Raw genomic sequence first — 72089 nt, 5'->3', positions numbered from 1 at the left:
GTGTAAAATTCAGTTAATAAGAAGAGAAACCACTAAGCTTTTAAAAAGCTATGCCGCATCTCTTTTCTGATAGATACTCTGCATTCAGAAAAAATAAAATGTCCATTAGCACCTCCCACTTATTTGTGTGGGCCCATTATAATTTTAACACTTATAAGAGAAAGTGTTAATGGCAACATTTCAAAGCACTGGTTTAAAAGGATGAGGTGACTTCATAAAAACAAAAATCAGAACAAACACCGTTTCCTAGTTTATTGGAAAAAATTACATAAGATAAAATTATATTTTATTGAAAGATGAATCATTAAATTCAGAGTGTAAATTCACGAGGTAAGTGAATTAAAGATAAATTGACATGTATAATAAACTCTGACATAAGTATTTCTGCATAATTATAGTATTTAAAATGTCAAAAATTGTCTAATCAATTAAAAGTATTGAGGTACCATTTTACAAAGTAGGTGAAGACTATTAAAACTGTTCTATATATCTACAGTATATGTAATGTTTGTTGGCTTGTTTCATTTTTCAATGCCGAATTTCAAGCCGAATTTTGTTGGCTTGAAACAAAAAGTTGTTTCATCCTTTTGAAGTGAAGTTGAACAACAGAAGTATTTTGAATGGCAAAATAATAATCCACTGTCTCTGGAAATTTTTGTCACTGTTCCACTTTTTATATTTGAGAAAATCCAATTTCTTTATAATTATTTATATTCTTAAATTATAAAAATAATAATTTTATTGCTAAAAATATAAAAATGAATAATATGCAAAATGGCAGACACATGTGGCACATTTATGGTTTGTAAAGACTTAATTCTTCAGCTAGATTGGGGATATAGGTCATATAACAAAAATCAATTAGTAAGAAAAATATTCTAACGATTCACTCCTCATTCAAAAGACTCACAGCATCTAATATTTCAAAATGAATTTCTTAAAGTGATCAAAGCTGTTAAGTTTCAAAACAAGGAAGTAACATGAGATGTGCTAAAAAGAACGCAGATTTTTCAGGAGCAAAAGCCTGAATAGTTGAAATATAAGTTCAATGTTTTACAGGCTGAATAATTTCATTTATCAATGGCTTTATTAATCAATCTCTGTGTCTCATGTTTCTCCAGTACAAGAGAAGGAAAGTAATAATAACCACCTCATTAATTGCTTACAATAATTTAAAAAACAGGTTATTCACAGTTATTTATTAAACTCTAAAACACCTTTAACATAACTGCCTGCAACCCAGAGTCACATAACTAATTAAACCTCAATAAACTAAATAACAGATGGTCAACTGATGGACAATTACATGTATAGCTACTTACCTAAAGTGAAAGGTATTGATGCAATAAGTTTTAGGAAGACATACAAATCTCTTATAACACTCTATTTGCAGCATTTATTGGGTAGGCAGGACTTTCAGATTTAAAATAAGATATGCAGAATTGAAAAAAATATATATAGATACACATCATATATATATATATAAACATTCTCTCATTCACTCACTGTCTACCTCCTTTAATTCTCCTAGATGCATGAAAAAAACAAAAAATTGCCTGGGCTGAATCTGTGAGAGGGTTGAAACCAGAGAGAGAGCCGTCTGACTGCACTTCCTGCCAAGTTACTGGGCATTTTGCTGCAGGAGGTGGTGTCAGAGTCAAATATCACAGCTCTGACTCTAGTTTCAACCCTTGAATCCTTTCTGTTCTGAATTTTCAAGTCTCACAGAAGGTTGTTCTAGTGGTTTTCATGTGTAAGAAATTACTACAGAGAAACAAACAAAAAAACAAAAAAACATTTGTGAAACTTTAGAATTCCTCACTGTTAGAATACCCCCAATGGGGTAGATACCCAATAAATGGGCGATTATCGTATAAACAATGTTGAAATCTCTCACTGACACGGTCAAGCAGAATCTGAGATCACATGAGCCTGTTTAAAAAAACAAAACTTGTACTACCTTTCTAAATTTAAAATACAAAGAAAAAATTTTTGTATTTTATTTTAAATCCCTGATTTGTGTTTTAAATCCCTAGTTTTGTTAATATATAGATTCAAGCATTTATTTCAACATTTCATTTAAATAGTTATTTTGAAAACTAAATTAATATTATATATACAAATTTACAGGATTTCTATGAGAACAACATATCCTTATGCATATACAAAAGCTTCACAATTTGTAAAATGTAATGTTACTAGTGTCAGCATTTCTGTGGAATAATTACTTACTTTCTCAATTCTAAGGACTCTAATAAGTTCTGTAGGAGAATATGGGGATAAAATATCTATTTCCTAAACTCAAACACAAACTTGGGATTTTACTCTATTCTTTCCAGACTCCCGGGCAGCTTTACACAATAACCAAGTGAGTAACAGCATTCCTGAGAAAAGAGCAAAGTAACCAGAACTCCTGGTAAAGGAAGCATACCACGGTCCACATATTTTTTCCCCCTAGTATCGTTAGTATAAAGAAAACAAGAATCACATCAAATACGTGCCCTTTTAATATACAGAGACTCCTCTTACTAACAAAAGTTTCCTTGAAACTTTCCAGGAATCAAACCCCTCAAGTTAGTTATTCCATTTACCTATGGAGGACTAAGAAAGAGAAGAACTAAAAAAAAAAAATAAGAAAAAAGAGACTAAAGATACCATTTTCCCTCCAGAGTTAGTTCTTCAAGCTTCCCCATCAGATTTAAGAGACACACATACAGTCAACAAGAGGTGGAAATCGTTGGGAGGATCCAAAAAAGTCCTACCCTACCTGAGAACAATATTCTCCATTATTTTTTTTAACTGCATTTTGAAGAACACTAGGTAAATGGACATTTAACTGAAGGGATTTCTTATGGGTATTATCCTCAGGAAGTTGTAAAATGAATCCAGTTAGGTCATTAATCAAATTAATTCAAACGTTATACTTCACAAGAATTCACTTAACCTAATTCCCTTCTTGATTTTTGCCCATCCAACTTACATTCCCACACAAGATAATATAACGTAATGAGCAATCCATCTCCTAATGCTAATGATCAGAGCTAGTATCTTATTGAGCACTTCAGAGGCACCCATACTGTATTAAGTACTTCATCTTATTTAATCCCAGCCCATGAAATAAGAAATGTTGGAATAACTGTCCTTGTTAATGGAACTAAAACAACAGGGTAAGCACAACCTTTAAACTACTTTTGGTTAAAAAGGATAGGCACCAAAAAATTTGGCCCCCAAAATTTGTTTCCAAGACATACACCCAGACATTTATTACACGTGCATTCAGTAGTAAGCAGACACCAAGCAGTTCCCAGCTCTCTGTGCTGCCAGGTAATCCAATATATCTTGACCAATAAGTTTGCTCAAATAAGATGCTATCTTATTCCAAGTCAGGATTCCATTATCTTATTTTCAGACAACTATAACCCTCCAATTTTTTCTATATCCCTCCAATACTTGGACACAAGACTAATGATCAAGCTTTGGATTCTATCCATAAAAAGTACAAACTACAGGGCTTATTTTGTATATGGAAGTGTAAGAAGTGATGCTAAAATATACTAGTTAATACACATATCTTGAATATTGCTTATTTTATCCACGAGATGTCATGTTATCCTTCACTATGCAAATAAACTAGTCACAAATTTCATCAATGAAAATTTAAATGGTAATATTTCTTACGTCAAATTGAAAGTCTTCAGATATTGGTTGCCTATGAAGAAATTGAGTTGTTTTAGTAACTGCCTCTAGGGTGTCGTTACTGTGATCAAAGGCTAGCTGAACATTCGTGAAGGATGAAATTCTGACTAGAAATAATAACTTTCCTTAAATTCTGCTACTCAACTGTCACTGCTGACAGAAATCACAACCAAAATGAATTTGTATGTAGGAAATATATAGTAAGTATTTTTGCTGATATAACTGATGAGCCCAGACATATGATAATGCTTCAGGCAACCTTTATTTAAGGTATAAAATTTTATCATCAGGACTGAGTTTCTCTCTTATGATCTCATGACTATTTTCTCCCATTTAGACTATATAGCCAAAATACAAACAGTATATATAAAAGATGTGAATAATGCATGAACTTAAAAATAGTAATGTTAGTAAGTTCAGGAAAACAAAAAAGTATGACAAACATGCATGGAAGTATGGAAAATTTCAAGAGTTTAGAATCTAGAAAAAAAGGATAAAATTGATATCCTAAAACTGAAAAACTCAACAGGTAGCTTCAATAGCATATTAGATATTTCAGAAGCTCAAAGAATCTCAAGCAGCATAAATGCAATAACAAACAAAACCAACAACAATAAAACATTCTACCATGGCACATTTTAATTAAATTAAAAAAAAAAAAAAGACCTATACACTCATAAAAGCAGACAGAGGGAAAAAGGTGTATTGTCTTCAAAACAGCAAAAGTAAGACTGATGGCTGACTTTTCAACAGAAATGACAAAAATCAGAAAGCAATCAAAAATATTTATAAATATAAATGAATATAAAAGGGAAATACAGAAAAAATACTATTTTCTAAAATTCTAAATTAAACAAAAGTATCATTAAATATTGAGAATAAACAAATGTTTTCAGGGGGAAAAAAAACCTTTGTTTTGATTTTCACCATCAGAACCTATACTAGAGTAATACTAAAGAGAATTCTTCTAGGAGACAGAACGGAAACCCTGAGAGAACAGAAATTCAGGAATAAATATGTGCATATTTTTCTGAGCATTAATGGGATTGACAGTACAGAGGAATCAGGTATCACTAACACTGTACCATGAAAACCAGAAAGTCAGAAGTCCCAAATACAGACTTAGTAAAACACAGTCTAGTACTGACATAAAACATATTTTGATTACTTGCCATCTTGCAAAATTAATATTTCTTCCTTATATTGATTTAAAAATCAGAAATTGACCCTCACAGCATTTCTGTAAGGCCAGGAATTATTTTCATGTATAGATGAAAATCTAGGCATAAATCCAGGAAGTGAATAGCCAAAGTTTTACACCAAATTGCTAATTGAACTGAGATGAGAATTAAGATCTCCTTACTTTGTCGCATAGCTGATTGTGAGGTATGGCCAAATTGTGCCCTCATGATATCAGTAAGTATAATACTGATGTGTATATTTTTTCCAAATAACTTTTTGTTCATCCTCTCAATTTATCTCATACTGGTCTTGCATTGTTCTAATACCAGTATTAGAGAGACATTTGGAGGTTTGCCCATGTTTTGCACTGTTAGAAAGTAGAATAATCGGGAATGAAACCTGTTAATACTGATTCCTTGCACCAACATTAGTCTTATTAAAATAGCAGAATATAAAGCAAAAAGAAAATGAGCTGTAAGAGTCAGTTACTTGGATTAAGTGTCTGAGACACTCTGAATCATCTCATTTACTGTGACAATATTTCTCTATACCTACAATTTTATTATCTTCATCTCCTGATTCCATAGTTCTGCATGAGTAGGTCCAGAGAACATTAAGAGCGCATGTCACTACCAGAAGAATTCCAGATATAAGAGAAAATAGGGCACTTTCATTTAGTAAATTGCTCTTAATCGCTGCCTTATTTTGTGTACAATATGATATCTTCCTCTGAATAAATCATATGCATTTCCTTATAAGAACATGCAAACTATCATGACTTACGAAGTCCCAAGTTTTTAATTTCCTGAGGATGACAGTGTAAAAAGTCCTTTCTTGCTGCCACTAGTAGTTGCGAATATATTCATGTTATTATTCTGTTTCAAGGCTTTAAAAATTCCACTATTATTACTGAATTAAAATATATCAGTCATAGCAAGGAAATTATTTTTATTAAGAAGGGACTGTAGTACTTAGAGATATGAAGAGAGAAGAGATGCTGATATTGAGGAGAATCATCTCAGTGACCAGTAATGACTAGTAGCAGGGAAGGTAAATACTGAATTCACAAAGAATGTAATAGCGAGTAAGAATCTGAACTCTTGAGTTTGACTGCTTTGTGATAAAAATGGGGAAGAAATTGTAGAACTTTAAATAGACCTTGCCAGAGATGGGGAGAGAGTTGCAGCAAACTAATACAGAGATAACTAGGTTAGTTTTTACATTTCCTCTGTGTGTTACTTTAATTTCTTTGGCTTGTTTATCAGTCTCTGGTAACGTTGATCTCAGCTTGCTAAATTCCAATTTTAAGCTTTCACATTACTCAAATAGTGACTCATTATTTTTCCTCCAGCAGGTTTTCCCTGATCAGCACATACACACACCCGACCATTAACCTTTCCCACATACATCATACATATGATATCAGACTGGAGTTCTATTTATTTTCACTTTGATATTTGCATATTGCATCACAAACCAGGCATTACCTCCAATTATTGAATCCTGCATTCCTTCCAATATAAGAAATATGTAAATAAAACTTACAAACTCCCTCATATAAATACATTTACACTCTATACATTTGCCATCTATTAGGAGCTAAAAAGCAGATCTGGCATTCTGGAAGTCGGAACCCTAATGTAACTGATATTTCCATCCTAAATTCAAAGATCTGAACTCAAACACTGACTTCCAAAAATCTTCAGGTGATATATAAACATTCAATAATTAATCTGCATAGATTAACTGCATTTAATAAGGTTTACAAGGTAAAGATGAAAATCATTACTTTTAATATAGGCATGGCCACAGAGCAAGTAGAATCTTAGTTCTACTAATAAGGGTAAAGAATAAGGAAACAAAAACCTATTTCTAATATTGTTGCCTATTTTCTTTTGAAACAATATGTAGTTCATGGAATCAGTAGCTTGGATACTGATCCAGGTGGGCAATTTAATTCCAGATTTAAAAACTGTTTTATATATATATATATATATATATATATATATATATATATATATATTCATTTGTTGAGTGATTCAGAGGTAACAGATGAATAAATGAATATATGACAACAGAATAACAGAGATTATTCATGCCCATATTTAGATCTTATAAAGAGATAATAATATTATTCTTATATATCACACCATATATAGCCACTGATAAAAAATTAAGAAAAATTTTGTAACATATTTAGTTAAAACATTTACATATTTAATACCTCACTCATATGATTCCATTCATTTATTCTTTCAACAAACATTAATTGAGCACCTACTGTGTGCTAGCTACTGAATGAAATACTAGACAAAAAGCAATTTTGAATGCAATTATGGCCCCTACACTTATGAAAGAATTGCATTTCTGTGAGGAAGAAGACCAAAAAAAGCAAGAAAGGAGGACAATACAAAATAATTTAATGTTATCAAAATTACTAAGAAAGAGACAAAGAAACAATTGCAAAAAGAATAGCATTGGCTGGCAGCTTATAGCTATCAGGGAGTGTCTCTCTGAATCAGTGCCACTGAAGGTAAGTATTACAGAATGAGAAAAAGCTCATGACAAATGAAACAAAGTGCATATCAAACCTATAGTACAGAATATCCAAAGGCTATGGAATTGGAAAAATCTCATTGTATTCAAGGAATTTAAAACAGTGGCTGGGCAAGGGTGGGTTTAATGATAAAGAGAGAGACACAAATGAATTGCCCAATGTAACTGACAGCCTGTGTCTTATGCCTCATGTGGCTCACGTACAAAAAAATACAGAGAACATAAAATTTGGGATCCAAAAGATTATAAACCGTAATGATGAGGAAACGTAAAGTCCATCATATGATTGAAGGCACTGGAGATGTTTAGCCTATAGAGGTAATATTCAGGAAAGCATGGTGGTTGCCTTTAACTTCTTAAAAGATATAGTAATATAAAATATACATCAGACTGCCATAGGCTTGTATGAAGGTTTTCCAATTGTGATAACTAGGGACAGCATGCACACATTTTAGTCAGAGATTTGGGGATATTACAAGGAGGAGGCTCTGGCTGAAGAGATGCTCCTTTGAGACATTTTCCTCTTCTTATACCAGGTTAGGTTAATAATAATAAAATTGTGTTTGCCCCAACTATGAGTCGCCTCATATTTTGCATGTTTTATATTATTTGTTACTCAGAACAATCCTACCATTATACTTACAAGGAACTGATGCACGTACATGCTAAATTATCATCCAGATGACATATAGAGACAGTCTCTTCTTATAATGAATATATAACTGGAGTAAACACCAAAATCCATAACTTGTGGGTTTATCTCTAAGGGTTCTGCAAATTTCCACATGTACTTTTATTTTTAAGATTTTTTTTTGATGTGGACCATTTTTAAAGTCTTTATTGAATTTGTTACAATATTGCCTTTGTTTCATGTTTTGATTTTTTGGCCATGAGGCATGTGGGATCTCAGCTCCCCGACCAGGGATCAAACCCACACCCCCTGCATTGGAAGGTGAAGTCTTAACCACTGGACCATCACGGAAGCCCCCAACTCGTACTTTCATATGCAACACATTAACTCAGATGTGAAAGATGTGAAATGCAGCCTCCATTTAATTTACATGGATACAACCCAACATCCATATACACAAAGTAAACATAATTGAATATTATAGACTTCATTAAAAATTACAGAAATAAAGGGAAAGAAAAAGGTTTCATTGGTACCAAAAAATTACAGATATAATTTCAATTAGAATAAAGATAACATTACTTTTAAAATATCCTTTGTCCAATGACCAAAGAACCACAAAGCAGTTTTGAGTGTATCTTTAACCCCTACATGTCCCAAGCTTTTTCAAAATTGCTACTCATCTTTTAGTTATTTGGGTGTCTGCCAATCACCCTTCTCTTGAGGTTTCAATATTTCTACCTAACTTCTCAAGGTATTTGAAAATACTCTCTCTCAAGGAACATTTCTAGCCCCATTCCTGTGTTTGTGTTTATAGAAGAATGTATACTACAGATTGTTGTTTGATTTCTGTTTTCTTTGGTTTCTTAACATTGCCTAAATTCACATAACCGATGCATGGCAAAGTGATTTTATTTCCAGATCTATCCAGTAAAAAATAGTTCCAATACTAAATTTCTTAAAAAGGATTGTAACTCATGGGTGTGTTTCTTCATCTCCCACTCATCACTCAACACATTCTGATCATCCTGCCTCCGCAGCTTGAGGGAGTCTGCTTGGATTGTCAATGGCTTCTTTTATTCTAAATCCAACAGAAACTTTTGAGTCCTCAATAGTACTGAGTCTGAGCAGTATTTGACAAAGTGAACCATATCTTCAAAATACTTAAAAATATGACTTTCATAATAAGTTATCTTCCTGGCTTGTACATTTTTTGACCACTCAAATGAATGCTGGACTTAACTGGGGCTCTGTACCTGACAACTCCTTTCTATTATTGCTCTACTCTTCCTGCTCTTATTATATATTATAAGGTTATAGAATATTATATATTATATTATAAGTTTACTCATATATTCTCACAGCATCATCATCATGTTTGCTAATAATCTCCAAACACATATCTTTATCTCAAAATTCTATCTTGGCTTAAGGACAAAGTTTAACATAATATATAAAAATCTTAAGTTTTTTTTTATATTTATCCCTCAAATTCATGCTTTATCCAGTAAGGCCTGTCTGAGCAATTAGACCCACCCTTGATCCAGGCACTCAAGGAAGAACTATAAAGACATCATGAACTCTTCTAAAACTTTTTCCTATCAATGAACATTTAGTTGATTTTATCATTGAAAGATCTTAAAATATATCTACAAATACTTCCATACAGTTCAACACAGGCATTCTTGACAAACTCTACCTTTTGCAAAATCATGCACTGATAAAAACACAGATTATGGGGAAAACAGGATTAATGATAGACCACTCAAAACCTATGCAATTTTGTTTACCAGAGTATTAACAGTACTTCAGAAATAACTTGAATAATTCAGGCTGGCACAGCTTAAAATAACTGGGGGCTGTCTCGTATATTAAAAAGATTGTGCGTGTGTGTGTGTGTGTGTAAAGGTGTGTGTGTGTGCTTGTGCACATGCATATATACATTCACAGTAGAAATACTAGCTTGTAGCCAGTCAACTATCTCTAAGGTGGGTACAGAAAGAAGTGCAACCTTTTTCAGGAACGGTGTATCATATAAGCTGGACATCAGGTTCAGCCACTCATTTTTTTTAAAAAATAAACTTCTTACTTTAAAATAATCATAAATATGCAGTTGTAAGAAATAATATAGAGAGATTCCGTGTACTCTTTGCCCATTTTCCCCAAATGATAATACTTTGCAAAATAACAGTTCAACATCAGAATCACTATATTGGCATTAGTACATTCAAGACACAGTGCATTTCTATCACCACGAAGATCCCTAATTTCATTCATTTTCCTCCTGCCCACACCCCTTCTTTAAACTGTGGCAATTGGTAAGCTGTTTTCTATTTCTATATTTATACATAAAACATAATTATAGTATAATAACATTTCATGCTATTTATGTATGTTAATATAGTATAATAAGATTTCAAAAATGTTATGTAAATGGAATCATAGAATAGTTAATGTTTTGGGATTGGCTTTTTTACACAGGATGATTTTCTGGGAATGTGTTTGTGTAAGTTGTTGCATGTATCAATTTTTTTCCCATTTAGTGTTAAGTATATTCCATGGACTGGATGTATTACAGAACCTGCAAACCCTGAAGGTCCTTTGGGTACTTTCCACTTATGCCTGCTGCAAGTAAAGTTACTACAGACATTCTTGTATAGGGTTTTGTGTGAACATAAGTTTTTATTTCTTTGGGATAAAGACTCAGGACTTTAATTTCTGGATCATATAGTAATTGCATTTTTTTGGAAAGAAACAGACGATGTATATTGCAGAGTTGCTATACTATTTTAAATTATTCCGATGTATATGTGGCTCAGTTTTACTGCATCCTCACCAGCATTTGATGTTGTCACTATATTTTATTTTAGCCGTTCTGATAGGTATGTAGGTTTTAATTTGAATTTCCCTACTGGCTAATTAAATTGAACATCTTTTCATGTGCTTATTTGACACTTGTACATCTTCTTCACTTTATGCCTTTTGCTCATACTCTAATTGGATTGTTTGCTTTTTATTACTGAATTTTCAGAGTGCTTTATAAATTCTAGATATTCGTCCATTGTTGAATATGGGTTTTGGAAACATTTCTCTCACCTTGTAATTTACCTCCTTAACATTTCCTTGTTTCTAAACCTCTCTTACAAAGGAAAAGTTTTTAATTTTGTGCAATCTAATTTATTATTTTTTGCTTTTATATATCATGCTTTTGGTGTCAAGTCTAAGAAGACTTTGCCTAGCCTTAAGTCCTAAAGATTTTCTTCTGTTTTTGTTTTCCCTAAAAGTTTCAGAATTTCACATTTTACATTTATGTCTGTAATCTATTTTGAGTTAATTTTTGTATAAAGTGTGAAAGTTAGGGCACAGCTCACTTTTTTGCCTATAAATATCCAAATGATCCAGCACTATTTGTTGAAAATGCTATATTTTCTCAGTGAATTATTTCTAAAACGTTATCAAAAAAACCAACTGAGCATATTTATATGGTTTTATGTCTGTGTTCTCTACTCTTCTACTTTGATCTATATGTTTATCCCTCTGCCTATAAACCACAGTCTTGTATTTTGCAGCTATATGATAAGTCTTGAAATTTTCATTTTCATTCAGTTCAATGTATTCTTTTATTTCCCTTGAGACTTCTTTGACTCACGGGTTATTCAGAAATGTTTAGTTTCAAGTATTTGGAAATTTTCCTATCTTCCTCTTAGTGATTTTTAGCTTGATTCCATTGTGTTTTTGAGAATGCACTCTGTATGATTTCAGTTCTCCTACACTGTTGAGACTTATTTTATGGCCCTAGATATGGTCTATCTTAGTAAATACTCAATGGGCACTTGAAGAGAAGATATATCCTGCCATTGTTCAGTGGGATGTTCCATCAATGCTGATTAGATTTTGTTGGTTGATGGAGTTGTTGAATTCTTCTGTACCCTTGCTGGTTTTTGGTTCTGTTGTTCTATCAGCTGCTAAGAATTGAGTGCTAAATTTTTCAACCATAATTTTGGATTTGTCTATTTCTATTTTCAGGTCTATCAGTTTTGGTTTCATATATTTTGCAGTTCTGTTGTTAGATGTATATACAGGTAGGATTACTACTCCTGGTGGATTGACTCTTTTATCATAATATAAAATTCTTGTCTCTGAAAAACCAGGGACCTCAAAACATCATTCCTCGGGTTCCAGAGCACCTGCTTGGTCTGCCTATTTCTCTCCACCTTTCAGAGTTTTCTTAAGTTCATTTTATATACAATTGCTGGGGCTTTTCGTTATACTTAGTCAAAAGAATAGGAAAAAGTATGCTACTCTAAATTCCCAGAAATAGAAATATCAGGCACTCATTTTAAATTTCTTAGAGCTGAAAAGTGCCTGTTTATGCAGCAGAGGAATTTCTCTTTCTTGCTTAAAGCTATTTTTCCATTCCCACTATTACGGCTCTATGAATACAGGAAAAAAACTGATATGAAAAAGTACAAACTCTACGTTATACGGACACAATTCTTCTATTTAACTACTTGGATGAGCTAATTTGTGTTATAGAAACACACACTGTAACAGGACAGATTGGGTTTTCTTCTGTCCACTGACTTAACACTTGGTTCAAGTTCTCTTTACTTCTCGTTCCCAGGGAGAACTAAAAGAGAACTTTTACAAATGTAAATATGATTATAGCCCTCCCATGTATTACTCTTAGAATAAATTGCAAAACAGAAGACCCCGAATCATCTTTCTCTACCTATTCTAACATTACATTCTTGGTAAACATGTCTGTCTTTCTATAGCTCAGAAACATGCTAAGCTTTGTTAGTTCCTGGAATATTCAGAGTTCTTTTGCACCTCAGGATCTCTGAATATGACTTTTCCCATATTTGAAATGCTCGCAGATTTACATTGCCTACTTTGATTCACCCTTTAGGTACCAAATTAACAATAAATATCTTAGAAAAACCACCATGGTATCCAAGATTTGATTATTCATCTTTCTATACATTAAGATGCTCTTCTTTGTTTTTCTCAACACATTCACTTGATACCCTGAGGCCTAAGTTCCCCAGCTGACCTTTTTAATGGCCCTTTCTCCCAGAACCATGGGTATAATAATGAGTACACACTACACGGTTGGTCCTAAGGTGCCTTGGGCTCCTTGTCTGACACTGTTTCCAAGAAAAAGCAAGGAGCTCAGTCAGCTTCACTAAGCTCTTCATACAGTAGGTGCAGAAAAAGAAACAATGATGCAGACACATACATACACGCACACACTCATGCATACAAAACACCTAAGCACTCATGCATATCCTTGGGCCAGATTTTCTTCATGGTAGGTGCAGGGTGTCTAGAATTCACCCCAGGAGACTATTGCTGCCTGCTCCTTGAGCCTCAGGGCATGACTCTCTCTTTCTGACCCGCCCATCTGTCACCATGCTAGCTCCTTCAAAGAATCCCTTCCATCAGGAAATACTCTCCTTGTTTGAACACCTTGGGGGACGGCTGAGGGTCATCAAAAAGGCAGAGGTCATGTCTCTGGTTAACTGCTGTAGCACAGTTTTTAGCACAGCTGCTAAATTGTCAAGAAATAATTATTAAATGATGGAATTAAAAAACTAATGAAAGAAATAAAATAGGACTAAATAACTAAACTTTCACACATTCGCTCTTCTTAACTTTCAGGATGTTAATGAAATTGGGAGTGACATAAGATCTTCAAATTAAATATGGAAAATTGAATGTACTTTGTTATTCCAGCTCCATTTCCTTCTGAAACTTCACTAAAATTGCAGTAAGATAAATTTTTTAAAAGGCATGAACCAAAAGGTCAAAAAGAATGATATGAGAGATAACAGAAGGAAATAAGTGTATTTCAAAAAAGAATTTGGAAGCAGGAGAATGGAGTAATGGTGGAAACCATGCTGACAACAGTAGATTTAGGTAAAGCATGCACACCACAAGATCTCCAACCTGCTACTCCCCCTGCTTCACACACACATAGAATGCTCAAAACCAAACAATCATAAGAAAGAAAAGTACAATTCTTTGGGAAAATGGATCTCCAAAAAAAAGAAAAAAGTAGCTATAGTTCTTTAACATTCCTCAATGGCATGTTCAGTGGACAGCAATGGATAAACCACGACTCCAGGGCTTCCCTGGTGGCACAGTGGTTGGGAGTCCGCCTGCCAATGCAGGGGACATGGGTTTGTGCCGCGGTCCGGGAAGATCCCATATGCCGCCGAGTGGCTGGGCCCGTGAGCCATGGCCGCTGGGCCTGCATGTCCGGAGCCTGTGCTCCGCGGCGGGAAAGGCCACAACAGTGGGAGGCCCTCGTACCGCAAAAAAAAACAACAAAAAAAAAACCCAACCACCATTCCATCATGTTATATCCTCATTATTAAATATGAATATGAAAGAATAAAAACTATTTGTGAAAAGTCTCTATCCTGACATATCAAGGACAAAAAAAATCAATCTGAAATATGTTAGGACAAAGAAAAAATACTGTAAAATTTCAAATATATATATATTATATATAGTTTTTTTTCAAAAAAGAGAGAAGATACTGCATTATTAAAACACAGAAGAGTCTACTGAAAAAAGAAAGTCAAATAATTAGAATAATAAAGGGCTTTTCAGAATAAAAATATGAGATCAAAAAAGACAAATTCAAAAAACAGGATGGAAAATAAGATTAAAGAAATATTCTGAGAAATAAGACAAAATTAAAAAGCAATGAACTATCAGTGAAAGAAATAAGAAATTTAGAAAATTATTTTAAGAGATTCAATATCAATAATATAACTTTAAAGAAAAAGAGGAAATTAAATAGATGTAAACTATCAAATAAATTACACCAGATTGTTTTTGAGTACTGAAGTTATCAATGTTGAAACTGAAATAACTTTCCGTGTACTGTACACAATTAATGAAACACACATACACATACATCCATTTGCATGATTATGGATTTTTAGAACATAGGAATCAGAATGATAAATTCTCATTAGTAACAAGATGTAAAAGAAATAGAACACTAACAGTAAACATCTAAGCAGGACTACATATAATAAAGCTATAGAAAACAAAACCTGGGAGGTACCCAAATGTCCAAAGTCAAGTAGGTAAATACAGTGGGATATAGCCACGTATTGGATTACTGTGTAGCAGTAACAGTACATATTATAATTCTATATAATATAATCTGACAAAAATAATTTTGAGATAATGGAGTCAGAAAAAAATAATATATACTCTTTTCAACTCTTTTTGTTTATGAAAAGTACAAAAGACATAAAACTAATCTACTGTGCTAGAAGTTAGGATAAAAGTAATGCTATGAAAAAGTGACTAAGGAATAGCACAAGGGGGTACTTTCAGGGTTCAAGACGTGTCTTTTCTTGATCTAGATGCTTACTGCGTATGATTGTTTAACGTGTGAATATTCATTAAGATATACATTTAGAGTGGGCCACCAGGTCTTTGCACCTAGTCTGCCCACCTGGAGGGCTGCACCCGGTGCCGCCTGGGCCCACGCACACAAGCGGATTCGAATTTCACGCTCCCAGGCCAACCCCATGCGAAACAACCTGGAGGCCCGAAAAAAGAGTTGGAGAGGGGGAAGACAGCAGAAGAGTAAGACGCGGAGATCAACTTCCTCCCCAAAGATACATCAGAAATACATCTAAACGTGGAACAACTCCTACAGAACACCTACTGAACGCTGGCAGAAGACCTCAGACCTCCCAAAAGGCAGGAAAGTCCCCACGTACCTGGGTAGGGCAAAAGAGAAAAGAATAAACTGAGACAAAAGAATAAGGACGTGACCTGCACCAATGGGAGAGAGCCGTGAAGGAGAAAAGGTTTCCACACACTAGAAACCACTTTGCGGGCAGAGACTGCGGGTGGCGGAGGGGGAAGCTTTGGAGCCGCGGAGGACAGCACAGCCACAGGGGTGCGGGGGGCAAAGCGGAGAGATTCCCGCACAGAGGATTGGTGCCGACCAGCACTCACCAGCCCGAGAGGCTTGTCTGCTCACCCGCCGCCAGGGCGGGCGGGGCTGGGAGCTGAGGCTCCGGCTTCGGTGGGAGCGCAGGGAGAGGACTGGGGTTGGTGGCATGAACACAACCTGCAGGGGTTAGTGCACCACGGCTAGCCGGGATGGAGTCTGGGGCAAAGTCTGGACCTGCCGAAGAGGCAAGATAACTTTTCTTCCCTCTGTTTACAGGCACACAAGGAGAGGGGATTAAGAGCACTGCTTAAGGGAGCTCCAGAGACGGGCACGAGCCGCGGTTAACAGCGCGGACCCAGAGACGGGCATGAGATGCTAAGGCTGCTGCTGCTGCCACCAAGAAGCCTGTGTATGAGCACAGGTCACTATCTACACATCCCCTCCCAGAAGCCTGTGCAGCCCGCCACTGCCAGGGTCCCGTGATCCAAGGGCAACTTCCCTGGGAGAACGCACAGCGCGCCTCAGGCTGGTGCAACGTCATACCGACCTCTGCCGCCGCAGGCTCACCCTGCACTCCGTACCCCTTCCTCTCCCCAGCCTGAGTGAGCCAGAGCCCCTGAATCAGTGGCTCCTTTAACCCCGTCCTTTCTGAGTGAGGAACAGATGCCTTCCAGTAACCTACAAGCAGAGGCGGGGCCAAATCGAAAGCTGAGCCCCGGGAGCTGTGAGAACAAAGAAGAGGAAGGGAAATCCCTCACAGCAGCCTCAAGAACAGCTGATTAAATCTCCACAATCAACTTCATGTACCCTGCATCTGTGGAATACCTGAATAGACAACGAATCATCCTAAATTAAGCAGGTGGACTTTGAGAGCAAGATTTATGATTTTTTCCCCTTTTCCTCTTTTTGTATGTATGTGTATGCTTCTGTGTGAGTCTGTATAGCTTTGCTTCCACCATCTGTCCTAGGGTTCTATCCGTCCGTTTTTGTTTTTACTTAAAAATTTTTTTTTCTTAATATTTTTCATTTTACCTTTATTTGATTTTGTTTTATCCTCTTTCCTTCTTTTTTTTTTTCTAATTTTTCTCCCTTTTATTCTGAGCCATGTGGATGACAGGCTCTTGGTGCTGCAGCCGGGAGTCAGTGCTGTGCCTCTGAGGTGGGAGAGTCAACTTCAGGACACTGGTCCACAAGAGACCTCCCAGCTCCATGTAACATCAAACGGTGAAAATCTCCCAGAGATCTCCATCTCAACACCAACACCCAGCTTCACTCAACAACCAGCAAGCTACAGTGCTGGATACCCTATGCCAAACAACTAGCAAGACAGGAACACAACCCCACCCAGTAGCAGACAGGCTGCCTAAAATCATAATAAGTCCACAGACACCCCACACACACCACCAGACATAGACCTGCCCACGAAAAAGACAAGATCCAGCCTCATCCACCAGAACACAGGCACTAGTCCCCTCCACCAGGAAGCAGACACAACCCACTGAACCAACTTTAGCCACTGGGGACAGACGCCAAAAACAATGGGAACTACGAACCTGCAGCCTGGAAAAAGGAGACCCCAAACACAGTAAGATACGCAAAATGAGAAGACAGAAAAACACACAGCAGATGAAGGAGCAAGATAAAAACACACCAGACCTAACAAATGAAGAGGAAATAGGCAGTTTAACTGAAAAAGATTTCAGAATAATGAAAGTAAAGATGATCCAAAATCTTGGAAATAGAATAGACAAAATGCAAGAAACAATTAACAAGGACCTAGAAGAACTAAAGATGAAACAAGCAACAATGAAAAACACAATAAATGAAATGAAAAATACTCTAGAAGGGATCAATAGCAGAATACCTGAGGCAGAAGAACAGATAAGTGACCTGGAAGATAAAATAGTGTAAATAACTACTGCAGAGCAGAATAAAGAAAAAAGAATGAAAAGAACTGAGGACAGTCTCAGAGACGTCTGGGAAACATTAAACACACCAACATTCGAATTACAGGGGTTCCAGAAGAAGAAGAGAAAAAGAAAGGGACTGAGAAAATATTTGAAGAGATTATAGTTGAAAACTTCCCTAATATGGGAAGGGAAATAGTTAATCAAGTCCAGGAAGCACAGAGAGTCCCATACAGGATAAATCCAAGGAGAAAAACGCCAAGACACATATTAATCAAACTGTCAAAAATTAAATACAAAGGAAACATATTAACAGCAGCAAGGGAAAAACAACAAATAACATACAAGGGAATCCCCATAAGGTTAACAGCTGATCTTTCAGCAGAAACTCTGCAAGCCAGGAGGGACTGGCAGGACATATTTAAAGTGATGAAAGAGAAAAACCTACAACCAAGATTACTCTACCCAGCAAATATCTCATTCAGATTTGATGGAGAAATTAAAAGCTTTACAGAAAAGCAAAAGCTAAGAGAGTTCAGCACCACCAAACCAGCTTTACAACAAATGCTAAAGGATCTTCTCTAGGCAAGAAACACAAGAGAAGGAAAAGACCTAAAATAACAAACCCAAAACAATTAAGAAAATGGGAATACGAACATACATATCAATACTTACCTTAAATGTAAATGGATTAAATGCTCCCACCAAAAGACACAGACTGGCTGAATGGATACAAAAACAAGACCCGTATATATGCTGTCTACAAGAGACCCACTTCAGACCTAGAGACACATACAGACTGAAAGTGAGGGGATGGAAAAAGATATTCCATGCAAATGGAAATTAAAAGAAAGCTGGAGTAGCAATTCTCATATCAGACAAAATAGGCTTGAAAATAAAGACTATTGGAAGAGACAAAGAAGAACACAACATAATGATCAAGGGATCGATCCAAGAAGAAGATATAACAATTGTAAATATATATGCACCCAACACAGGAGCACCTCAATATATAAGGCAAATACTAACAGCCATAAAAGGGCAAATCGACAGTAACACATTCATAGAAGGGGATATTAACACCTCACTTTCACCAATGGACAGATCATCAAAATGAAAATAAATAAGGAAACACATGCCTTGAAATGACACATTAAACAAGATGGACTTAATTGATATTTATAGGATATTCCATCCAAAAACAACAGAATACACATTTTTCTCAAGTGCTCATAGAACATTCTCCAGGATAGATCATATCTTGGGTCACAAATCAAGCCTTGGTAAATTTAAGAATATTGAAATTGTATCAAGTATCTTTTCCGACCACAACGCTATGAGACTAGATATCATTTACAGGAAAAGATCTACAAAAAATACAAACACATGGAGGCTAAACAATACACTACTTAATAACGAAGTGATCACTGAAGAAATCAAAGAGGAAATCAAAAACTACCTAGAAACAAATGACAGTGGAGACACGATGACCCAAAGCCTATGGGATGCAGCAAGAGCAGTTCTAAGAGGGAAGTTTATAGCAATCCAATCCTACCTTAAGAAACAGGAAACATCTCAAGTAAACAACCTAACCTTGAACCTAAAGCAATTAGAGAAAGAAGTACAAAAAACCCCCAAACTTAACAGAAGGAAAGAAATCATAAAGATCAGATCAGAAATAAATGAAAAAGAAATGAAGGAAATGATAGCAAAGATCAATAAAACTAAAAGCTGGTTCTTTCAGAAGATAAACAAAATTAATAAACCATTAGCCAGACTCATCAAGAAAAGAAGGGAGAAGACTCAAATCAATAGAATTAGAAATGAAAAAGGAGAAGGAACAACTGACACTGCAGAAAGACAAAAGATCATAAGCGATTACTACAAGCAACTGTACGCCAATAAAATGGACAACCTGGAAGAAAAGGACAAATTCTTAGAAATTCACAACCCACCAAGACTGAATCAGGAAGAAATAGAAAATATGAACAGACTGATCACAAGCACTGAAATTGAAACTGTGATTAAAAATCTTCCAACAAACAAAAGCCCAGGACCAGATGGCTTCACAGGCGAACTCTATCAAACATTTAGAGAAGAGCTAACACCTATCCTTCTCAAACTCTTCCAAAATATAGCAGAGGGAGGAACACTCCCAAATTCATTCTATGAGGCCACCATCACCCTGATACCAAAACCAGACAAGGATGTCACAAAGAAAGAAAACTTCAGGCCAATATCACTGATGAACACAGATGCAAAAATCCTCAACAAAATACTAGCAAACAGAATCCAACAGCACATTAAAAGGATCATACACCATGATCAAATAGGGTTTACTTCAGGAATGCAAGGATTCTTTAATATATGCAAATAAATCAATGTGATTCACCATATTAACAAATTGAAGGAGAAAAAACATACGGTCATCTCAATAGATGCAGAGAAAGCTTTCGAAAAAATTCAACACCCATTTATGATAAAAACCCTACATAAAGTAGGCATAGAGGGAACTTTCCTCGACGTAATAAAGACCATATATGACAAACCCACAGCCAACATCGTCCTCAATGGTGAAAAACTGAAAGCATTTCCACTAAGATCAGGAACAAGAAAAGGTTGCCCACTCTCAACACTCTTATTCAACATAGTTTTGGAAGTTTTAGCCACAGCAATCACAGAAGAAAAGGAAATAAAAGAAATCCAAATCAGAAAAGAAGTAAAGCTGTCACTGTTTGCAGATGTCATGATACTAAACAGAGAATCCTAAAGATGCTAACAGAAAACTACTAGAGGTAACCAATGAATTTGATAAAATAGCAGGATACAAAATTAATGAACAGAAATCTCTGGCATTCCTATACACTAATAATGAAAAACCTGAAAGTGAAATCAAGAAAACACTCCCATTACGACTGCAACAGAAAGAATAAAATAACTAGGAACAAACCTACCTATGGAGACAAAAGACCTGTATGCAGAAAAGTATAAGACACTGATAAAATACATTAAAGATGATACAAATAAATGGAGAGATATACCATGTTCTTGGATTGGAAGAATCAACATTGTGAAGATGACTCTACTACCCAAAGCAATCTACAGATTCAGTGCAATCCCCATCAAACTACCACTGGCATTTTTCACAAAACTACAACATAAAATTTCACAATTTGTAAGGAAACACAAAAGACCCCAAATAGCCAAAGCAATCTTGAGAACGAAAAACAGAGCTGGAAATCAGACTCCTTGACTTCAGATTATACGACAAAGCTACAGTAATGAAGACAGTATGCTACTGGTACAGAAACAGAAATATAGATGAATAGAACAGGATAGAAAGCCCAGAGATAAACCCACACACATATGGTCACCTTATCTTTGATAAAGGAGGCAGGAATGTACAGTGGAGAAAGGACAGCCTCTTCAATAAGTGGTGCTGGGAAAACATGACAGGTACATGTAAAAGTATGAGATTAGATCACTCCCTAACACCATACACAAAAATAAGCTCAAAATGGATTAAAGACCTAAATGTAAGGCCAGAAACTATCAAACTCTTAGAGGAAAACATAGGCAGAACACTCTATGACATAAATCATAGCAAGATCCTTTTTGACCCACCTTCTAGAGAAATGGAAATAAAAACAAAAATAATCAAATGGGATCTAATGAAACTTCAAAGCTTTTGCACAGCAGAGGAAACCATAAACAAGACCAAAAGACATCCCTCAGAGTGAGAGAAAATATTTGCAAATGATGCAACTGACAAAGGATTAATCTCCAAAATTTACAACCAGCTCATGCAGTTCAATAACAAAAAAACAAACAACTCAAACCAAAAATGGGTAGAAGACCTAAATAGACATTTCTCCAAAGAAGATATACAGACTGCCAACGAACACATGAAAGAATGCTCAACATCATTAATCATTAGAGAAATGCAAATCAAAACTACAATGAGATATCATCTCACACCAGTCAGAATGGCTATCATCAAAAAATCTAAAAACAATAAATGCTGGAGAGGGTGTGGAGAAAAGGGAACACTCCTGCACTGCTGGTGAGAATGTGAATTGGTACAGCCACTATGGAGAACAGTATGGAGGTTCCTTAAAAAACTAAAAATAGAGCTACCATATGACCCAGCAATCCCTCTACTGGGCATATACCCTGAGAAAACCATAATTCAAAAGGAGTCATGTACCAAAATGTTCATTGCAGCTCTATTTACAATAGCCAGGAGATGGAAACAACCTAAGTGTCCATCATTGGATGAATGGATAAAGAAGATGTGGCACATATATACAATGGAATATTACTCAGCCATAAAAAGAAACGAAATTGAGCTATTTGTAATGAGGTGGATGGACCTAGAGTCTGTCATACAGAGTGAATAAGTGAGAAAGAGAAAGACAAATACCGTATGCTAACACATATATATGGAATTTAAAAAAAAAAATGTCATGAAGAACCTAGAGGCTAGACAGGAATAAAGACACAGACCTACTAGGGAATGGACTTGAGGATATGGGGAGGGGGAAGGGTAAGCTGTGACAAAGTGAGAGAGTGGCATGGACATATATACACTACCAAACGTAAAATAGATAGCTAGTGGGAAGCAGCCGCATAGCACAGGGAGATCAGCTCAGTGCTTTGTGACCACCTAGAGGGGTGGGATAGGGAGGGTGGGAGAGAGGGGGACGCAAGAGAGAAGAGATATGGGAACATATGTATATATATGTATAACTGATTCACTTTGTTATAAAGCAGAAACTAACACAGCATTGTAAAGCAATTTTACTCCAACAAAGATGTAAAAAAACAAACACACACACACACACACAAAATGATATACATTTATGTCTTTGCACATTTCTATAAAGTTTATACTTCATAGAAGTTTTTTTTTTTTTAAAGGAACTACCAGAGTAGAGCAAATGGATATCCCTGAGGAATAGATGTGTAGTGAGCATGCAGGATTATCAGATAAATGAGAGTAGGGTAGAAAATGTTAATTCTGTTGTCAAATGAAAAAATGAGGCAATCATTAACTTCAATTTAAAAACAAATATCATATAAGAAATGTAACTGAATCACAGTGTTCTATGATTATAATATTTATATAATCATAATAAAAAAACAGAATATTTCTTGATGAAAATGGTGATAATATTATAATTGGAGGATTGCTGATAGAAGCCCAGTGTGGAATTAGACATGAAAGACAGGAGATTATCATTTAAAATAAGAAACTAACACATAATTTCTAAAACAGAAATATCAAAAAATAATGATATAATATGGAAGAAAACTCTCAAAAAACAAACATATTAAGAATTATGTAATCTAAGCAGCTGGAATTTATATTTAGGAATGATTAGACAAAGATCTGATATTTTTATTAGCCTAATAATTATTAATTTTTAAATGATGTGTATGTATTACCTTTATAAATAAATAATAATTTTAAAGATCATATCTAAAGAGAAGTCTAGTTGGATACTTAGAGCTACTCAATCTAAAATTTATGATTATTTTTAGAAAAAATTCTGTTGTTAACATATTTTCTATTTTTTGTTTCATCATCCCAATTTGGTCTTAATATGAGCCATTTTGAGGGCTAGTGCAAAGATGTACAAGTATTTTGAGAGTCAACAAAAGTTGATGTTTACATTGACTTGAGCTTTTTGAAAAAACAATGCTTGGCTAATGTTTGTTTTTAAAACATTAGTAACATTTTAATTTGTTACCATAATTGTCCTGCCCCCAAATAGGGTTAGAAATCTGGTTGAAATCTAGATGGCAGTTTCAGACATTCTCATGTAGAAACATACTTTTTGGCGTCTAAAAATGAAAGAAGGTGTCATAAATAGTCATTTCTAGAAGGTAGAATCCTGTGGTTTGGCTTTGAAGAAGTGATAAATATCAGTTACCTATTAGAAATAATGTATATGTGTTACAATAATGTCTGAAAGTGCAAAATATATTTTATTACTAATATGTATGTATTTTTCATTGTACATGTTCAATAGTGGGCATGTTTTAAATTATTAAGTAATATTCAGTCAAAAAAGCAAAGAAGAACACATAAATTGTTCCTTGTATAACTGGTGCTCAGGAGATAAGAGTTATGTTGTATTATTCTTAATGCAGAACCCACATTCGCTTAGGAGGAAACAATTAAGGCAGGACTGGCTTAAAAAAATATTCTAGCTGTTAAAATAAATGACTTGGAAATGAGTATGAAGTAGCTTCATACAGGCTCTTGAACCAGTATGCTAAATATAAACACTTAATTCTGCTGCTTCTGCTAAAGGGCGATCCAGAGATGGCTTTGGTATCATTTAATAAATACTGCTTCAGAACAGCCAAAATGGCTTAGTCAATTTTCAGTCATAGAAGAGCAGATCTTATAAGTAATCGATGAGCCTTCACCAGTCACTGTATTTGACAAAAACAAACAAAACAAAACAAAAAAGATGAAAAAGACATGTTTCCTGACTTCACCTCACCTTAAAGAAGTCACCAACTTAGAAGCATAGAAAGACAAACAGTTGATCAAAAATCACTGTATAGTTTTAGTAAAAGGAATTCACAACACACTATGAGAGTACCAAAACTAAGTAATTTAATACCAAATAATAGACCCAGTGAATTATTAGGAGCAAAGGAATTTTCTGAAAAAGTGAAGCTAGTCCTAATTCTCAAAGGAAAAATTGTCTTTTCTGGACACATAGTAAAGATGGAATTATTCCAGGCATGTGAGTATTCCAGGGGACATCACAAGTATGATCTTGGAGTTGAGAGAGTGTTTGTATGTTTGCAGGACTGGAGTAGAAATTCCTAGTTTACTATTGCTTGACCACAGACTTCAATACAAGAAGTGGCAGAAAACAAAATTGAAAAGGAGGCAGGAAACAGTTTGCAGAGGTACTTGAATCCAGAGCTAAGTTTCGCTTTATCTTATGGGCATCAACCAGGAGATAAATTTCTGGCAGCAGCAGAGAAGTTAACTTTGAGTACCACAATACAAGTACAGAAAACAACAGATGAAAGCTACACTAAGGGCCACAGTGATGAAGATGGAGAAAACAGGGACAACATAAGAAAGCTCAGCAGGACCAGGTAGTTGGTAAGATATAGAATATAAAAGAGAATGCGAGTTAAAGATAGCTTTCAGGCACCTGACTGGCTGATGCTGCCAGCTAATGAGAAAAAAATATGGTTAAAATGCAGGGATTGAGAGTTCAGTTTTAAACATACTGAGTTTTCTGAAAGAACTATCCAGCAGGAAGTTAGGACTGAGGGAATGGTACATATGGAAAGAGAGAGATACCAGTGTAAGAGTGAAAAGCAAATACCCGATAAATTAAATCACTAAGGAGTAGATAAACTTTCACATTGGCAAATCCTGTGGAAATAGTAATCTTTTAGAAGATAAGATCGGATACCCTATTGAGAAGGAATAAATAATCAGAAAGTATAAGAAGAATGGGAAGATGAGATGTTGTAGACACCAAGGGAAAATTTTGAGTAGAATGGAGTGATTGAAACGTCCAGTGTAACAGAGACGTCCAGTAAACTAGGAATTGGACACTGTTTAACTTATTTAATAATTAGCAGCTCATCATTAGCAAAAATGAGAGCTGTTTAAGTAGAGATGTGATAGCTAAGGACAGGCTTCACGTTATCCCTAGAAAATTTTACATTCCCTCTCCTAAAATCTAGTGTTCACCTGATATTATGCATTATCTATTAACATTTGCTCTTGACTACTAATATATCCATTTATAGTAAACATGCTTTTCTCTTTTGCTTCATAAGAAACAGTAGTTTATAGTGGGTGTCAACAATTGTGAAGGATCTGAGCTTTTAGCATACAGGTAAAAACAAGTTACCCTGCCATAATTATAAAGATAATCAAAGAACAGATATCATTCCTTCATCAGAGTGACCTATAATAGGACTGTATTACACTCAGACCAGTAGCAGTGGCCAGAGTGTCAGGATTTGCATTCAACACTATCCACTTCTACCTACACTATCTTGGGCTTTGGTGAATTTTCACAGAAATATGCCACCCCATTGACCAGTCTAATTAATCTGACCAAGAGAATCTAGAACCAAATTTATTTTCCTCTATACAGTATTTAGTTAGGAACCTATCAATAGGACTTCAAGAAGCAACAAGAAGTCAACTTGAAGTATTGACCTCAACCAGGCTTCCCAATTTAACACAAATGTTAAATTGTGAACAAATCTTTTAAACCTTCAGGATCTAACTTAGAGAGTCAGGTCGATTTCTCCCTAAGGTTTAGTATTGACCTCGACACTGATTTGAGATATTTATCTAGGTACTGCAGGATATGTTAGAGATTTATAGACTGTGTGCCATAAGGAGGAAGCTAAGGTAACTCTATCACCCAGAACTACCCTGGACAGTGAGTTGAGACTGACCTGAATGCCTTCCACAGCTGAGGTGGAGCCACTGACAATTTTGGCTGAATTCAGGTTGCATTTTCTTGCCATGTCTCCTTAGCCTCCTGGAATATGTGATGGTTCCTCAGTCTTTCCTTGATTTTCATGACCTTGAAACTTTTGCTGTCATTTTTTTAGAACGACTCTCAATTTGAGCTTGATGGTATTTTTTATAACTATTAAAGTTATGCATTATTGGAAAGAAAACCACAGAACTGATGCATTTTTCTCAGTGCCTAAATGATGCTAAATCTTCTTTCTGACAATGCTAACTCAGAGAACTTGGTTAAGATACTGTCAGTTTTCTCTACTGAATAGTTACTATTCTTTTTGTAATTAATACATATTTAGTTGAGGGGAGATACTTTGAGAAGATGCATGTATTCCATTTTTTCTTTAATTTTTGTTCACTGACCTAATAAACATTTTCAGATCTTGCCTGTGGGAAGTATTGTTGTGGAGTTTTAATGGTGACTTTATTCTTCCTTTATTTTTATATATTTATCATTATTTCTTTTCTGAGAAAGAGCTATGCATTATCCCTATTTATATTACTTGATTATTTATTATCCAGTTATGGAATCATGAATGTGTATTTTGTTCTTTGACTTATAATCCAATACTATTTATCATTAATTCTAAAGTTGCTCCAACTACTTTCAAGTGTTAATCACGAGCAAATTATTTTACTCCATCTATCCACCTAAAGAGCACACATTTTTGTTGTTGTTCTTACTTCCCTATACCATCATTTACTACCATGCTGCGGTTGATCAATATTTAGAGGACCTTCAGCATAATCTCTAGAAGTATGGGTTATATGTTGCTTTTATCAAGGAGCAGAATAATGTACGTAGAAACAGATAATGGACAACAAGAGATAAACATGAAGTGAAGCTACCGTCTGGTTTACCTTCCTCTACATTTCCACGATACTCCTCATTTCTACCCACAGCCAGGCCTGCAGTTAACCAAACAAGACAGTAAGCAGTACGTGACGTAAAGCATTACTTCTCAATCTGCTTAATTATATAGCAGGTAGCAAGGCCATGGCTCTGAGTTACTGTAACCTAAATGACTTCTCACTCTTAGCAAGCTGCCTTACCATCTCTGTGCTGGCTACAGGAGCTGTATGCATTCAATCACTGTAGCCTTGTCCAGCTGATAACTTGACACTGCTTATTTGCCTTGAAACTGACTGAAAAGTCCCAAGTCTTCATTCTTGCTAACTTCTGAATCCATCTGAGACTTAGGCATCTTACCAATCGTGGCTTTAATAAACAAGAAGTAACCAAGCACACAACATTCTGACTCCTATGGCCACCATCTTTGCAGATCTACCTCGTCTTCATCGAGGTTTCCTGTCATTGTGATATGGCAAATGGCAAACACAGTAGGAAAGAACTGCAATCCATCACAGTGGGACTAAAACTGCTTACAAAGAGAACGGGAAGAATGGAAAAGCATTTGTGGAAACATAACTCTACCCTCAAAAATAATCCAGAACATATCTTGACTTTCTACCAGGAGAGCCTGGGAAACTAGGTACGTGAAGGGTGGCCTGAGAAAGGTCAGTGTTTCTTTGTACCTTTTCTCAGCAGTGTTCCCTCAATGGCTTTCCCATCTGCTCACCTCATAAAAATAAACTTCAAATAGCATTTTCTGTTTGAATCAATACCTCAGGACAACGTTCACCTTGCTCCTTTCATAGTGTTTAGCTTTGATTCAATCTTCAGTAGGCCTAGATTCTTGACACTGATGACCTCGAATTCAGAGGTTCTTAGGTCTTCTCTCCAAGATAAGTGATTGAAAAACCAATTCAGCAATACAAAGTTGATCTATCTTTTATTTTGTAATAAAACAATTTTTCCTGGCACTTCAGGGTATGAGAAACATCATACTCTTAGATAATGCTAATGTTTTATGTGCCTGCAAATCAAGAATAACACTAAATTTCACAGAACATTTTCACACAGATTTTCATCAAGTGACACAACTCCATTTCCTCCTAAAAATCAGGAGGATTACAAATGAATCTTGGTTTTCTAAGGTAATTATGACAGCTAGGAGATGATGGAATGGTAGTTTTTGTTTGTTCTATCCTAAAAACATTTCAAAATAATGTAAGTAAAGCAGTATGTGTGTCCAGAATGATTTGATATGCTTCCTAGCTTTAATGGGTGTAGATTCTATTTCAGCAAAATTACATTTAGCACAGGTTCTTACTAACTATAATCCTTTTTCAAGTGTGCCTATGGAAAGTATGACTCAATTTTCTCTATAGTGATTTATAAGAAGTAGAAACAGTCCTTTAATTATTAATGCCCCACTGATTCAGCGTATCATTCCCAACAACGGTGATTTGATTATAGCAGGTACCTCATGATCCACACACTTAGGGAACTACATAAATATCTAGTTAGTCAGGGCATGACAACTTCTTTAAATTCAAATAATGCTACAGAAACCACAATATATGTTGTTGTTATTTTTAAATTTTAGTTTTATAACAGCTAAGGTGATACCCTATTTTAAGCAATGGATGAAGAGCTATGAAATAAATAACTCTACAAAAATGTGATTTATTTTTATGATAATACATACTTTTAGCCTCAGCAAGTTTAAACACCTAATTTTTAGTGAGTAGCAACAAATATCAACCTGTTTTCATTTATATTTGCCAGAGGAATGACTGCAGCGTGTACAAGACTGATGTTTGTGAGGAAGTCATGACTATGGCCACACATCTTTATCTTGGCATACATTTGTAGTTATTTTCAGTGTATTTTAAAAGGAAAGTGATGGAAAGCCTAACTTACTAAAACTGGATTTCCCATAGGAGTTAGAAAAGTGAACTTAAAGGTGTATCCTCATTGCTTCTTGAAAGGGCATGTTCTATGACTTTCTCTGTGATCTATGCTGATCAGTCCGGTAAAAGACTGTGAGTAGGAAAACTTGCGCTATTGCTTGGAATGTGAAGAAATGCCTACTTATTATCTACTTTTAGGGCAAAGAAGTTTCTTAAAATGTAAGATAATTATAACTCCTCCCTATAATACATGACTTTATATTGGACCTATACTCATATAGAGTCTAAGATCTTGTTCTTTTCTTCTGGTTTCTTAATTAAGATTCATTTAACTTTGTATAACTTTTTAGGATCAGCACTTGCTCTGTGAGCATATTTAAGACAGCTGCTTTAAATCACTATCAAATCCAATATCTAGATTTGCTCAGGGATAGTTTCTGTCCATTTCTTTCTGTCCTATGAATAGATCATACTTTCCTGTTTCCTTGCATGCCTTTAATTTTTTGTTGAAAATTGGATATTTTGTATATTATAATGTGATAATATTGGAAATCAGATTCTCCCCCTCCCCAGAGTTTGTTCTTATGGATTGTTCAGAATTTCAGGTGTCCACATATTTAGTGACTTTTTGAAATTATCTTTTCAAAGACTGTATTTCTTTTCATGTGTGGTCAGTGAAGTCTGTATCCCATTATTTCACTGGTCAGCTAGTGGTTTGATAGAGATTTCCTTAAATGCCTATGGCCACAAAGAAACTATACTGTTCCGGTCTTTTCAGAATGGCTTTGTGCAGGGCACTTCTTCAATGCTAAGCCCAGTCATCTACAACTCTGCTTTAGTTTTCATGGAGCACAAAGATCAGCCATTGGTGTAAACCTAAGATCCTTGGATATTTTCTGAGTATGTATCCAGCCCTGGGCATGTGTGTGGCACTCCAGATTCCCTAGTATACCTTGGAGCCCTTCCAAGCCTTTATTCCTCCAAGAATTTCCTCCTCAGTCTCTTCCTTTCCATGCTTTTGAGTTTGACTACTACTTGCTCTGCCTGTCTCCCTTGCTCCAGGAAGCTTTGGGTGGAACACGTCTTTACATGCTTTCTAATCTGCTGCTAGGAAAGCTTCTGCAACCCAAGAGGGTACTGAAACAAAGGTCAGCCTCTACACTGATCAAAATGAATAAAAACATTTTATTTTTAGAACAAGATCTATATTGTTTTCCTCCCTACACCTTCTCACCACCAAAACCAGCAAGCTTCCCCAGGAACACTGGCAATGACTGGTGCTAACCTGGGGAGTGGGAAATGGTAGGCAGGCTAATTCATCAAAATGTAGTAGCCTCATTCTTCATTAAGCACCCTCCTGGTTATCTAAGTTTTTTATTTGGTTACAGACTTCTGAAAACTTTGATTCTGTCAGTTTTTGCCAGCCTAATGCTCCAGTGGAGGGATCAATTTTTGGAACTCTCTACTGTGTTATTTCCATGACATCAATACACACAAAGATCTTTCAACAACTCATGCCAAAGTGGTGGACAAATATCAATTGTCAAATATCTAGAAATAAATTATAGTCAAATTGTTACACGTCATAACCAATGAAGGTGCCTTTTATAAAAGGATTTGGAAAAATTGTCATAAATATTTCAAAACAAGAAAGAGTAAAGATAATAATTAACATTCAACTAAAAGTTTTGTAATACAATGATCAAATAAAAAAGAAATGATAGAAAAGGAAATTATAATGATTACAGAATATCAGATTTTTAAAATAGCATGACATCTGAAAAATATATCAAAGATTAAGTCACAGGAAAGGGAACTAATAGATTCATGGAAAACTAACTCAAGAAACTGAAGATAAATTTTACAAAATTAGATATGAAATTGAATAAATGATGACTGGTACAGAGATCATCAAAGAATGAAAAAGTATAATATGGCACTTATAAAAATATATTTGAAAACTTGCAGGATATGACTTATTTTTAGGAAAATATCAATTAACAAAAAACAACATTAGAAGAAATATAAAAGAAAATGTAACCAAATAATTCATATGTAAAATGTTGATGATTAATTCATCTAAAAATTTACCCATCTCAAAACAAAGCATTAATTACAGAAGGAATCACAGAAGAATATTATCAGTTAATCAAAAGACAGACTACACCAAATCTATGTCTATATTTCCAGAATTGAATAAAAATAAGAAGGCACTCAGATATGAAATCAGCAGAACACTGATTTCCTAACTCGATAAAGGCATACAAAATAATGACAGCTGCACACCAATCCACTTTGACTATAAATGCAGAACTATTACTTAAAATCACAGCAAACAGATTTCAGTTGTACTATGTAAGATCAATATACCAATAAATAGCATTCAAAGGAGTTTTGTATTCATAATCATGATTAAATATATTGATAGGCCAAAGAATTTAAGCCCTATGACAAATTCCAGAGAAACAGAAATAGCCTTCGATAAAGGCCAGTTGCAATCATTTAAAACACGTTTTGAAAAGACACTAAAGTGATATATGAATATATGTGTATATATATATATGTATGTATTTATATTATTTATATAATATTATATATAATCAATCTATTCTCTTTTAAAGTTTCATTCAAATATAATCAACACAATTCAGCACCAATTACTTTAAAAACTTTAACAGCAATAGTGTTAATTATACATATGTGGACATATATTTAAATAAAATACATTTATAGGATGCATGTGTATATTATTATATTATCCTACCTATTTCGATAAAAGCTTTTAATGAAATAGTAATTGATTTATTATTTCTTGTTATATTCAGATGATAGAAATAGTGGGAATTTATTATGCCAGTTGGTTAAAAATTAATCTACAAAACTCAGTAGGTTACTTACATACATGTTACAATGAAAACAAAGCTCAAAAATATACTTAATAAATATGCAGATGAATTCTCTATGAGTAGATTGTTAAAAGTTTATATCAAGCGTAAAAATATGAAAAAACATACCTTGTCTTAGAAATGTTCAATAATGTGAAGGTGTAAATTTGATTGAAATTCCTTTATAAATTAGATGCACCTGTAATAAAAAAAAACATAGTTTTAAATTTGTTTTGTTTTTTGGAATTCCATAACCTGATTCTGAATTTTAAAAGAAAACAACACTAAACATGAAAAAATACTAGATAATATGTTTAAAGAAAATAGTTACAGTAAAGAGTAGGGCCTGTTTTTTACAAAATGCATTATTAAACTACAGTAAAATGAGTTATTTAGTATTGGAATATAAACAAATAGAACAGTTTAGTATAGATATAGATCAAAATGCATATACAAATTTATGATATGTGAAGGTGGCTTTTCTTGTTAGAGACAAATGATGCTTTGACAAGTTAATGGTCATTTGGAAGAAAAGAAGGAAGGAAGGAAGGGAGAAGGGAGGAAGGGAAGAAAGAAGATTTATCAATAATCAGCCCTTAAAACAAAATAAATATCAAATATACCAGTATACACAGGAAAGTTGTATAAGTACTAGGAAAAAAGTCTAACCTTTATTTATTTTTTTGGCTTTACTTAATTTTATATTTGTAATATGTAGTAGGCAATGTTTTATGGAATATTAAAAAAAATTAGATAAATCCATGATAACTAGAAGTTCAAAATGTCCCCAAACAAAAAATAAACTGATAATTCCAAGATATAAAAAAAGCAGTTAGCATCATTTATGAGAAAAGAACAATAACCTAACAAAATGGACAATAGGCATGACATACACAGAAAAACACATAAATGAACAGTATATAAAAGGAGCTTTAGGTTCATAATGAAAGAGATACAGAGCAAAATAACAATGGCAAACCGTTTTTCAGCTGTTGGATTAAAGAAGATATTTTATAATGCCTACAATAGAGTCCCCCCTCATTAAATCCTGATGTGATTTCAAAAATGAGTTCAAACTCTTGTCAAGTCAATTTAATAACATCCACCCACACGTAAAATAAATGTACTCTTTTAACCAATTCTACTGCTAGACCTCTGGCACATACTAGCAAAAACATTCAAAGATTAGATATTCTTAACTGTAGTGTCCTCAAAATGGAAGTATCCTCAAAATAGTACGGCATAAAGGAGCTAAATGACCACAGAGCTGTTAATAAGAAACAAAACTCAATCATGCCTGCCTACTCTCTGTCCACAGTGCACAAGAATGCACAGTCAGTCCTGTGGATACCAGCTCATCACCTGAAGGGGACCACTCCTCTCCATTCCCCCAGCACTGTTCAAGTCACACCTACTGTACATTCTGCCTCCACCGGCCTTTCTATATTTCCATTTTCTATGCATCGATCAGAGTGACTTCTTTTTTTAAAGATATATCAAATCATATCAATCTCCTGATTAAAAAGCTCTAATCATAACAATAAAATTCAGTCCTCCTACTGTGCCCAAGGCCTCAGATGACGTGGTTTCTGCTTCTCTTTCCCACTAAAATATCCACTAGACTCTATAAGAGCATGACACGTCTTGTTTTCTGTTCCATGCACAATTCCTGACAGAGTTGTTGCTCCATAAAAATTTACAGAATTAGTAAACTTTAGTCTCCTCTATGCCATTTGGGACAAGATATACACACTTAACATGTTTCTCAGTCACACTAAAGGAAGTTCCATTTATTGTGACTTCTGCCTGGAGTGAAACTTGAAAGAGTGACTTCTCTTGTACTATTGGTATAATTTTAAATGTATCTCCTTAAAGAGCCCTTCCTTGGCAACTTAATTAAAATGGCCCTATGCCTGACTAGATCACATCAATAAAACTTTACATCATTTGCCAACATATTTGAAAGCTTTTGGTGGTTAACGGTTTTAGGATGTTGCCTTTGTGGTATGCTGATTTAAAACCCTTAAACTGTCTGCTTGAGGTAACTTTTTATTAATGCAAGCATACATTCAGTCATTCAAGCAAAACTATCAATATTTATTGAGCAACTTTAATATGACAGTTATTCTGGTTCTTAGAATAAAGCAGGTCAGAAACAGAAATGTCTTTGCTTTCTTGGAGCTTATGTTCTGGAGGATGGAGACGGACCATAAACACATTTTAAAAAGTAAAATATAATCTGTTTTAAATTGCAATAAGTACCAAGCTGGGGAAAGCAATTTAAAATAGAGGGTCAAAGTAAGTCTCACTGACAAGAGTACATTATAGTTAAAATCAACATTATTCCTCAAGAATTTTGGAATTAAATTTGTAGATGTTTTTGATTCTTCAAAGAGAAGAGCCAGGGTTCAAGGCAGAACAGCCATATTCATATTTCAAAACATCAAATGGAATATACCCAAACTATTAAGAAACCAGGCTACTAAGAAGTGCAATGTAATATACATTTAAATTATTCATAAATTATCCATGCAGTTCTGAAAAGGAGCACACCACAGAAATTTGTAAGAGTCTTAATGGCAACTCTAATAATATTTTCACTGACTCTTGGTTTCTGAAGGACCCTCCACTAAGTGTAACCTAACCAAGTAGGACCCTCTGGGGCCCTCCTTGGACAGACGGCTCCCCCATACCTCTGCTTTAGCTCCTTTCTGAAGTATTTAGATAACGTATCTGATGCACATTTCCTGAGTTGTTTTAAAGATGCTAAAACCCCACCAAATGGAAGACATTAACTACTTGATTACCCTAAGCACATAGTCCCTGGGCTTCCTGGAACCTACGGATTGATGTTAACCCCTGTGACACCACCCTGCTACCTCACCCTCAACCAATCAGAGAACTGTGCATGAGACGATCACATACCGTAGGACACCTGTTCCTCACCTGGCCTTTTAAAAATGCTTTCCTGAAACCATTGGGGAGTTCAGGCTTTTTTGAGGACTAGCTGCCCTGGACTCCTTGTATGTACTTTCCTTCACCACAACCCACTGGCTTTATTGTGCGTGGGCAAGCAGACCCAAGTCTGGTTTGGTAACATAAGGTCACAAAAGAATAAATATGGTGGAATAATTATGACTTTATGGTTAAATTATACTGTGTTAATCTTTAATTTTATGAATCCTGGAGTGAAATTGGATTTGGCCTCTTCATTCACAGAGGCATGGTAGATTTTTAAAACAATAGCCCCCCAGGACTTCCCTGGCGGTCCAGTGGTAAAGACTCCGCCTTCCAATGCAAGGGGGGTGTGGGTTCGATCCCTGGTCAGGGAGCTAAGATCCCACATGCCTTGTAGCCAAAAAACCAAAACATAAAACAGAAGCCATATTATAACAAATTCAATAAAGACTTTAACAATGGTTCACATAAAAAAAATCTTTAATACAACAGCCCCCAATGAATCACCCCTCCACAGGGATTCACCATAACTTACATAGCCCCTCTCCTTACAGTCAATCTGTGCCTGGTCATGTGACTTACTTTGGCCAATGGGGCATTAGCAAAGACAATGTAATCAAGAGCTTGAAAGTAAATGGCACACTGGGCCTTATTATCTTGAAATGCTGCTATGAAACCCAACCTAACTCACTGAGAGTAGTTGATGCAGCAAACAGCCATCATGAACTACTAGACATGGGAATGAAGCCTCTTAGATTATGCATTCTCAGTGGAGCTGCCAGATGATTACAGTCCATAAGTGACTCCAGGTGAGACTAATAGAAAACAACCCAGCAGAGCCCAGCACAAATTGCTGACCCCTACAATCATAAGTAAAGCACTTGTGAGTTAAGCCACTAAATTTGAAGTAATTTGTTATGCAGCAATAGATAACTCATGCAACAAGACACTGGGAGATATAAGGATCTGTACATTTTAAAGTTTGATTAATCTCTCATATAGTCTACAGTTGCTTCCATTAGGCTAATGATGCTATGGGTAGATAGAACCAGGCTCATATATTTTCAAATGTCTTACCTTCCTCGTCAATGTATGACCCAAGGTATCAACTTTCTGGAGGAGGATCTTTATGCCAACATTTCCTCCTGAACTAATGGTCTCTAAGAAAACATCCATTGCATCATCATCTTGAAATACAGAATGACGCTCATTTTTTTTTAACAAAGAGAGAAAAAGAGTTGAGGTGGGAGAGAGATAAATGTATTGAATAGAAAAGAAGATCCTCAAGTGAGTTCCACATTTCCTAGCAATGTGAACTTTGACGTATCTCCCAAAATGGTAAATGACATAACTGCCTCATTCTCCCTTAAATTCTTTCTATAAATGCAGAGAAAGACTGAGTGTGCTCTTGTAGAAGAACTATTTAATTCTCAAATACAAGGGGGAAAGGAACGAGATTCACAGCAAATTAAACTCTTCCTTGTTGCTTTCCCCAATGACAACCTTAATTTTCTTATTATCTTGAGACAGAAAAACACTAGTTTTACTATGGCCAGGTGTTTGGATTTTATTGAAAACCTCATTTAAACTAATTTTTTTCTCTCATTGAAGTTTCTAGATGTTCTGGATTCACACTTAGCCAGCCCCACAAAGCAGGTGTTGAGATTCTGTGGCAGTAGCAGGACATTTCCTGGGCTCATTATTATTGGGCCTTAATTCTAATAGTTAATTGTACTTATGGCTCCTCAAGAGGAAAGTCTGTTGCTCTCTCCTTTTGGGTAACTGATGAGTGTATCCTAGCACACTGATTACAGAGAGCAAAGCCAGCTACTGTTACCTTCCTCATCCAGGTAACTGGAAGAAAGGCTTATCTCAGCTGTCAAGCTCCTTCCAAAAAAGTCCCTAATTGGCTTAGATTGGTCAGTCCATTAATAAATGTAGAGGTAAGAGGTCTTCAAAAATTTGAAGCAAATATGGTTTTGAATAGGTTAATTCTGAAAAACCTATTCTTAAAACTCAATTTTTTAAATAAAATAGTGAAACTAGGTAAGTAGCTGTTAATGCCATCCATAACAATGGGCAAATTGATATATTTTCTTCTAACAAGTTGACACTCAAAATGTGGTATCTGGACCAGGAGTATCAGTAACACCTGGGAGCTTTTAGAAATGTGGAATCTCAGGCAGGAATCTAGATGCCCTAAACTGGAATCTGTATCTTAAGAAGATCACCAAGCTATTCTACACACACTGGAATTTGAGAAGCAAAGTTCTAACATATGCCTCTCATCATTTCCATAAAAGCTAATTTGCTAAAAATTCATAAGAGAAGGCATTTATACTTTTGCATTATGTAGGGTTACATGTTAAGCATAAGTATTAGAAAAAAATCCTCAAAAATAAAATAGCTAAAAGTAGATAAAAGTTTGCTTTTTACATAATAGTCCTTAGGTGAGTAGCCCAGGAATGACAGAGCCATTTCCGCCATATTGAACGTGCAATTCGGGAAACAAGTGCTGATGACATGGACAAGATTTGTAAAGGAAAGATTGTCAGAAAGCAGTCATAACCTGGATATATCTTGAAGGAGTTAGAGATGGCATCCCCTGAAGAACTAGATATAAGGTGTAAAAGAGAGAAAAAAAGTCAAAGATGATTGAAAAACTGGAGGAATGAAGTTTCCATTTATGACATAGAAAAAAAATTAAATGGAAAAATTTATTTTGGAAGGAGGGTGAATAAATCAAAATTCGTTTTCGGACGGGTTAGGTTTGAGATGCTTATTAAGCATCTGAGTGGAGATGTCATGCAAGATACATGCATCTGAAATTCAGGAGAAAAGTGAGAGTTGAAGGTAAACATTGATAAGTCTTCAGGGATAAACAGTTTTTCAGTCCAAGAGTTAGGATTAAACCACCAAAGATGTGAATATACATAAAGAACAGAAGAGTCAATGACTGGGTCCGGGGTCACTCCAATGTTGAAACTCAGAGACATGAACTAATAAAAAGACTGATGGCAAGAAGATACTGATGTGGGAGGAACTGAAGTGTTGTGAAGCCCAAGGGACAAAGGTGTTTTAAGTAGGGAAGAGTAATCAGGATCCTATGGCTATTCTACTCCTAAAATAATATGTCTAAGGCAGAATATACAAGGTAGATAATTCAAAACGAAGATTAGAAACTATACAAAGAAAGAGATGAAAATTATAATATTGGTAAACCTGAAGCACACAGGTCAATGTCAGGCACTGAGTTGTGGTCCCTTTGCCAGTGACCCTAGGCATCTGGTAGAAACAAACACAACTATTTTCAGATTTCAGAAGGAAAATAATATAATCTCGGGCCTCGACATTTATACAGACAATTTTTCAAATGCAGTATCTATCAAACAATAAAAATAATCAGGAATGTGTGGATAACAGGAATGATAAAAAAGAAAAAATATGAATAAACTTACAAGAACTCTAGATAGTAAATTTATCAAATATAAACCAAATAATATGTATAAGGTAGCAGACACAAGGCAGAACACACAAAATAAAAAGTCAAAGTATAGAAATAAAATTATAATATATGAAGTTAATGACTAAATAGGATAAGAACAAGAAACTGAATTATAATAAGAAACATATTAGAAATTTAAGATGAAATTAAAGCCATGTTTAGAGAGAAATTTAGAGTGTTAAACTCATATTTTTTAAGTTATGAAAAAACTTAAATGTATAATTGAAATCTTAGATGAAAGTAGTAGTACTGCATCAGAAGCAATATTTGAAAAACAATAATGCCTGAGGATTTTTCAAAACTTACAGAATACCTAAAATCGGAAATTTAAATGTATCCATGAACCCCAAAGGGCTTCAAAGCAATCAGCTCCAACAAATCCATATGGCAAAGACACATAGACCTAGAGAAAAATGACCAAGAGACCTGGACTAATACTTTCTAAAGAACATATCCTAATTAGAAGCATATGAGAAAACTTCTGACCTTCACTGATAATCAGGACAATGAAACATAAATCCACAGTAAAATAATCACTCTGCATGTACCAGATTGTCTAAAATTTACAAGACAGATAAAACAAAAAATCTGTTGGAAAGGATGTGGAACAATGGGCAGGCTCACGTACTGTTAATGAGAGTACAACTCCTCTACCAATCTCAAAGAATGGTCCTGAGATCACTGGGGGTTCCTGAGACCTTTTTTAAGGTCTGTGAGGTAAAGAATGTTTTCATAAAGCTAAGACATGATTTTCTTTTCCACTTTCTGTACTCAGGGATATACAGTAAAGTTTTCCAGAATCTCCATAATGTGTGATATTTCAACGGACTAAATGTAGAAGCAGATGTGAGAATCCACTTGTCTTCATCAGACATAAGAGCAGGACATTAATGGGATTTGCAAAAATGTAAAACCATGCCATTTGCTCAGTATTTTATTTATTTAGAAAATATATAAAATTTTCATTGTAATATATTATTTCTGTTTACCTATAGTTTAGTGTTATTGTTTTTAAAGGAATAAATAAAATATACATATTCTCATTTTAATTTCTAATACAGTAACTATCAATATCAAATTCAATACCAAAAACAATAGAAATAATCCACATAAATAGAAGGTCTTTGGTATTTTGATAATTTTTGAGAATGTAAAGGAGTTCTGAGATGGAAAGTCTAATTTCTGCTGAACTATCAAAACTGAACTACCTGTCTAAGAGCAATGCATATGCAACAAGAGACATTTTTGCAGTGGCCAAAATATGGATGTAGGTTATTTCCAATGAGAAATGAATGAATAACTAAATTGTGCTGTATTCACAAAGTCAAGTACTATGAAAGCATATTACAGACACAGGCAACAACACAGGTGAATCACACACAAAAAAAGTTGAATAAAACTACAGACTTTTACATAGTATTTACCCTATATTTCCATTTATACACAATTCAAAGTTACTCCAAACTAAATGATAGTGTTTAGGAATTCATACTTAAATGAAAAAAAAAACTATAGAGAAAACTGAGTAAAGAATTTCCATACAGGGGGAAAAAAATAAAAGGCCTGGTAGGAATAAAGAGATGAGTAATTGGACTGTGGGTCAGGAATAAGGAGATGAGTAACTGGACTGTGAGGTGTGTGTAATGTTCCATTTACTGATGTGGGTGGCCAACACAGATGTTTTCTTAGAAATAAGCAAAATACACATTTCTGTACAGTTAAAATAGTATTGGGGAGTTTATCCTAATTTAAAATGGCAAGGTTGAAACTTTTAAAAAAAATAACAATTTAAAAAGAAGCAAAGAGTTATGTTATATTCTCAAAAACAGAACAACTCTCATGGCTGTTTTGATGCTTAGAAATTTGAAATATATGATGTGACATGTCACAATATCAGAAAGTAAGAAATGTTTTAAAAGAGTGAGAATATAGTAGGAAGAGTGGCAAATGTTAGAAGAAGTTTTCTACTCTCCAGCTGAGCTTTCAGTAAAAGCTTTCTAACCTCAGGACTATAGTATTTGCATGAAAAAAGTATCTTTAACATTTTAGCAAATACACATTGTCAAATACATATAATTTTCTCTCATGAAGAAAGACTCTCCAAGCCAATTAACAGATCAGAATGTGGACTTCAGTCTCCACATATCACATCATTAATCAATGAAATGTGTTAACATTTAGACCATACGGCAGTACTTATAATAAACTCTAACATGTCAAAAATATTGTACATCAAAACATTCTAAGACATATAAATACGTGTTATTCCTATTAGATGTTGAGAGAAAAAAATGGCTTTAATTCTTTAACTTTCTCATTGATAAAGTAGTTTTGATTAAATAAAATCTTTTCATTCCCAGTGGCTAACCATTTAATAAGATTATATTTCTCTTTTAGAAAAAATAAACAAGTCAAGGGCGTCAGAATGAAATATGCTGTGAGGATAGCAATAACACTTGTGGGACAGAGGATGGTTTCTGGGATTTTAAGGTAACATTTAGGTTTTGAAAGAAACAATATTTCAAATGATGGTATGGGACCCTAAAAGACAATAAATAGTCTATCCCAGTTTTCATTTAATTTATCCAGAGTAGGCATGGAATTACATCATCTGAGCTCCAACGCTGTAAAAAATAATACAGTTAAGATGTTTATCAAATCAGTGTAAATGATTGTCTTACACTGTAACTGTCTCAACCGTTAAGGCAGAATATGTAATTATTCTGACAAACTAATGAAACTGATGTCCACCACCTTCTTTTTTTTAGAACCTCCTCTCAAATTTACTTATCTTTACTGTTATTTGTATTTCTTTGTCTTCTCATTTCTTAAAATCAAGGTTTTATATTTTTATTCTTTAATAGTTAAAGCATTTAAGACTACACCTTTTCCAAAGAGTAGAACTTTCACTGAGTCCCATAGGTTTTGATGAGAAATATTTGTTCTTTTAGTTGCTTTCTAGATTGTTTGAATTTTTTTTATTTCCCCTTTAACACAAAAATTATCTATAAATATTGTTTTTAAATTTCAAAATAAATAAGATTTTGGTCACTTAAATTATTTATTCCTATTTTCATTGGATTTTATTCAGAGAATGTCTTATAAAATCTCTGTTTAAAATTTATTAAGGTTCATTTGGTGGCTAATTATAAAGCCAGTTTATATAAATATTCCACAGACATAAAGGAAAAAATCTCCTATTCAATTAGGATAAGGTGTGTATGTATACATATATATATGAATATGTGTGTATGTATGTGCATATATACATACACACATTTTTTGAACTAATCAATACTATGACTTTATTTATTGTTTATTTATGGACTTATTTATTGTTCACTACCTTCTTGAGCAACAGATTTGCTCTCCTAAAGCCAGGCTTTTTACTTCTAAAAAACTATTTTTATCAATTTATGTAAGTTACTACCCTTAACAAGTTCCAATTCTAGATAGCTCATCCATACTAACTTTCTAAGTCGTAACTCTGAGAGTTTCTAGCACCAAGTCTTCCTAGAATTCTTCAAGGTGATCAGTTTCACCACTATTTATTGACATAGAATTTTAAAAGTGGAAGGAGAATTAGAAGCACTCAATCCCAGTTTTTAAAGAGGACTCTGAACCTAATAAACTAAGATATTGGCCCTAAGTCATACAACTAAAGCAGCAGGTCTTGGATCAGACAATTATGTCTGGATGAATTAGAGTTTTATGCGTTGGCTACCTTGAGCCAACTAAGATAATACAATTATCTCACTCTATCTGAAAGCGTCTATGTAACTGTAGTTCCAGCTTCATAATGACACTTGAATATCATCAGAATGAGAATAAGAATTACTGAGAAATCTGGAAGAGATTTAAAATATTTACAAATCAATTATTATTGAATAGAAAAATATTATTTCTTTAAATCAAACTTATCTAAGAACTAAGAACTTTACATAAAACACACAAAATCAAGTATTTAAAAGCAGATCTTATTTAAGCCCTAATTCAGTTAGGGAAGCCACGTCTACAGCTGCCATTTCAGGACAGGAATTATTTTATATACTGACTAAAACTGCTGTGAAAGGAAGGAAAAACTCTCTGATTTCAGCTTACATTTTAATTGATGAATCAACTATTTTTGCAGGATACACAGCCTTTGGCTGTGTTCAGGAATGAACCTCACAAACAAAATGTGACTGGACAGTCAGGCTATTAAAACTTCTCCAGCCCCATTTAGAGCACACTCCATGTAAAGGGTAGAAGGATATCCTGCTTAAAGCATCACCTTTTATTTATTTGTTTTATATGTTTTAACAGCTTTTAATTTTATAATACCAGGATAATCATGTATTCTAGTTAGGTTAAGGAAAATATTGTTTTTATTTTCTTTCTTCTTTTTTAAGTTAAATTATGTTTTATATTAAGCACTGCTAGTTTTTTAAGGCTGTGTCAATTCTAAATAGCCTGATTATCTATGTCTTATTAAGCAGGGTCCTATCAATCAGAGAAGATAAAAAGATTTTACTGAAATTAGAAAGAGTACTACAATATTGATTAGTATAAAAATTCTTAGCAGGAAGTGGTTGATGTAATTTAGAGACCGATAGAATATTTCAGAGTTTGTCACAGTACAAATTCAATTAACTAGACAAGTTTAATTTCTTAGAATGAGATTTTTAAAATGAAACCTCTTTAATTCATGGTGCACAATAAAAAAGTAACTTCACTTTATTGCCACAAATACTAAACATTTTTTACCAACACTCATTTTGTTAGAAAGTAATTTTTTTAAAGAAATAATTTCTTCCCTGGCCTTAAATTAGTAGTTTCAAACTTGATTTTGAATCATAAGAATGTGTTTCTAATTATTGGTCTGATTCTCAAATTATAGTTACAAATAGTGTGTATAGGTGTAATTTTTTCAAAAGGATTTTTGTAATCCTTTTGAAAAAAGGATTGGCCAACCCAGTATATACAACCATGAACACTAGTGAGATATACATACAGAACACAGAAAGGAAACAGACACATACACACTATAAAACACATACATACTCATTTCACAACCTGCAAATACCAACGGTCACTGAACAAACACGAACACCTACTCTAATTTTAGAGCAAATGTAGAAACACCAGAAATAAGATGACTAGCTCAGCCAACAGGTGTTTCCTTGAAATACTCTATTTAAATTTCTGAGCTTGGTAATTCCTTGTCTTGGGTGACTGCAAGGCAAAAGAGTAGATCTTCCCATCTGCCCACCAGAATCGTAAACACTTATAGAGGCCTAAACTAGGTTCTGTCTCGAATACCATGCAGATGGTCTCAACAACACACTGCTCTCTCAAGGCTGTGTCCTTGAAAAAGGCTCCCACCATGGGAACAGTGGGTAGAATGTACATTCCAAGGACAGGGGCAGACGAGGACTCTCCGACGGCCCAAGGTCAGCTCTCAGGTCAACCATCAGTTATGTTCTCTCAAAGACCTCCCCCAACACTCCACCCTTCAGGGCCGACTCTGCCAACTCTGTCTCACACGCCCCCCTCTTCTGCAATGTGCTGGAGAGGTCAGCAAGGGGTTTCATTAGCATGGGGGTTGATCATTTGGTGGCTATCTGTCTGTCTTGGAACAGATGTCACAGCAATAATAGCGGCTTGTGCAAGAAAAAACACAGATTAAGACAATAATTCCCAAAATAAGTAATATATTTTTTTTTCCATTAAGAGCCCCATGATCCAAATAATTGATTTGTTAATTCCCCTAAACTGGAGGTCAGATCACTCAAAGGTGTTCATTTGTGCCCTGATGTGATTTGATAAAGACGACCCATTAGCAGACTTATCAGGTATGAACACACAACATTCTGTTTGGATAACGGCTCAGGAGCCTCCTCGCAAAGCAGTAAAAATGTCCAAGGCCATCCTATTTTGCGGGGCAGCTTTCTCAGTAGAGATATTTCAGTGTTCAGTGAAGATAGGCTTGGCCAGCTATCATTTAAGGCTTGGTGGGTGAATTTAGTCAGGGCTTCTATGTTTGCTAATGTCCTCCAGGCCAATGGGGGTAAGAATGAGGGCAGGAAAATGATGGTACCAATGGAAAACAGAACGTGCCATCTGGCCTTGCGGAGAGGGAGGTTGGCAATTTTTCTTACTATGGGGTAGATTCTCCCTGTACCCAGGAAAAAAACAGAATGCAGCAGCCTAACCTCCCAGCTGGAAGCTATAGCCAAAGATTTGTGCCACACAGCCTTTGGGTCCCATTCAGGTCAATCCAATGAATACCTGAGTGGCACAACGAATCACTGCAAAACCAGTTGCTATCTTTTAGGGTGATAGTTCCAGTGATATCCTTCTCATATTCCCAGTACAACTGAATTAGCTCTGTTTAGAATAATTTTTCTGTTCCCAAAGAAGAGGTGCCTGGTTGCTCAAATGTCCATAAACTTGTGTGAGCTACATAAAGCATCCCAAATCTGAGCACAGCCTTCCAAGGCTCTAATAGTTGCATTTTTAGGATCCTTCTGGTCAGCAGTTTGATGGTTGCCTGTGCCGTTTGATTGACAGGAAAAGAATACCCATGCCTAGTGTTACTAAGAGTGTGGCCACAGGCCAGATATCTGGACCAGGGTTGGTGATATCAGATGAATTAAGTGCACTAGTTCTAGCTTCTTCTTCCTTAACGTACTGCATTTGGGCCTTCCAATCTCCTCCCTAGAGTGGTGATACCTATCATGGCAATCCTAGAGAGCAACAACTGCCCACCTACTCAACAGCTGGATTGATTTCTTTGTCAGGCATACAAATGGGCCCACTGTAGGAAGGTACTTCCATCGGGTGCCCATTCCCAGATGCGACATCCCAGGAGGAGTAGAAGTCTAAAGTCTATTACCCTTCAAGCCAAAAGAAAATCCCTATTTAAAAGAAGTGTTTTTTTAGAGTTTCCATAATCTTCAAGACAAAAACAACACCAATGACTTAAAACCAATAGAAAAAAGAAGACATTAGAAACAAAGTCACAGATGGTTCATATTTTGCATCTAGTAGACAAGGACCTTAAAATAATAATTATTTGTATGTATTATATAAATATTAAAAAATGTATATAAATCCATAAAAAATGTAAAATTTGACATATATAAAATAGTAAAAATATGATTAATATAAACATATGACTAATCCAAAGACAGCAGAAAAATAAAGAAGAAACAAATAGAAATCAAAGAGCAAAATTGATTTAAATAGATATGTATCTATAGTTCTGTTAAGTATAAACAGTATAATCCAGAAATTTTAACAAAATTTATGATACTATGAAAAATACAATACAGAAAGTTTTAAAATAAATGGACAAAAATGTATATAAAATGTGAATGCTTACAAAAATAAGACCCTGGAAGCTATGTTAATGACAAATTATATTTTAAGGTAATAATTATTATTAGATTCAAAGAAAGAGAATTATTACATAATCGATTTGAAAGGAACAAACATACTATCCTAAACTTGCATGCAATAAATAACATAGTTTTGATGTATATTAAGAAAATTTGACATGATGAAAAGGAGAAATAGATCCACTTACAAAAATACTTGAAGATTTTAACATACTCAGCCACTAACTTTAAGAACAAGCAAATAAAAATCAGTAATATGATACAAGAATTGAACATACTAAGATACCTGACTTAAATAATATAGACTTGACTTAAATAATAGACACTATTGCACCCAAAGACAACAGAATACATATTCTTTTAAAGTACACCTCAAACATTTACCAAACTTTGCTATATGCTACTGTGTAAATCAAGTCCAAGAAGTTCAAATATTTGAAATCATACAGAGTATTTTCTGACCACAGTAGAACTGAACAAAAAATCAATTAGAGAAAGATAAATAGAAAATTCTCAAAATTTTAGAAATTAAATAATACAGTTTGGAAATTAAGTAATACATTTTAAATATCAAATAAGAAATCAAAATCAAAATATATTTTGGACCGACAACAAATAAAAATACATTTGTGAGATGCAGTTAAAGAGGATAGAAAAGGAAATAACTATGAATGCATATTTAAAAGGAAGAAAGCTTGAAATACAGCTATTTTTCCAGTTATCTATGACTGTATAGAAAATTACTCCAAACACAGAGGCTTACAACAAAAATGATTTAATTATTCTCATAAAATCTTGTTTAGAGATTTGAGAGATTTGGCTCAGCTGTGAGATACTTCTGCTTCACTTGCCATCAACTGGGGTTATTCAGTGGAATTCAGCTAGTGGCTGGTCTAGTGTTGAAAGTCTAAGACAATTTCAGTCACTTATCTATTGACTTGGTAAGGATGATTGTAGGACTGGGCTCAACTAAGCTGTTCTCCTTCTCATGTAGTCTCAGGTCTATCCCATTTAGCCTCTCTAGCAGGGTAGTAGGATGTCTTATGCGGCAGCTCAAACATCCAAGAGTGAGCATTCTAGAGGCACAAAGTAAGAGGTCCAGTTTCCTAATGCCTGGGTCCCCCAAATGGCACAGTGCTACCACTTCTGTATTCTATTAGCCAAAAACGCACTGATTCAAAGAGAGATGAAAATAGATATCACCTCTTGATGGGTAGAGCAGCAAAATCACATTTCAAAGGGGCATGGCAGTAGTCATTGTGGCCATCTTTGCCAACAACCTACTATACCTACATCCTCATCCTCCTTATGGCAGACTTCCTCTGCCATAAGAATGATCTTAGAACCTTATCCACTGTGACAGACCACGTGGAGCAGATAGGCATCATCCCAACTGAAACCATCACAGACCAACCAGCTTCTTCACTTATCCACCAGGTGGCCATCCATATATGTATGCACAAGCCTAGTCAAGGTCAGCCTAGAACATCAGAACCACCAAGCTGCACTGTATATTCATAGTAATAATAAATTGTTATTGTTTTAAAGCTTTGTTTTAGAATTATTGATAAGCAACATTGTTGGAGCAATAGATATCCAATTAAAATGTATTCAGAGGAAATTTATACCAATGACGATGAGCTTAAAAATAGAGTAGAGATGCACACTTTTATTAAAATAAAACTGCCGGCCAAGGTAAGGCTACTCCATTCCTTCCTACTCCTTTCTATTACAATTGAAAATCACTGACATAATGCAACAAACAAGCATAGAAAGATTCTGAAAGGTGGGAAGAAGAAATAGAACTGCCTAGGGACATTGGGCTGGAGGGATGATACAGCAGTGGGTTCCCTGAGATTTCTTTTTGCCTTCCACACATTCTATACAGGGCACTGGAGAAGACAGCAAACTGGGACCCATGTTAGATACATACAAAAAGAACCCAAAGGAGAGCCTTCTCCTTTAGACAAAGGGTCAGGAACAAGTTGGCCTAACAGAACAAAATACTGTGACAATACCTGACTTGCTCCAGCTAAATGTTAATAAAAAATTACCTCTCCCTTGCCCTGAGGTGTCAGCAGATCTAAGAAGGAAGCTGAACTTCCACCCCGACTTGAACCTGCACAACGTATCTAAACAAATGACTGACTGATAAAACAGAAGACCAAATGGGACTCAGAGTCTCATAATATAACACAGTTGAAAACCTTTTGCCTTGCCAAGAAGAACAATCACAACTTGAACAAGAAAAGACAACCAACAGACTGTAACACTGAGATGACTCAGATGTTATAATTACCTGAAAAGGATGTTAAGCATTAATCATAAAAATGCCTCAATGAGTAAATACAAATATTCTTAAAACAAATAAAAAATTGAAAACCTTAGCAAATAAATAGAAGACATAATAAAAAAGAGCCAGAGGAAAATTACAGAACCGAAAAATACGATAACCCAAATAAAAGATTCACTGGATTAGCTCAACATTAGATGAGACATGAGAAAGGATATAATCAGTGAACTAGAAGACAGATCAATTGAAATTATCCAATCTAAACAATTGAGAGAAAATACTGAAAAGATATTGAACACAGAAAATAAAATAAATCAAGTAGTAGTCCAATGTTCTCAGAGAAAAGCACAGTCATTTGAATGAAGATTCAGTAATTTGAATGAAGTCAAAAGTACTAAGTGTTAGGTTCACTGATGCCTATTACAGCTACTTTTGATACAAATCAAAATATTTGTGGTTGTTGCTGCATTTTGTTATTGATGGTCCTGTTTGTGATGATTCAGTTGGTGTAGGGTTCTGTGGTGATATTTCCTGTATGACTTCAGTGTACTCTCTCTGTAAACTATGTTTCCATGAAGAGATGTATACATTTTTTTATAAGCAGTTGCTTATAGGAGACGAATTTCCCCAAAAGAAAAGATCATTATCATTAAGTTTATCTTAACCTGCTTTACAGAAGGTCAAGCAACACTTAAATTTGCTTCAAAAAACAATGGAATTGAATGCCTAGTATTTGGGGATGTGTAGATGGAAGTGGGGAAAAGAAGTAGAAATGGATGGAAGAGATTGCCTCATATCCCTCAAAAAAATAAATTAAAAAACTTCAGGACTGGGAGAATTCTGCTCTTTGCACTGAGTGCAACCTTCTCAGGTGCCAAGGTTGCTCCTGGAAGGCAAGGAAGAGCTTGAATTCAGGGCAAAGAGAGTTCCGAGAAATCAAGGAGGAAGATATGACCTTAAATACATATACAATCCCTTGAAGTTACTTATTTAAAAATGCTATACTCCTGAGTTTCAAGTCAAACCTACTGTTCTCTCCAGTTACAGGTTTGGAACAAATACAGGAAAAATGTGTAGTTATAAACTTCACCTCACTTTGGAGGACCCTGTCAATATACAAAAAGACTGGGCTTTACATAGCTCAGCCTAGACAAGAATAACGTGGCATTTTTGATACTTTGTTTGAAAACTTTGAAAAATAAGCTAATAGTGGACCACTGTGCTCCAGGATTTCCCCAGAGGAGTTTAGAAAGATCAATCTGGTGAATATTACGGGCTCAGAAGAATTCTCTCAAGTCCAAACCCACCTCTGCAAAACATGATGATCACCAATTCTAGGAAGGAATAATACCTAGACTTAACCAACTTGTAAAATCTGAACTAGTGAGACAGGCTTTTGCTAGATAACAGCTAAGTAAGGGGCTTATATGCAGAAGAAAAAGTAGAAGCCATCTTTGACTGACTTCCCTCAAGGTTTCATAATCTTGTTTTGAAAGGCTTGCACTTGAATTTTTATTTTCATACGCTTAAAGACCATCATATCCATGTGTGACCCTAAAAGCACCACTTAGAAAGTATATGTCAGGCCCAGGGCTTACTGTCACTCATGCTGCATTTGCCTTCCCATCCTCAGCTATGTTTCAGGCTCCAGGGATAGATGTTTTGTTCCAAAATGGTGTATAGAGGTAACTGTCAGCATCTTTGGAAATTATAGCAAATTGAACTATGGAATATCTAGGCATGCTCTGCTCACTTCTGATGATGCAGGATATCTGTGACCTGTTATATGCAGGGAGGTCAGAAACAAGAATGTAATGTATTCTCAGAGTTCCTGAGTACAGGTCTGGACCAGCAGGCTGTACAATATTCACATCTAGTAGTAGGTTTAAGTTACTCTGTGTTATGTAATTAATTTAGATCTGTTCTTCCTAAGGGTTCCATTAAATCCTATAAAATTTTACAACTTTATCTCAGGAGTACTACGAGTAATTAAAAGTCTGCTATACACTTTAGAAAGCAAGAATGCATAGACAGAAAGGACGCTTTCCTCACCTGTGGCAAAGGAAAGCTGTGATCAGTGGTCCAGAGCCAGACAATAATTAGAAATGAAGGCAGAAGACACAGTGGCAGGGAAGTCTGATACACTTTTCATGGGGCAAAATTACGGGTGACTCTCAAAGAAATACTACGAAATCCTTTTATTTTCTGCAAAAAGAAAGGTTAGTACTTAATGTTTTATTAAAGACTCATGAAACCTAAGAATGACAACTTAATTACTGAAGAGATAGCTGGTGGTAGGATATTTGCAAAAGTTAAAAGGCTAGTCAGAATAAATAGATTTTATAAAATGAAGAAAAATAATTCTAAAGCAGGATTGCTTCTTTTAAAAAAAATTGGAGAAGATAAAGAAAAAATAATGAGCAAACTGACAAGAGTAATAAGCCTATTAAAAATACTAACTCTAATTGGGAAAATCATTGCTTTTTAATATTCAGTGCTCAGATTACTTATATTATCACAGTTTGATTATTTCTAAGGAAGATAAAAAGAAACAACATTTTTATAATATTGTTTTTAATTTGTGAATATGGAAATTTTCAGAAACACAGAGAAAATGATATGTCTAATTACTCATCACTCAAATTCAAATATAAGCAGTTTTTCATCGATCTAATTCATCTATCCATCGACAACTTTATATCACAATTATTTTGAAAAAAATCCTAGACATCGTATCACCCATAGATACTTCATCGTGGATAATATAAAACTCCTATATATTACTGTATATATAGTAATGACCATAATACATTATTATCTACCAAAATTAAAGTAATTCCTCAATGTCATTTAATAAAATCTTTAAAAAAATCTTAATAGTTATATTTCCGCAAGTACCTTAAAATAATTTTCATAGTGCATTTAAGTCAGGTTCCAAAGAAAGTCATTTTTTTAAATTTTTATTTCTCTTAGGTATCTTTTTTTAAAAAATAATAGTCTCCTCTTCCTGCTATTTTATCTCATACCATCAATGTGCTGGAGAAACTAGGACATTTTTACTGTGAAATTCCTATAATACTGTTTGGGCTTACTGATTCTTAATGGGGTCCTTTTTCACTTTTTCTCTATTCACTTTTTTGGAAGATAGTTAAATGTAGTCATGACAGCATTACCCTGATACCAAAACCAGAGAGTTATACTACAAAAAAAAAAAAAAAAAAATTACAAGATAATATCCCTAATGTACATAGATGAAAGAATCCTCAACAGAATACTAGCAAATAAAATTCAACAAGCACATTAAAAGGATCATACAGCATAGTCAAATAAGATGTATCCCTGGGATACGAGAACACACACAAATCAATAAATGTGATTACCACATTCACAGAATGAAGAACAAAAATCATATGATCATCTCAATAGATGGAAAAAATATTTGACAAAATTCTACATCCATTTATGATGACAAACTTTCAAAGAATTAGGTATAGAAGGAACACTCCTCAACATAATAAAGAAAATATATCACAAGACCATAGCTAACATCATACTCAATGGTGAATAGCTAAAAGCTTTTCCTCTAAGATCAGGTACAAGACAAAGTCAATCACTCTCACCACTTCTATTCAACAAAGTAGTGGAGGTCTTAACCAAAGCAATTAGCCAAGAAAATTTTAAAAAGCATCAGATTGGAAAAGAAGAAGTAAAATTATCTCTGTTTGCAAGTGTATGATATTACTGTATATAAAACCCAAGAGACACCACCAAAAAAATAGTTAGAACTAGTAAATGCATTCAGTAAGGTTACAGGATACAAAATCAACATACAAAAATCAGTTGTTTTTCTGTAAGCTAGCAATGACATATTTGGAAAAGAAATTAAGAAAGCAATCCAATTCACAAAAGCAACAAAAACAATAAAATACTTAGGAATAAATTTAATTAAGGAGGTTAAATTTAACCAAGGAGGTATACTGAAAAGTATAAAACGCTGCTGAAAGAACTTGAAGAAGATACAAATAAATGTAAACATATCCCATGCTCAAACACTGGAAGAATATTGTAAAAATATCCATATTACCCAAAGTAATCTACAAATTTAAAGTAATACCTATCAAAATTCCAATGGAATTCTTTACAGAAATAGAAAAAACACTCCTAAAATTCATAGGTAAACAAAAAGAATCCTAATAGCCCAAAACCTATTGACAAAGAAAAACAAAACCGGAGGCATCACTCTTCTTAAAATGTATTATAGTAATTAAAACAGTATGGTACTCACACACACACACACACACACACACACACACAAACACACAAAACCAGACACATAGACCGATAGAACAGAATAAAGAGCTCTGAATTACATCCAGATATATATGGTCAACTGATCTTCAAAAGAGTAACAAGCGTAAATAATGGGCAAAGGATAGTCTCTCCAATAAATGGTGCTCTGAAAACTGGATAGCCACATGTGAAAGAATGAAACTGGGTTCATATCTCACATCACATGCAAAAATAAACTCAAAATGAATTGAAAATGTAAAAATAAGATTGAAACCATAAATATTCTAGGAGGAAACATAGGGGAAAAGCTCCTTGACATTGGTGTTGGCAATGATTTTTTGGATACTACATCAAAAATACCAGAAACAAAAGCAAAAATAATAAAGTGTGAGTACTTCCAACTAAAAAGCTTCTGCATAGCAAAGGACACAATCAATAAAAGGCAACTAATGGAATGAGAGAAAATAGTTGCAAACATATCTGATAGGTTAATATTCAAAATACATAATTCAATAGCAAAAAAATAATAATTCAATTTCACAATAGGCATAGTATCAAACAGACATTTCTCTGAAGATGACATACAAATGGCCAACAGATATATGAAAATGTGCTCAGCATCACTAATCATTAGAGAAATAAAACTCAAAACCACAGTGAGAAATCAACTCAAACCTGTTAGGATTTTTATTACCATCAAAAAAGCCAAAAGGTAAGAAGTGTTGGCAAGAATGTGTAGAAAAGGGAACACTGGTTCACTATTGGTGGGAACGTAATTTACGGAATAATTTACAGCCATTATAAAATACACTATGGAGGTTCCTCAAAAATTAAATATAGAACTACCACATGATTCAGCAATTCCACTTCTGAGTATTTATCCAAAGGAAATCAAATCAGAATCTCTAGATTCCTGCACTCCCATGTTCACTGTAGATTATTCACTACAGCCAAGATACTGAAACATATCGATGGATAAATGGATAAAGAAAATGTGGGGGCTTCCCTGGTGGTGCAGTGGTTGTGAGTCCGCCTGCCGATGCAGGGGACACGGGTTCATGCCCCGGTCTGGGAGGATCCCACATGTCGCGGAGCGGCTGGGCTCGTGAGCCATGGCCGCTGAGCCTGCGCGTCCGGAGCCTGTGCTCCGCAATGGGAGAGGCCACGACAGTGAGAGGCCCGCATACCACAAAAAAACAAAAAAAAATGTGGTATATACATGCAATGGAATATTATTCGGCCTTAAAAAAGAAGGAAATCCTGCCAGATATAACAATATAAGTGGATCTGGAGAACATTATGTTAAGTGAAATAAGCTAGATGAAGACAGAAATACTATGTGATCTCAAATATTTATAATCTAAAATATGCAAACATATAGAAACAGAGAGTAGAATGGTGATTGTCAGGGGATGGGGGGGCAGGGAGAGAAGGGTAGATGATGGTGAAAGATACAAAGGTTCAGTTATACAAGATAAGTAAGTTCTGGAGTTCTACTATATAGCATAGTGCCTGTAGCTCCCAAAACTATTATATATTGGATACTTAAAATTTACTAAGAGGGTGGATCTCGTGTTAAATGTTCTTGCCACAAGATACCAAAAATAATTACAACAATAACAACAGTAATAATAGTAAAGTGGATGAGAGGAAACTTTACAAGGCGATGGATATATCTCTGGCCTTGATGGTAGCAATGGCTTCACAGGTGTATACTTATCCCCAAACTCATCAAGTTGTATACCTTAAATATGTACAACTTTTTTTTTGTGTGTGGTACGTGGGCCTCTCACTGCTGAGGCCTCTTCCGCTACGGAGCACAGGCCCCGGACGCGCAGGCCCAGCGGCCATGGCCCACGGGCCCAGCCGCTCTGTGGCACGTGGGATCCTCCTGGACTGGGCCACGAACCCGCGCCCCCTGCCTCGGCAGGTGGACTCCCAACCACTGCGCCACCAGGGAAGCCCCCTATGTACAACTTTTTACATGTCAATTTTGCTTCAATAAAGTGGTTTAAAAATAATAAAGGCAAAATAAATTTTAAAATTCAGAGCCTTGAATATATTAAAATTCAGGTTTGGGGCTAAGAATACCTTATAGGTGATATTGTACCATTCCTATTACATTCTCATTAGGAAACATATAAAGTATTATGTTATCAGTCTCACAACTGGTGATGCTACAACTAATTAATAAAGCCAGATGCTTTGACTTGATTCCTATAACAAAAATTAATCATTAACCACTCACCTACTTGAAGGAATATTAAATAGATGTATGAATTCCAATAGGGATGTTAAATTTGTGACTAAAAGAGAAGCTACCACTTCTCCTGCAATTATTAGGTAGAACTGTTGTACAAAGAAGAATTTCTCCACTTTTCCCCATCAGCTGTTTTGTTACACTATCTGACACAATTTATGTAAAACTACAGTTTGTATTGGCCTTACTTACTTATCCTCTACCCAAACCTGAACTGTAGATGCTACTTCTCTTATTTTGAAATTAACTTTTCTTTTTTCTCTTTTTAAAAATATATAATCCCAAAAGACAAAAATGAATTATTCTCTCCAATTAATTACTCAATAGGAAGAACTTCACTATAGAATATTTTGTGACAAGAAACTGGATTATTCCATTTAGCTATAAAAAATGTGTGACAATGTTCTCTCATCTCTCATTGTGTTTGTACATCAAACTTCACTTGCTATGGTTCATAAATTAAAAACAAAATGTGAAGGAAGATTCATATAGAAAGACTAGATGAATGTATATTACACAGAAATGAAACTACTCATTGAATTGATCATCTTAATTGATATTTAGAAACCTAAAAATAAAGAGTTTTAAAATTATGGAGCGAACCATATTTCTGCATAAGGCACTTCACAGGTTTCCTGCACTTAGGAACACTAGGCAGCACTTCAACACTACAAGTGTGGACCGTTTTAAACAGTGAAGTCACCAACAAAAAGCACAAAACTGTGAACATATGGAAGTAACAGGCTGCAAAAGGACCCTTGTTTACAGTATGAGAGCTGAAAGAAAGCAGAGCATCACCTGGTTTGACCCCAGCTGGGAATATGTGTCTAGGAGCTCAAATTTTCGGCCACTCTGCATTTGTCATCAAATGACCACAAAAGCACTGTTTTGATTCTGAGGTTGCAAATATATGTTAAGGAGTAGATGAATTCACAGATAAAGACTCTGTGAATAAAGAGGATCTACTCTGTTTGTTTCATTCTACAACCAATATAACATATGCCTACAATATACCTATAACATTTTCCAAATAATAGTAAAAATATTACTACCAATATTATGGTACTAAAGGCATGATGGAATTTCTCTGAGGTTCTTTTTGCCCTGAGGATATATAATACTGACTACATATAGACAAAATAGTGTGTTTTAAAGTCACTTGATGGACTTCCCTGGTGGTTCAGTGCCTAAGACTCTGCGCTCCCAATGCAAGGGGGCCCGGGTTCAATCCCTGGTTGGGGAACTAGATTCTGCATGCATGTTTCAACTAAGAGTCCACATGACACAATTAAAAAGTCCACATACCACAACTAAGAAGTCCACATGCCACAGCTAAGAAGTCTGCATGCCACAACTAAATTATCCTGCATGCCACAACAAAGATCCTGCATGCTGCAACTGAGACCTGGTGCAGCCTAAATAAATAAATAAAGAATAAATAAAGAAGTTAAAAAACAAAACAATAAAGTCACTTGAAGTTCATCATTTCCCTGGGTCATTATACCACTGGTTTGACACACTGAGATTCCTCTGCTTGTTTGCAGTTATGGGGGATTAATTTTTATTCCTCCTTTGGGATAGTATTTTACCACTTTCATTTAAAATAGTTATACGGCTTCAAGGTACACTTTATTTTTTATTTTATTATACTTATAAGGTACATTTCATTTTTCTCCCCAATACCATACATCCTTTTCTCCTATAGGTAACTTTTTATTAATTCAAGCTTTATATTAGTATTTTTTTCACTTTATAAATATATAACATATATGCACATGCATATCACATATATATCTATATAAACATACACATATGTATATATTTATGTCTGCCTCCTTAGGTAGGTTCATTCTAGGTATTTTATTCTTTTTGTTGCAATGGTGAATTAGATTGTTTCCTTAATTTCTCTTTCTGATCTTTCATATACAGATATCTTGCCCATAGGTTCTTTATGACCTTTTTTTTTCTTTTTTCTTTTTTCTTAGATTCCATATATATGTGTTAATTACGGTATCTGTTTTTCTCTTTCTGATTTAACTTCACTCTATATGACACACTCTAGGTCCATCCACCTCACTACAAATAACAATTTTGTTTCTTTTTATGGCTGAGTAATATTCCATCGTATATATATTCCATTGTATATATATAGGCACAATATATATATATTGTGCCTATATAAATATAGGCACATATTCTTTATCCATTCATCTGTTCTTTTTTTTTTTTTTTTTTTTTTTTGCAGTATGCAGGCCTCTCACTGTTGTGGTCTGTCCTGCTGTGGAGCACTGGCTCTGGAGACGCAGGCTCAGAGGCCATGGCTCACGGGCCTAGCAGCTCCATGTAATGAACATTTTGGTACATGACTCTTTTTGAATTATCGTTTTCTCAGGGTATATGCCCACTTGTGGGTTTGCTGGGTCATATGGTAGTTCTATTTGTAGTTTTTAAGGAACCTCCACACTGCTCTCCATAGTGGTTGTACCAATTCACATTCCCACCAACAGTGCAAGAGAGTTCCATTTTCTCCACACCCTCTCCAGCATTTATGGTTTGTAGATATTTTGATGATGGCCATTCTGACTGGTGTGAGACATCTCACTGTAGTTTTGATTTGCATTTCTCTAATGATTAAAGATGTTGAGCATTCTTTCATGGGTTTGTTGGCAATCTGTATATCTTCTTTGGAGAAATGTCTATTTAGGTCTTCTGCCCATTTTTGGATTGGGTTGTTTTTTTGATATTGAGCTGCATGAGCTGCTTGTAAATTTTGGAGATTAATCCTTTGTCAGTTGCTTCATTTGCAAATATTTTCTCTCATTCTGAGGGTTGCATTTTGTTTTTGTTTATGGTTTCCTTTGCTGTGCAAAAGCTTTGAAATTTCATAAGGTCCCATTTGTTTATTTTTGTTTTTATTTCCATTTCTCTAGGACGTGGGTCAAAAAGGATCTTGCTGTGATTTATGTCATAGAGTGTTCTGCCTATGTTTTCCACTAAGAGTTTGATAGTGTCTGGCCTTACATTTAGGTCTTTAATCCATTTTGAGTTTATTTTTGTGTATGGTGTTAGGCAGTGTTCTATTTTCATAGTTTTATGTGTACCTGTCCAGTTTTCCTAGCACCACTTATAGAAGAGGCGGTCTTTTCTCCATTGTATATTCTTGCCTCTTTATCAAAGATAAGGTGACCATATGTGCATGGGCTTATATCTGGGCTTTCTATCCTGTTCCATTGATCTATCTTTCTGTATCTGTGCCAGTACCATACTGTCTTGATTACTGTAGCTTTGTAGTATAGTCTGAAGTCAGGGAGCCTGATTCCTCCAGCTCCATTTTTCATTCTCAACATTGCTTTGGCTATTCGGGGTCTTTTGTGTTTCCATACAAATTGTGAAATTTTTTGTTCTACTTCTGTGAAAAATGACAGTGGTAGTTTGATAGAGATTGCATTAAATCTGTAGATTGCTTTGGGTTGTAGAGTCATTTTAACAATTTGATTCTTCCAATCCAAGAAAAGGGTATATCTCTCCATCTTTTTGTATCATCTTTAATTTCTTTCATCAGTGTCTTATAATTTTCTGCATACAGGTCTTTTGTCTCCTTAGGTAGGTTTATTCCTAAATATTTTATTTTTTTTATTACAGTGGTAAATGGGACTGTTTTCTTCATTTCACTTTCATATTTTTCATCATTAGTGTATAGGAATGCTAGAGATTTCTGTGCATTAATTTTGTATCCTGCTACTTTACCAGATTCATTGATTAGCTCTAGTAGTTTTCTGGTAGCATCTTTAGGATTCTCTATGTATAGTATCATGTCATCTACAAACAGTGACAGCTTAACTTCTTCTCTGCCAGTTTGGATTCCTTTTATTTCTTTTTCTTCTCTCATCGTTGTGGCTAAAACTTTCAATACTATGTTGAATAACAGTGCTGAGAGTGAGCAGCCTTGTCTTGTTCCTGATCTTAGTGGAAATGGTTTCAGTTTTTCACCATTGAGGAAGATGTGGGCTGTGAGTTTGTCATATATGGCCTTTATTATGTTGAGGAAAGTTCCCTCTATGCCTACTTTCTGCAGGGTTTTTATCATAAACAGGTGTTGAATTTTGTCAGAAACTTTCTCTGCATCAATTGAGAGAATCATATGGTTTTTCTCCTTCAATTTGTTAATATGATATATCACATTGATTGATTTGTGTATATTGAAGAATCCTTGCATTTATGGGAAAAACCCCACTTGATCATGGTGCATGATCCTTTTAATGTGATGTTGGATTCTGTTTGCTAGTATTTTGTTGAGGATTTTTGCATCTATGTTCATCGGTGACATTGGCCTGTAGTTTTCTCTCTTTGTGACATCTTTGTTTGCTTTTGGTATCAGGGTGATGGTGGCCTCGTAGAATGAGTTTGGGAGTGTTCCTCCCTCTGCTATATTTTGGAAGAATTTAAGAAGGATAGGTGTTACTTCTTCTCTAAATGTTTGACAGAACTCGCCTGTGAAACCATGTGGTTCTGGGCTTTTGTTTGTTGGAAGATTTTTAATCACAGTTTCAATTTCAGTGCTTGTGATTGGTCTGTTCATATTTTCTATTTCTTCCTGGTTCAGTCTCGGCAGGTTGTGCATCTCTAAGAATTTGTCCATTTCTTCCAGGTTGTCCATTTTACTGGCATAGAGTTGCTTGTTGTAATCTCTCATGATCCTTTGTATTTCGGCAGTGTCACTTGTTACTTCTCCTTTTTCATTTCTAATTCTATTGATTTGAGTCTTCTCCTTTTTTTCTTGATGAGTCTGGCTAACAGTTTATCAATTTTGTTTATCTTCTCAAAGAATCAGCTTTTAGTTTTATTGATCTTTGCTATCATTTCCTTCCTTTTTCATTTATTTCTGATCTGATCTTTATGATTTCTTTCCTTCTGCTAACTTTGGGTTTTTTTTGTTCTTCTTTCTCTAATTGCTTTAGGTGCAAGGTTAGGTTTTTTATTTGAAATGTTTCCTGTTTCTTAAGGTAGGATTGTATTGCTATAAACTTCCCTCTTAGAACTGCTTTTGCTGTATCCCATAGGTTTTGGGTCATCGTGTCTCCATTCTCATTTGTTTCTAGGTATTTTTTGATTTCCTCTTTGGTTTTTTCAGTGATCACTTGGTTATTAAGTAGTGTATTGTTTAGCCTCCATGTGTTTGTATTTTTTACAGATCTTTTCCTGTGACTGATATCTAGTCTCACAGCGCTGTGGCCGGAAAAGATACTTGATATGATTTCAATTTTCTTAAATTTACCAAGGCTTGATTTGTGACCCAAGATATGATCTATCCTGGAGAATGTTCCATGAGCACTTGAGAAGAATGTGTATTCTGTTGTTTTTGGATGGAATGTCCTATAAATATCAATTAAGTCCATCTTGTTTAATGTATCATTTGAAGCTTGTTTTTCCTTATTTTCATTTTGGATGATCTGTCCATTGGTGAAAGTGGAGTGTTAAAGTCTCCTACTATGATTGTGTTACTGTCGATTTCCCCTTTTATGGCTGTTAGTATTTGCCTTATGTATTGTGGTTCTCCTATGTTGGGTGCATAAATATTTACAATTGCTATATCTTCTTCTTGGATCGATCCCTTGATCATTATGTAGTGTCCTTCTTTGTCTCTTCTAATATTCTTTATTTTAATGTCTATTTTGTCTGATATGAGAATTGCTACTTCAGCTTTCTTTTGATTTCCATTTGCATGGAATATCTTTTTCCGTCCCCTCATTTTCAGTCTGTAGGTGTCCCTAGGTCTGAAGTGCGTCTTTTGTAGACAGCATATATACGGGTCTTGTTTTTGTATCCATTCAGCCAGTCTGTGTCTTTTGGTGGCAACACTTAATCCATTTACTTGTAAGGTAATTATCGATATGTATGTTCCTATTCCCATTTTCTTAATTGTTTTGGGTTTGTTTTTGTAGGTCCTTTTCTTCCTTTGTGCTTCCTGCCTAAAGAAGTTCCTTTAGCATTTGTTGTAAAGCTGGTTTGGTGGTGCTGAACTCTCTCAGCTTTTGCTTGTCTAATCACAGACATTTAATTTGAACTTTGTTAATCAGTATTATATCATCCTTTTGTTTTTACTTACTGTCTACTATAATATAAATCTTTTGTAAGCTGGAAACCGTTTGTACACTCAACAAGTATTTATTGAGGGTTTAGTAAATGCCTGGAACTGTACTTAATGTTCCAAACAAAAATAACTTTTAATCTCAATCTCACAATGTTTTTATCTAAGTGGTGAGTTGAAAATGTTTATATATTTTTATATAACTTGTATGATTCTGTTTTTATCTTCTTGTTTTATGCATTTAGATTTATTTGAACTCTTCATTCTGTAATGTGTGTTCTTTTTTATTTTCTGCTGATTTGAAACTCATGACCCCATTTTGGAATTGCACTGGCATATATACACACTAAAAAACGTAAGGTAGATAGCTAGTGGGAAGCAGCCGCACGGCACAGAGACATTGGCCCGGTGCTTTGTGACCACCTGGAGGAGTGGGATAGGAAGGGTGGGAGGGAGGGAGATGCAAGAGGGAAGAGATATGGGAACATATGTATATGTATAACTGATTCACTTTGTTATAAAGCAGAAACTAACACACCATTGTAAAGCAATTATACCCCAATAAAAATGTTAAAAAAAACATTAAACATGTATTTTCTAAGTGACAAAGTGAAGAATGAAAGAAAATGATTTTCTTTTCACTAAGTAAAAGTATTCCTCCTACATTTTTCAGTGTGAAAACCAAGGAACTAGGTAATGATGAGAGATGTTATAATGTTATTTAAGTTGAGGGCACCCAATGGTTATGTATAAAAGGAGCTTCCATTCTTTAGAGATTGCTCTTCCCAAATAAAGTGAAATATAGGCACATACTGAAAACTGAGTCAGAAGTAGATAAAAAAGGTGGGTGGAGATAGAGTCCTCCCCAGAGGAGACAGTGCACCAATGCCTTACTCTACTCAGAGTCTCTGGAAATCCTACAGAGTATCATCTCCCTATTTTCCAAACTGGCTAGTGAACAATTTTCATTTTGGCTGACCAGTATCCAAACTCCCAACTTGAGGGGAATCCATAGATACCTGGGAAGCAGAGTGCTAATTCCCAGTAATGAAAGCAAGGTGGTCAGAATTTCCCTCTCCCTGTCCATGTCCTAGACCTCAGACATCAGTCAGATGGGGCAACATAGAATAGCAGGAGGCTGTGCCATTTTCTGGCTGTGACCTTAGGAAAGTCTTTTATCCTTCCACCTGAGCTTCCTCAAATGGAAAATGAGGATAAAATAGACACAATAACACTCTCCAGTTCCTTGGACTACGATGAGTTTTTAAGTGAGTTGAAATATATGAAGAGTTTAGAACAATAAGTAGCCCATGATGGGCATTATATTTGGTGATTAAAAAATTTCTGCTGCAGAAATTCGAACCCTGATGGAGTAATTCAGTGTTGTAGGATCCTTTAGGTAACTCAGAATGGCACCCTCAGAGTCAAGACAATGTGGACATCCTGGGCGACAGTACCTGTGGCAGGACAGTGTCCATGTCCTCTCTCCCTTGGTTTGTATCTGAACCTGGTCCTTCTTCCAGCTTTCCCTTCCATTCTCTGAGTTACTAGGTATCTTCTGAGAAGATTCCTTTGCTGCTTAAGTTAAAATTTATTAATTGGAATTAATATATAATTGCAATTAATAACTTGAAAACAAGTACCCTGATTTATCATAAACACCTTGTTAAGTGCTTCACAATACATTCTGCACACAATCTCAACTATAATCTCATTTAAACTTTATTAGCTAGATTGTAAACTCCATGAAATGATGAGCTTCCATGAGTTAGACTCCCTGGGCTGTTCCCAATATTTAACAGAATGACTGAGACACATTCTTTAGAAATGCATGTTGGAATACATGGGAGAAAAGGGTAGGAGAAAGAACAAATACAAGATTTGATAGACAAAATAAAAGGAAAACTATCTAAGCCAGTTACCCCCAATATGAAATATTGAGCTAAAATGATTATTTTACCACCTACTGTAATGGTAAAGAGGTGGAATTAGTGAGAGGCTTGAAAAAGGGTTTTTATTTTTAAAAGATCATAGAAGCATTTCAAAATGCTCACCAGCATACAAAAGAGCCTGGAAGTACAAATGCAAATTAGATGTCACTTAAGGTTACAATAAGAATCTCAAAGTCCTTTGTGAATTGTGAGAGCTTCTCACAACTTTGCTATTCTAAGAGGACAAACTCCACCCTTTTTGTAGATATCATGAGGGAATAGTAGCTACAGCTTGAACACACAGTTGTATGTGGTGCATTGGGAGATTAATAATTGTCACAAACATATAGAAAGTAAACATAATAATACTACATGACCCATGGGATTTCTATTGATTTTAGTTTAATTTTTCAAAATTCAGAAACCCAATCTGAATATAATACCAGAAAGATAAGTTGGGCTGATGAGTTTGATCTCTGGAGATTTAGGAGTTCTGAAATTCTTAAGGAAATAAGAATAAGGAAATTGAATAGTCCAATGCACTTGAACTATTTGCATCAACTCTGGGGTAAAGAGAATGACTTTTATTTTTTCTTTTTTCCAAATCCTTTATCCTTCAAAGGAACTGCAAGGTAAGAAAAATAGTGGGCTTTTTCCAAAAAGTAAGGGTTTTACTACATCTCTAAAATAACATATGCATTACAACTTCATTTTCAATCCATGGATAAAGTTGAATCCCCCATTTTTTTTCTTATCCTTGTGGCCTAAGAGGAAAAAGAGGCTCATTCAGGAACTAATTACTAATTCCCCTTTTCCCGCTCTTCCCCACTCCTTTTTTCTTCAAAAATACCCTCTTATTGATAAATCTTCAGTTTTCATCCTCAACCTCTTTATCCTTTTATATGCACAGATCTCCTCTGATTTATTTAGGCCTTTTGCCACTTTTGCCATTATTTATTAGGCAGGATTTTTTTTCATATTACCTTCACAAATATCTTGAATAAATTATCTTAATCCAATACATTTCTACAACACCTATGCAAGTTCCATAAATCCATATTCCTTTGATAATCAGACCCCTGAAATCTTTGACTGTCTTCAATGACTTACTAAAGGCTAAATCTAAATATCATCCTTCATGACTTCTCAGTAGTATTTATATTTTCATCCTCACCTTTTAAAAATATTCCCTCCCTTGAATAGCAAGGTTGTATACTATTCTGAACTGGCTATCACTGACAATTTTTTCTCTCTGTCTCATTATTACTTTTCTCCTCCTGCAACAAAAAAATGTGATTCTCAATGAGTCTATCTTATCAGAATCACATGGGAAACTTTTTCCCATTATATGTATTCTTAACTTAGATATTCTGAGATAACTGGCTTAAACTTTAGGGCTCATGCATAAATAGGTTAAAAAAATAACCACTGCTATAATCAGCTGGTGTTACTGATGAGAGTGTGCCATTTACCTTAGGTATATTAGGCAATTAAAAAAAAAAAGCCTGAGAATTATTGTAGAGTTAAAGAAACATGGGACTAGCATATTGAAAACCTCAACTCACCAATGTATAAAGTCCTTTCATTTTTCTCCAGTTCATCCAACTGTACTAAGTTAAATCTTCTGTTTCCCCAGTTGCACATATATTATCACATCTTGGGAAGATTGCATAACTCCCTTGTACATTTCAGTTATTAACTATTCATCCACCTTAAAACCATATTCTTCTATCTGATTTAAAGCATCCTCTCCCTCCACTGTTAATCATACTAGTGACTCAAAGATCCTGAAGTACAAGTGGAGTAATTTTTTTTCCTTTTATTTATCTTTTCTCTCACCTCTGGTATGCTGAAATACTAAGAGTAAGGATATGTGAATATGCGACACATTTTTAATTAACATTTTTATTTAGTTCTAAGTTGATTATCATTTTTCTCTGACTCACAATGAATGAGAATAACCTTTTTTTTAGCAGATGTCCAAATGCTGGTATTCTCACAAGGCACAGGTGTGAGCTCTCCCAAGTGCCCTGAGGGGGTAATACTTTATTGCAGAGCCACTTGAATTAGAAAAACCAGTTTTAGTTCCAACTTTTTCAATCATTTACATCTCCTGCTCCGAGTGGTGTGCCCCAACACTAAGGCATCTATTAAATCATATTAAATACAAGCAATAAGCCAAAAAGGTAGATAACATGGAATGATTTTTAAAAAACACGAAAACTACTGAATGAGTCAAAAGCATAGAGAAAGAGAAAAAAAAGATGGACAAAAAAAAGAAAAAACATAGCAAAATGGTAAACTTTGAATCAGGATATTTTTCTTTTTTTTTTTTAATTCTTTGGGCGCACCACGCAACATGCAGGATCTTAGTTACCCAACCAGGGATCTAACTCTTGCCTCCTGCATTGGAAGTGTGGAGTCTTAAACACTGGACTGCCAGGGAAGTTCCACAAAATGGTATACTTTAACATCTTAATCATGTTAAATACAGATGCTCTAGAACACCGCAATAGAAAGAGAATGTCATCAAATGTGTAATTAGATATACACACGAAGACATGAATAGGTTAAGAGAAAAGAATGGAAAATATAGTATTTAACTACTAAGTAAAAGAACACTTGAGTGACTAAAATATTAGAAGAAATAGACTTCAGAACAAGGAATAGTACCAGAGATAAGAGGAACATTTACATCATGAAAAAGTGGTCAGCTTTTCACAAAGACATACTAATCTTAAATATGTATGTATTTAACAACAGAATCTCAAAATGCATGAAAAAAGTGATAGAACTAAAAGGATAAATAAATCCAAAATTATAGTTGTGTTCTTTAAACTTCTCTTATTAAGCAGTACAAGGTTAAAAATTCAGTAGAAGTCTGAAATATCTGAACACTTATTAACTTGAACTAATGGGCAATTACAGAAAAGGTAGAAAATTCTAGAATGCTCCATCCAAAATCAGCAGAACACATGCTCTTTTCAAGAGCATAAGGAACATTTACCAAAGTACAGTAGACAATATTCTGGACCATAAATAAGTCTAAGCATATTTAAAAGAATTTAAACCATATGAAGCACACAGTTGACCCTTGAACAATAAGGAGAATGGAGCACTGACCCTCCACATAGTCAAAAAACCCCTATAACTTTATAGTTGGTACTCCGTATAAGTGGTCCCTCAGTACTCACCATTCCTCCATATTCATGGTTCTGCATCAGCAATTCAACTAACTGTGGGTCATGTAGTACCATAGTGTTTACTATTGAAAAATATGCATGTGTAAGTGGACCTGTGTAGTTCAAACCCATGCTGTTCAAGGTTAACTGTATTTTATAATCATAATGGAATTAAAATAAAAATTAACAACAGAAAGATCCAACCAAATAAACTGCAAAAGAAACAATACATTGATAAATGAAGTCACCTGAGATATTATAAAACGTTTTGAATTGAATTAATATGAAAATTCAATATACCATAACTTGCAGGCTATAGCTAAAGCATTATTTAGTGTATAATTTATATATCTTTAATAACCAAACATATCAGTGAAGAAATGTCTCAAATGAAAGATCTAGCTTCTAAAAATACTAGATAAACAAGAGTAAATTAAAATCAAAACAAGCAAAATAAAGATGACAATAAAGATAAGAAAGGAAATCAGTGAAACTAAAAAGTAAAAAAAAAATTTTTTTTAAATGAACAAAATCCATTAGTTCTCTGAAAATCCAACAAAACTGATAAACTTCCCAACAGATTGTTACAGTAAAAAGAAGAGGAGACACAAAGTTTTCATACCAGAAATCAAAACGGGGACATTACTACAGATGCTACTGATCTTACAATGATAAAATGGACATATGAAAAACTTTATGCCAATATATTCCACAACTAAATAAACTGGGAAAATTCTTTGAAAGACACAAACTAAAAAAGCTATTTTAAGGAAAGAAAAAATGATAGCCTGAGTGGTCTTTGTATCTATTAAAGAAATTTCTTCATTATGAAATATCTCACTACATAGAAAACTCAGCGTGGGTTAACTGGTAAATTCTTGCAGACTTTTAATGAATAAATAATTCCAATTTTAGACAAACTCTCTCAGAAAATAGTAAAAGAAGGAATACTCAACTCACTGTGAGGGCAGTATTGACCTGACACCAAAATCAAAGTGTTCACTGGATCTAAATACTGAAAATCTATTTTTATTGTTCTACTTTGTAATTCTAATATAAATGATAAAAAAGGAAAGTGAATTTCAATAAATGAATACATATCTCATGATGTAAGTAGTTCTTGGGTACTACCCAAGATATAATGAAGGGCAAACAGAATCACTATGATGACAATTACTACACAGGAGTGAGACATCGGCTTCCCAAATCCCAAAATTCTTTTGTCATCATTGTAACATTTTGAAGGACTCTCATATTTTCGTTGTTTAACAATATCACACTTTTTGTATGACCTCCAACACACCAGTCCATGTAAGTAACACGGAAGGTCCACAACCAGGACAACAAAAATACCTCCCCAAATTCCCAAAATGGCCCTTCTGGAGAAATAATGACCATACATCCCCTTTAAGAATCACTTCCAGATGCATTTGTAAAAGAAAAGGAACAATTTAGGCAATTTTAATATACACTTCTAAGCAGTAAGCTTTAAAAATAACTGTTCAAACTCAGTTTAAGAACTCCTTTATGAAGGTAATTATTTTATCTTCAAATCTGTAGAACTGAAAAGCTTCTTCTACTCAAAAGGTTTACTTATCATGGAAAATATTAATTTTTGACCAAAAGCAAATAATTATTTCTGCAATGTATTTATCTACTTGAGGAAGATGATTTATTTAGGCATAAACATTCCCTAAATGTATATGTTTTACAATTGAAAAAAGAGAATACAGTGTGATTTCATATTTAATCAAAATAATTTTAATTGAAAATAAATCATAGGGTATATGTATGGTCAGGCCACTAAAGATGGCTGCTCTGTAGCTTTCTGTCCATCCCCTGCAGGACCAGTGCCTGCTTTACCTACACCCTATGCACATGACTGACCTTCCTAAGTACTGATAACTTGCCCCAGGCTCCAGCTGGTGATTGTTCTTATCAAAGGGGTGGTGAGAGGTGTGCCCCTCTGCTGTTTTCCCTGATAATTAATGAGCCCACCTGAGCCTTGCTTCAGATGTGTAAGCTGCCCCATCCATTAGACCACTGATGTCTCTGTTGCTGACTCCAGTATCTTTCTTTTGTCTTAAAACTGGGCAAGTACAGGTCTTATAGGCCTGTGGGGTTCAGCTCAACTGTATATCACAAGTGCATATCTTCAAAATCTCTCCCCAAATGCAATGAGATATTCCCTAAACAAATGCAGTGTTTACAAAGGTTCAGGAGGTACATTCAGGGAAGAAAATGACATAGAGTATATACTCTTCTTGTATTCTAATCACTACCAGTTCAAGAGTTAGAAAATATCACAAAACACAAAATACTCAAACATTAGTATATGATTATGAAGGCGGGCTTCCGCAAAATCTAATGTGGAGAATTTAAAGTATATAAATTCTAATATAAATTGTAGGGGTTGGAAATCTATTATTTTAAATACTTCCTTGGTAATTATTAAATATTACATATATACATATGCGTGTATATATATATATATGTACACACACATATATCTATAAATTTCCTGAAAGTATGTTCAGAATATTCCTGTTTTTCATAGCATTCTATGACCAAAACATTTTAAGAAACACACCATTTTTTTGAAATATATGAGCAAGTAGTGTAAGTGCCTGACAATAAGCTTTTTTGATTTCAAAGACATCCGTCTCAAACAAACATATTGCCAGCTGTATGACACAGCTACTAACAAAACAACTAGATAAGGAACAAGGCTGCCCTACCCATGAAGTTCCCTTTATAAAAGCCCCGGGTGACCTAGATCAGGGGACCCCAACCCCTGGGCCACGGACAGGTACCGGACCGTGGCCTGTTAGGAAGCGGGACACACAGCAGGAGGTGAGCGGCGGGAGAGCCAGCGAAGCTTCATCTGTATTTACAGCCGCTCCCCATCGCTTGCACTACCGCCTGAGCTCTGCCTCCTGTCAGATCAGCAGCGGCATTAGATTCTCAAAGAACAAAAACCCTACTGTGAACTGCACACGTGAGGGATCCAGGTTGCACGCTTCTTATGGGACTCTAATGCCTGATGATCTGAGGTGGAGCTGAGGCAGTGATGCTAGCACTGGGGACTGGCTGCAAATACAGATTATCATTAGCAGAGAGGTTTGACTGAACAGAGACCATAATAAATCAATTGCTTGCAGACATATCAAAACTCTATCACTGAGTGGCAAGTGACAATTAAGCTGCATCTGGTGGCAGGCTTTATAGTGGCAAGTGAGTTGATGTACTTCAATTGTACAGCTGCATCTGGTGTCAGGCTTTAAGTCAGAATCTGACACTTATTTCTGTCTGTGCATGACCTGCCCGTTATTTTATTTATGACTTCCATCCAAACCTCTTTCCCGCACTGCGTACTTGTCTCAGTCACAGTTTTGGTAAGCCCGCAAACTAACCCTAGCCAAAATAAGTAAAAAACAAACGTCTCTGGAGAGCTTTTTTGAAGGGGGGAAAGACCCAATGGTGAGACAGCAGAAGACTCTAAGACTGGCCACAAAAAGCAAACTGCATTTAAAAGAAAATACCAAGAGTCTTACTTAAATTATGGGTTCATTGCAACAGGCGAGTCACATTCTCCAAGCCCACTTTGTATAATATGTGGTGACCGGCTATCCAACGAAGACATGAAGACTCCAAAACTGCTTTGCCACATGGAGACCAAGCACCAGGCATTCAAAGACAAGCCTTTGGAGTTTTTCAAAAGAAAAAGACGTGAACACAAAGAACAGAAGATATTACTGAAGGTCACCACTTCATCAAATGTGTCTGTTCTGAGAACATCATTCTTAGTGGCTAACCGCATTGCTAAAGCTAAGAAGCCCTTTACTATGGATGAAGAGTTGATTCTGCCTGCCGCTAAGGACATGTGTCATGAAATTTTAGGAGAGGCTGCGGTTGAGAAGGTGGCGCATGTTCCTCTTTCGGCTAGCATCATAACTAGACGAACTGATGAAACAGCAGAGGATACTGAGGCACAACTGTTAGAGAGGATTAGTGAGTCCGCATGGTACACAATCCAGGTTAACAAGTCTACCGATGGTGACAAGGCAACAATGCTTGTTTCTGTGCTAAATATTTTTCAGGAGGATGTCCGTAAGGATATGTTATGTGCACTTTTGTCGCCAACGAACACCACAACTGCGGAACTAGTCAAGTCTTGGAATGATTACGTATCAGGAAAACTGGTCATTTTGTGTCGGGATATGCATGGACAGAGTGGCTGCCATGACTGGACGGCTTTCTGGTTTCACCACTCAGGTCAAAGAGGTTGCTTCTGAATGTGAGTCTACACACTGTGTCATCCATAGAGAAATGCTGGCTCGCTGAAAAATGTCACCTGAACTTAGCAACGTTTTGCAGGATGTGATTAAAATCATCAGCCACATTAAAGTACATGCCCTTAACCCACATCTGTTCACGCAGCTCTGTGAGGAGATGGACACAGAACACACATGTCTGCTCTTACACACAGAGGTGAGATGGCTTTCCAAAGGGAGATCACTGGCCAGAGGTTTTGAGTTACGAGAGCCGCTCCTGAGATTTCCTTTAGAAAAACAGTCACCACTGGCAGCACATTTCAGTGACACAGAAACCGTCCCCAAACTCGCTTATTTGTGTGAAATATTCAACCTACTCAACGAACTCAATCTGTCACTTCAGGGGAGAACGACAACTGTGTTCAAGTTGGCAGATAAACTGGCTGCATTCAAAGCCAGACTGGAATTACGGGGGCGACAAGTGAACATTGGGATTTTTGACATGTTTCAAACATTAGCAGAGATTTTGAGAGACTGAGCCAGGGCCCGTCTTTCTCCCAGCTGGTGCATGATCACCTATCTCAGCTTTCAAAAGAGTTTGAGCATTACTTCCCAACAAAAGACCCCTGAACTGGGAAGGAATGCATCTGCAAACCGTTTGTGAATAAGCCAGGTGAATCGGCTTTGTCTGTGCTAGAGAGGATCAACTGCTTGAGATCACAAATGATGGTGGCCTTAAAAGTATGTTTGAAACAACTTCAAATCTCCATACGTTCTGGATTAAAGTCAAGGCGGAATATCCTGAGACTGCCACAAAAGCACTGAAAAGCCTGCTTCCATTTCCAACGTCCTGTCTTTGTGAAGCAGGGTTTTCCGCAGTGACAGCAACCAAAATGAGATTATGCAGAAGACTGGACATAAGCAAAACACTTCGGGTGTCACTGTCTCCCATCACCCCCAGATGGGACCATCTAGTTGCAGGAAAACAAGCTCAGGGCTCCCACTGATTCTGCATTATGGTGAGTCGTGTAATTATTTCATCATATATTACAATGTAATAATAAAAGAAATAAAGTGCACAATGAATGCACTTGAATCATCCCGAAACCATCCCCCCCACGCCCCTCCCCGTCCCTGGGAAAATTGGCTTCCACGAAACTGGTCCCTGGTGCCAAAAATGTTGGGGACCACTGACCTAGATAACAGTTTTTCCCTTCCCTCACCCTAATTCTTACTCTTATGCTTTAAATTCAACAACAGTGAGCCCATAAAATCCTAGACACCACACCCTCAGACCCCAATAAAGGCAGAATTCCAGGTCCAAATGCACACACACACACACACACACACACACACACACACACACACGCTTGGAACCAAGCAGGACCTAGTGGGGCTCCTGGGCACAGAAGCATTTCTGTTCCCTGTTTCTTGACTCCAGCCTCCTGTGACCTTCCCTGAGTTCCCAAGGGCAGATGCAGACAGTTGGTTATCTGGGAAGGGAAGGATGCAGAGACAAAGGAAGAGCAGCATGAAACAACAGTGAAGCCTTGGGGCAGGTCCTGGTTCCACCTCAAGGAACACACATAACAAGGTCTTTAAGTTATTTAAGATGTCAGCATTCTTCACACCAGAGAAAGATGACCTGAGGCTACATTAAAGGAACCAGAGAAGCTCATCAAGAAGAGTGCATGAGACCAGATTAAAGGAGTAGAAGTCCTGCACACGCCCTAATTTTATCAGCGACCCCACCCTTGCTATAAGACTCCTTATCAAATCTTACTGGATTGGGACCATAGTTTTTCAGGGCAAAAGTCTGTTGTGCCCCCTTTGCCTGGCAAAGCAA

This window comes from Phocoena sinus, chromosome 1 (assembly GCF_008692025.1).
Source record: "Phocoena sinus isolate mPhoSin1 chromosome 1, mPhoSin1.pri, whole genome shotgun sequence".
In the NCBI taxonomy this organism is placed as follows: Eukaryota; Metazoa; Chordata; class Mammalia; order Artiodactyla; family Phocoenidae; genus Phocoena; species Phocoena sinus.
This window is presented reverse-complemented; position numbering follows the sequence as displayed.